This window comes from Hylobates moloch, unplaced genomic scaffold, assembly GCF_009828535.3.
Source record: "Hylobates moloch isolate HMO894 unplaced genomic scaffold, HMol_V3 SCAFFOLD_19, whole genome shotgun sequence".
Taxonomy (NCBI): domain Eukaryota; kingdom Metazoa; phylum Chordata; class Mammalia; order Primates; family Hylobatidae; genus Hylobates; species Hylobates moloch.
In genome coordinates, this window is record NW_026652294.1 from 57,126,342 (window position 1) to 57,198,430 (window position 72,089).

General features: G+C 37.7%; 2 protein-coding genes and 1 pseudogene across 3 annotated transcripts; 1 reads left to right on the forward strand and 2 right to left on the reverse strand.

Moving 5' to 3' along the window:
- The first annotated feature begins 6,119 nt into the window (after window positions 1–6,119).
- On the forward strand, window positions 6,120–40,041 carry IFNE (interferon epsilon). 2 transcript variants are annotated; one of them, XM_032138395.2, is made up of 4 exons: window positions 6,120–7,468; window positions 11,272–11,395; window positions 11,529–11,666; window positions 38,378–40,041. In XM_032138395.2, the coding sequence occupies exon 1, from the start codon at window positions 6,845–6,847 to the stop codon at window positions 7,457–7,459; it is 615 nt and encodes a 204-aa protein (XP_031994286.1). In that variant the 5' UTR covers window positions 6,120–6,844; the 3' UTR covers window positions 7,460–7,468; window positions 11,272–11,395; window positions 11,529–11,666; window positions 38,378–40,041. The 2 variants fall into 2 exon arrangements, with proteins under 2 accessions (XP_031994286.1, XP_031994285.1); XM_032138394.2 differs by lacking the exon at window positions 11,529–11,666.
- On the reverse strand, window positions 38,254–38,838 carry LOC116458610 (interferon omega-1-like; annotated as a pseudogene).
- A 12,876-nt stretch (window positions 40,042–52,917) lies between the features above and the next one.
- Window positions 52,918–53,795, reverse strand: LOC116458611 (interferon alpha-1/13). Its single transcript, XM_032138397.2, has one exon. It carries the CDS (start codon window positions 53,727–53,729, stop codon window positions 53,157–53,159), a length of 573 nt encoding a protein of 190 aa, XP_031994288.1. The 5' UTR covers window positions 53,730–53,795; the 3' UTR covers window positions 52,918–53,156.
- Between the last annotated feature and the right edge of the window lie 18,294 nt (window positions 53,796–72,089).

Here is a 72,089-nt window from a genome sequence, read left to right on the forward strand (position 1 = left end):
GGCACCCTGTGTGTGGCACGCTGGGGAGTCTGGCCAGAGCGCAAGATCCCAGACTGGTCAGAGAAGTCAGAATGTGTTTACAGATGCCCCCACCCCCCGACCCCCAGAAAGGGAGAGGAGGTAGTGGATGGCCAGAAAGCAAGGCATGTCCATTAGAGTGGTCAAGGCAAAAAAGGGAAATATAACAATACTAACCAGCAAGTATCTTAATATGGATTAGACAGACTAGTGATCTAATGTGTTATGGGAACAATACACCCGGTCTGAGTAATGTATTGCTGATCATACATTATTACCTAGACCACTAGATACCATTAATTTATGATATCTTACCAACAGCGAAGTTTATCCCAGGCTCTAAGTAATTGATATTATGCTGCCATCCTTTGGTTGAATTTAAAATGCCTTGTTTACTAACTGGAACTATTTTTGTGTATTTTAAACAGAGGGTATCACAATTTTAATTACGTTTTTTAGATTGACAGTAATGATAAATAATTTATGGAGACAAGTGAATAAAACTTGATACTTATGTAATAAATTTAAAAGTCATTGAAAAGCCCATTCTAGCTAAAGATGAACTACCAGTCATTTGTTTATTTCAGAGACTTTGTCACACTCACTGATACTTAAGATTTAGCCCTTTTTTCATCATCATGACACTTTTCCATTGTTTTTCTCTAAGCAATGTAAGCATGCAGTGAATTTCCTTAATACCATCCTTAGATTCGGACAAGAGTGACCTATGCTGTACTCTAGGTCTTGCCCTTTTGAGAAACCTGAATATCAGACATGATTCAATTTATACAGCATGTGTATGCACACACAGAAGTGCACATACACACACATGCATAGACACATACAACATTTTTAAAAAGCATCTAGTACCCACATCACTTAGGATCTGGTACTCAGTGCTCACATATGGCCTAATAACTCTAACTATACATGCTCATTAGTAATTCCATTTGGTACCCAGGGAAACATTTCTCCACATCTCTTGCTTTCAGTCCCCTACAAAAAAGTGACTGTACCTGATGCCATGAAGGAGACGTTGCCTTGGAATGTAGGGGATTTGAGCTGCAGAGAAAAGAGAAAAGACACATTAATTGCCTAGTAAACCCTTCCTCAAGGACAGCAGGAATGCAATAGATTCTTACAAAATGAAATACCATGTCTCAATAGTACCCAGTGTCCATTCTCTTGCTTGTCTTTATGTAACAATTAGTGATTCAGGAGGGACTCATAAATTATGATGCGCATTGGCAATAGTTGTACATGGAGGCTGGAAAATATTTCTCAATATTAATCAATTTATTTTACTCTTAAATCTGAATTTATGTTGGTCTAGACATATGCTGGAAGTGTGATAACTTTGTTTTACATTGTCATCCATATGAACCTTGAAAGATAGAATTGCATGTAATTTTACTTTTATAAACATTTTTAATGTTTAATACATTTTTAATTAAAAGGTTAAGTATATGCTTTATTTAAATACTGTCTTTATTTAAATATGCTTTGTTTAAATTTGATATTAATTGTACTACACATGTTCTTTTAATTTTGATAGATAACATTGTATAAAATATTTCATGTTTTTTGAAAATATAAAATATGTAATATTTTTAACATTTACTTTAGATTACATTTTTTGTGAAAATATTTTCAAAATTTCTAGACTTTGAATACAATTATATTTTGTTTTTAATCTTTTAGATCAGTGTTCAGCAAACCTTTCTGTAAAAGACCAGATAGTAAATATTTTAGGTTTTGTAGACCATATAGTTCCTATCACAACTATTCAGCCTTGCTATTGTGGCACGAAAGTTCCATATACACTTTATAAACAAATGAGCATCATTGTGTTCTAATAAAACTTTATTTACAAAAGTAGGTGGTAGGCTGGGTGCAGTGGCTCACGCCTGTAATTCCAGCACTTTGGGAGGCCGAGGCAGGCAGATCACGAGGTCAGAAGATTGAGACCATCCTGGCTAAAACAGTGAAACCCCATCTCTACTAAAAATATAAAAAATTAGCTGGGTGAGGTGGCGGGCACCTGTAGTCCCAGCTACTCGGGAGGCTGAGGCAGGAGAATGGCACGAACCCAGGAGGCGGAGCCTGCAGTTAGCCAAGATCGCTTCACTGCACTCCAGCCTGGGCGATAGAGGAAGACTCCATCTCAAAAAAAAAAAAAAAAAAAAAAAGCAGGTGGTAGGCCAGATTTGGTCCATAGGCTATAGTTTGCCAACTCCCACTTTAGATTATTTATGATGAGAGAACCTCCACTTCTAGTCATGAGGGACAACTAGATTTATCATCTCACTTTAAACAACTAGAATACTGAGTAAAATATATGAAAAATAGTTTTCAGACATTGGATAACAGACAGCATAAGATAATGATCCTTGAGAGAAAGGAAAGAAATACAGTAAGCCCTAGAATTGCTCCAGCTTAATGCTGGGTAGAAAATTGGCAGGCCGCAGCACAAAGAGGAGGAAACTCCAACAAACCAGTGTTCTCACTGAGTTTGATATGTCATAGTTTGGAGTTCAGGGAGGCAGCAAAATATTGGAGAAGATATTGCTGCACAGAGGGAAATTGGGGAAGAATGAATGAGAGCTACGAAGATCTGTAAAAATGTCTTCAGGAGTCTTTAGCTAATGTGTGGTTTATGTATGTATGTAAAAGAGTTACCCAAGATTAGGAAAAGAACACCCAGAAAGGAGCAGGCAGCACAGGCTGTCCCCAGTGCTAACACAGGGCTGGGGATATTTCATGTTTCCAGCAGCCAGAGGGCAAAAATCTCCAAATTCAGAGAGCATTAAGTAGAGTCCTCAAAAAACTATATTCTTGGTTGCAAAGGCATTGCCCTAAATTATAAAGTCTGTTTCACTCATGCTAACAAAGCCAATGTCAGAGGAATCCAATTCCAAGTGACTCAACTATACCCTAAAACAAAGTTCAACTATATGTAAAGGACTTAACAAATCCAGCTCCCATTAAAATAAAATTTACAATGCTCAGAATCCACTCAAAAGTTACCAAACATGCAAAAGACATAGGAAAATAGGACCCATAAAGAGTAGAAATATAATTGACAAGACCAGACTCAGAAATGACACAAATGATAGAATTATCAGAAAAGGAGATAAAACACCTACTATAAATGTACCCCATATGCTCAAGAATGTAGAGGAAAAGATGAATGTGATGAGGAAAGAAATGTAGATATGAAAAAGAAACAAATTCGACTTCTACAAATGAAAATATAATATCTGAAGTGATAAATATACTGGATGGGATTAACTGTAGATAAGATACTACCAAAGGAAATACCAATAAGCTTGAAGGCAGACATAGAAACTATTAGAAATAAGACAGAGGAAAAGACTAAAAAGTGAATGAGCAAAGCTTCAGGGAACTGTGTGATAATATTAAACAGTCAAACACATCTAGAGATGTAGTCCCAGAAGAGATTAGGAAGGAGGGAATGGTAATAGAAAAACATTAAAAGAAATAAAGTCTGAAACTTTTTCAAATTTGATGAAAATGATAAAATCATGGATTCACAAAGCTAAAAAAAAAATCCTTGTAAAAGAGACAAGAAGAAAATCACACCAAAGCAAATTATTATCAAATTGCTAGAAAATAGTGATAGCAAATCTTAAAAGCTGCCAGAGAAAAAGAAGAAACATTATGCACAGAGAAATAAAATTAAGAATGACCACAGTCTTCTCTTCAGAAATTATGCAAGCCAGAATAGAGTAGAGCAACATCTTTACAGTACTTAAAGAAAAAATACATCAACTTAGAATTCTATACCCAGCAAAAATATATTTTAAAAAGAAGAAACAATACTTTTTCAGACAGACAAAAGCCAAGAGAGTTTATTTCCAGGAGACGTGTAATATAAGAAATATTAATGAAAGTAGTGTAAAGAATGAGAGAGAGGAAATATAAGTATACCGTTATAATATCCCTACACTGTACTTTAAGTGGATTGTAATATTATTTGAAGGTAAACTGTAATATGTTAAATAAAGATGTATACTTTTAATCCTAGAGAAACTGCTATGAAAACAAAAAGTAAAACAAAGTGATATTACTAACAAGCCAATAATGGAGATAAAATGGGCAATAGAAAACAACAACGAAAAATTCAATCCAAAAGAAGGAAGGAAAAGCTTAAAAGTGAGAAAAAGAACATATGGGCAGTTAGAAAACAAATAATAAAGTGGTAGATATAAACTGAGCCATACTGACAATTACATTAAATTTAATGACCTAAACACTCTAATAAAGCAAAGATTGTCAGACAGAATAAAACACAAGGTCCAACTATACGCTCTGTACAAGAAACTCACTTTAATATAATAACATGAATAAGTTAAAAAATTAAAAGATGCAATAAAAGACATATGCTAACACTAATTGAAAAAAACATTAATGATTATCAGAGAAAGTTGATTTAGGAGTAAGGAATAATGCAAAGGATACAGAGGGACATTTTAAAATAAAGGGGTCAATTCATCAAGAGGACATAATAATCCTAAATATGATGCACCTAATACTAAAGTTCTAAAATATATAAGGCAAAAACTGATAGAACTGAAATGGGAGATAGGCAAATCTAAAATTATACTGGGGATTTCAGCTCTTCTGTCTTGATAGTTGATAGAACAAATAGACCATCAGAAAGGATACAGAAAATTTCAAACACTTTCAATCAGCTTAACCTATTTGACATTTATAAAACAGTCCAACCAACAAAAGAAGAACATTATTATTTTAAGTTCATAAGGAACTGTCACTAAGATAAACCATATTCTGAGCCATAAAATAAGTCTCAATAAATTTAAACTACATTCTTTAACCACAACAGATTCAAATATGAAATCAGTAACAGAAAGGCATCTGGAAAATCCCTGATCATTTGGAAATTAAACAACATTTAGATCATTTTTGTCAATTGAATGAAAATGATGAGAAAGCTTATAGATCAGAGCTCGTCGTTATTAGACGGAGTCACTTCTGATATTCTTAATTTATTTTTATATTGCTTTCCCGAAGCTCAGCATTAAATATTTAAAGATTTTTTGAGACTAGTCAAAATTCTACTGTCCAGATAGATTGAGCATAATGTTAGAAACAAGTGTTATTCCTTTTGTATATTATATATTATCATATGTCTTTTCTCTCTTTCCCTCTCTCTCTCTCTCTCTCTCTCTCTCAGATAGGGAGGGAAAAGACCCTCTGTGGAGCATGCTGACTGAGTTTATTTCAACTTATTAATACTAGACTAAGTGACCAAACATACAGCTGAGCTGGTATATAATGAGACCATACATGTTTACAGAGTGCCTGTTTTTGACATTTAGGGATTCACCCAGCTGCCTGCAGAGAAATGATTAAAGATAAGACTCAACATCTTGTATTACTTTGGGTAGAACGTATTAATTTATTCCAAGTCAACACATATTTATTAAGCAACTACTATAGTTGTATAGACAATAAAGAAATCAGTAATCAGTGTTTATTTCACACTCTGAAGAGATTTTAATCATGTAAATACATAGTCAAATATAAGACAGAACAAGAAAGGTGTCTTAAATAAGGTAGGTACAAAGTGTTGTGGGGATCCAGAAGACTATGGCTCCTTGGGGGAGATCTGGGCCTTAAAGAACAAGTAGTCTTTAGTCCTTGCACAGAAAGGTTCTTGAGGTAAAGGAGGCAACAGTTGATGTTTCAGAGAAAGCATTATCAATAAACACACACACACACACACACAAAAGTGCTAGCTATATTAAGTGATTACTAAATCACTTACTTTATCTGGAGTTCAGATTCCTTCACACTATATTTAGAGCAACAGTGGGATAAGATTGGAAAGGTAGATTGGGGGCTTATTCAAGAGGAACTTAGAATATGGAACTGGGTATTTGTAATTCAAAGGACATTGTTAATGTAGAGATGTTCACATTAGTTTACCAGAGCTATCACTATTCTAGGGAATATACACTAACCAAATGCCCCCAATCTCTCTTCACATATAATTTTATCATCTATAATGGATATATATCATTTAATTATATGGATGTACCAACATATATGTAATCATTCACCTGTTGCTGAACCTATAGGTTGTTTCTAATATTCTGCCATTGCAATAATATTATAACACCCTTCTTTTGCTAATTTTTTTGCATTGCTTCTATAGGCTAGAATCTTAGATATTAAACTGATAGGATAAGATATAAAATAATTTAAGATTGCTGATATATATTTTAAAATTAATTTGCCCAAGCATTTGTGAAAATTTACAGTTCTAGTTGAGGTTTTAAATTTAGTAGTTTGTAGGTATTTTAAGTTTTGCCCCTGATTTCTTCATAGGTGCTGCTAAGCCTTTGATAAGTTTTACTCCATGAAAGACTATTACTGAAAAAAACTTAATCTCAATAAAAGAACTTTAATAAGCTTGACTAAATATTTAGAAAGCACATTGTGTTCAGTGAAACTTTGTATATAATGAATAGAATAATAAAAGATTATATTGGATGACTAGTCTGTAATTGCCTCAAGGAAAGCATACAATGAATAAGTTATTTTGGTACTTCCTCAAAATAGCCAACACAATAGGGAAATGGAGAAAATGTACTCTGAACACCATGAAAAGGGAACCTGAAAATCTAATGTGTAAACTTGGAGAAATGACATTAGAAAACAAAACCAACAAAAGACAACACTCTCCAAAATAATCTAAGATGCATGAAAGGCAAACATTCACTAGAGTTGGAATTTCCCTAAGTCTATGTAGAGATAAGTAGCATATTTGACCTTCACCATGATTATCAAGCACTTCTTTGAAATTGTGTTGGTGCTGCTGGCCTCTACCACTATCTTCTCTCTAGATTTGAAACTGATTATCTTCCAGCAAAGAAAAGTGAATCAAGAAAGTTTAAAACTCTTGAATAAGTTGCAAACCTCGTCAATTCAGCAGTGTCTACCACACAGGAAAAACTTTCTGCTTCCTCAGAAGTCTTTGAGTCCTCAGCAGTACCAAAAAGAACATACTCTGGCCATTCTCCATGAGATGCTTCAGCAGATCTTCAGCCTCTTCAGGGCAAATATTTCTCTGGATGGTTGGGAGGAAAACCACACGGAGAAATTCCTCATTCAACTTCATCAACAGCTAGAATACCTAGAAGCACTCATGGGACTGGAAGCAGAGAAGCTAAGTGGTACTTTGGGTAGTGATAACCTTAGATTACAAGTTAAAATGTACTTCCGAAGGATCCGTGATTACCTGGAAAACCAGGACTATGGCAGCTGTGCCTGGGCCATTGTCCAAGTAGAAATCAACCGATGTCTGTTCTTTGTGTTCAGTCTCACAGAAAAGCTGAGCAAACAAGGACAGACCCTTGAACGACATGAAGCAAGAGCTTACTACAGAGTTTAGAAGCCCAAGGTAGGTGGAGAGACTAGAGGACTTCTCCAGACATGATTATTTCTGTTCTTCATAGAGTGGTAATACAATTTATAGTACAATCACATTGTTTTGATTTTGTGTGTATATATATATGTATATATTTATCTGTGTTTTAAGATTGTGCATGTTGACCACAATTGTTTTTATTTTGTAATGTGGCTTTATATATTCTATCCATTTTAAATTGTTTGTAAGTCAAAATAAATTCATTAATATGGTTGATTCTTCAAATGGGTGTATTTTCATACAGGCTGGCTGGGTAGATACAATAAAATATGCCACAAATGTAAAAGTACTTTCCTTAATATAAAACTCCATTGCAATGATTTGCTTATTTGCCAGAAATTGCTAGAGACAATGAGAAATACTGGGAATAATTTGCATTGTAAGATTTGAAAATATTATTACACAGTGAATATTTACATTGCAGGAGACAGAATAAAAATATGGTGAAAGAATATGAACAGTTTGCAGAGAAAAAAACTACATTAAAAGAGGTTCAATCTCACTCATGATAATAAAAATACAAATTAAATAGCATGCATGCCATTTATAGTACAATCACTATGGAGGCAATTAGGTGATATCTATCAAAATTGCAGATGCATGTAGCCTTTCATCTATAAATTCTAGGCCTGGAAATGTGTCCTATAAAAATACTTGCCCACAGCCGGGCGTGGTGGCTCATGCCTGTAATCCGAGCACTTTGGGAGGCTGAGGAGGGTGGATCACAAGGTCAGGAGTTCGAGACCAGCCTGGCCAATATGGTGAAACCCTGTCTCTACTAAAAATACAAAAGTTAGCCGAGTGTGGTGGTGGGCACCTGTAGTCCCAGCTACTCGGGAGGCTGAGGCAAGAGAATCACTTGAACCTGGGAGGTGGAGATTGCAGTGAGCCGAGAACACGCCACTGCACTCCAGCCTGGCCAACAGAGTGAGACTCTATCTCAAAACAAAACAAAACAAAACAACAACAACAACAACAAAAACTTGCCCACGTGTGAAATAACTTACAAACAATATTATTCTCTGCAGCACTATTAGTAATACCAAAAGACAAGAAACCATCTCGATTTTCCTAATTAGAGACAGTTGAGGCATATTCATATAAAGGAACACTATTCAGTTGGAGAAACAAATGAGAGGGTATTTCTTTTAAAAAAGTTGAAAATAGGCAAGATAAGAGCAGTGTACATAAAATGCTACATTTGGGGTGAAAATGTTAAATAAAATTTATGTTTGTCCTTACTGTGTATAAAGAATAAGAAATAAATTACAATGATTACCCATATTTAGGGGAAGAAGGAAGACTGAAGAAGGAGATTAGGGTGAGAGAGATTTTACAGCTCTTTTTAAAATTTTTATATTAAATCGTGGGAATATTACAAATTAAGATAATAATTTAAAGTGTATCTAACAAGTCACAGTTATCAGAAATATGCATGAGGGAGTCTGGCTGGTGAAGGTCAAAAGGAATAGGAGACTGAGTTAGCCTGCCCCTGGTTGGGATGTCTGCTTGGAGGAGGGCTGGAGAGAAGCACACCCGTGCCAAGGGAGAGGGTTCCTGCTCCTGGGAGATGCCAGTGATGGAGGGATTCCAGCTCTTCTAGCCAGGAACTCCCAGAAGTCACCACGGAACAATGTGGGGGCAGAGAAACTAAAGTTCATTGAGGCTTGGTGGCTATCCCACTTTCGTCCACTGTAAGCAGCAGAGCCACAGCCCAAAACTCTGATGCTAGTTCCACTACCATGTGTCATGTTCTACGTCAGATGCATTGCATAATTGGAGGTAAAAGTCAGTAGTAAATGTAAAAATTTAGGAACAAAGCATACTCCAGTTTAATTAGTGCAAATGAGTAATGGCTGGTACTTTAGACTTGGTTTGAAAGGGAAGAGTAGGAACCGAATAGGATCCTGAAGGTGAGACAGTCACCTGCAATAGTGAAGAGGGGTAAGGAAGCAGAGGCTGGCAATCAGAAGCAAGTCTTTGCTGACTTCACATTGCGGCCAGGGGTTGATCTGTTTGCCTTCAAATTCACACAAAGGTAGTGAAGTGGAGGAAGGAGAAATACCACAATGGACTGCAAATATAAGTTACTTTTCTTCTCATGGTCTATACAATTTTTTGTTGTTCTTTAAACCAGGAAGTTTTTAGAACCAAATCCTTCATTTAACACATTATCCAATTTTCAGATTGACCTTACAAAGTGCCTTCTGTAATTATTTTTTTTTCTCAAGTGAGAACAAGACTGTAAAGGTGAAATAACATGCTCAAAGTAATGTAGCAAGCCACAGAGCTTGCAGATACCAGAGCAAAGATCTTATCCCAAGTCAGCCTGACTCAAAAGCCTGTACTGTGTTCTTGACAACTCAAACCTGAATAACATTGTGAAATATCACTGCAAAATAATAACAGTAATAACAATTTTCTCCTAGCTTTCTTTATTCAAGTTTACAATGGTCTCTGAAGTCTTGAATTAAAGTAAAGATATTTCCTTTTCTCTTGACATTGCTTCCTTAAGAACTGAGAACAGAATGGAGGAACTGTCAAATGGAAACGTTTAGAAAATAATACTCATATTTAGAAATTTAAACTAATACTTTATATACTAATGTTTTCCCAAACATTTAGGTTTATTAAGTTGATATCCTGTTGTATAACCACCTCAATGCCTAGCAGAAAATAAAAAATTGTTACTTTTAAATATGTGGCCCTTTTAAAACTCAAAAACCAGAGTTCTAAACTTGGGAATATTGGGAAGGAGAGACGTATTAAAAGATTGGACTCCTGGCTTAGTAGCACATGGAAAGGCTTGGAGTATGGATAGGTTCATTTGTATTTTCAGGCTGAGTTCTATTTTTGTTACATCTATATATATTGAGCTGAACAAACCATTAAATCCAAAAGCAGGTTGCAAAATAATAATAACAGCATCATCATATTTTCTATAAATAAAATATTCATGAAAACTATATGAAAAGAAATGCATGAAAGTGTTCATAGTACCTCTGTCTTTGGGATAGAATTTACATTCACTTACCCTTTTTGGATTAAATATTTCTCCCATGAATAAGGATTCCTTTTAGAACCAGGAAAAAAAAAAAATTAGTATATTTTTGAAACTTAAAAAAAGAACAGACTGGGTGCAGTGGCTCATGCCTGTAATCCCAGCACTTTGGGAGGCCAAGGCAGGCAGATTGCTTGAGCCCAGGAGTGTGAGACCAGCCTAAGCAACATGGTGAGATCCCATCTCTATTTTAAAAGTTAAAAAGAACTCTTGTAAAGGGCACCTGCTGTAAGTTAAATCCCACCTCTAACATGAATCAGAATCACCTGGAGGATTTGTTAAACCCCTGATTGCATGGTCCCATCCCACTGTTTCTGATTCAATAGGTCTGTGGTATGGCCTGAGTAATTCCATTTCTAACAGTTCTCACATGATGCTGTTGCTGCTGGTCTTGTGACTACACATGGTAAGCCATACCCCTACTTCTTGATAGCCTTAGTATAAGTTTTTAAGAGATAAAGGCATAGATTTTTTAAGGCTGCTGATCTCATATTTCTTATGACATCTGGAGAAAATTGAGCACCCTAGATAGGAGTTAGTTGATGAAGATATATTTTTTTCTATCACTACCTTTTCACAGCAGCAAATCAGACATTTTCCTTATTAAAGAAGCTGTATGTAGCAACTGTCATATCCTAGGTGCACCCCATGACAATAACTGCCTTTTAAGGAAAATGAACTAAAGCAAGTTTTGTTTTGTTTTATTTTCTCTAAGGTTTCTGGTCCCCATACCATGTGGTTGAGTGAAATCAAAACTTCCACGATAGCAATGCTGATTGGACAAAGAATGTGTTGTGGACACAAAACCAAACTCTGGAGGACAGGGGATTCATTCCAAGGTGAAAAATGGCAAACTTATCCAGTGATCTCCACTATAGAGAAGTGTAAATGTTTGGTAAATAGAGTTGGGGGCCATTTGTGGAATTGCCTTTGGCTAAAGTCATTTAGCCCAAGTTTTCTACTCCTCCCTAGGGTCTGCTTGTTTTCAATGACTGGTCTATGTAGGGGTGTGAAGGCCCCTTACTCCACCTGTGAAGAGTCATCCCAGCTTCAGACCACCCTCCCCAGCCTCCTGTTGTTGGCTAAGGCCATTTTGTGACTACACTGCAGGTTAGCTTTCCCCCTTGCCTAATCGTCCTGCCTTTTCTTCTCACAAATGTGACTCCATAGCTCTCTCCAATAAACTTGCATGAGAATCCTCATCTCAGAATTTGTTGTCTGACCTTCAATTTAGGGCCACAGAAAACCTAAGCTCATAAGCTGTTTCTTTGCTAGCTACATATTCTTTCCCTTATATGTGTTAATAATATTCCTGTTATTCATGATTCACTTAAAATTTTTCCCTTCACGGAAAGCCTTTATAGTCTGATTTGTCTGAACCTATTTGCTCTTTGCCCATAGCACAAATCTTACCATGTCACCGACCTCATTGTACTGTAATGGATTACTTCTCTTTCTTCCAACTAGAGTATTACCTACTTTATAGTAAGGACATAGCTTCTTAACTCTTTAGCACATTACTCAACATTTAACAGGGACACTCTAAATATTGAATGAATGCAGACATTTTAAAATGTAGCATTAAAGGAAAGAAGGGAGATACCAGTACCATATTGTCATGGCCAATTAGACATGTGAATGAAGTCTAGAAATGAAGTCTTTCTTGTTTGTGTGGTATGCTAAGGGGTTAAGTTCTTATGTTTGTTTTTGAGACTCTCCATTATTCCTGGATGGACCATTTAGATATGCTACTTCTTAGAGTGAAAAATGAAGTATTTATCTTTCTCTGATGAAATGGTGGGTTTAACACTTATATAGCAAGGGCACAATAAAATAAGAACATAATATGTAGGGCAGAAGTCCAGATGGGAGCCTCTCTTCTAACTAGTTATTCTGATCATCTTAGACAATGCTTTCCTGAATTAATTTTTTTTTTTTTTTGAGACGGAGTTTCACTCTTGTTGCCCAGGCTGGAGTGCAATGGCATGATCATGGCTTACTGCAACCTCTGCCTCCTGGGTTCAAGCGAGTTTCCTGCCTCAGTCTCCCGTGTAGCTGGGATTACAGGTGCCTGTCACCACTCCCAGCTAATTTTTGTATTTTTAGTAGAGACAGGTTTCACCATGTTGGCCAGGATGGTCGTGAACTCCTGACCTCAGGTGATCCACACACCTCAGCCTCCCAAAGTGCTGAGATTACAGGTGTGAGCCACCGTGCCGGGCCGACCCCACTCTTACGATGTGTCTTTCCTCCCAGTCAGCTGGGGTTGATGGTTGATTATGTCTTCAACTGCCAGGTAATACAGAAACCATTAGCATCATCTTGAGCAGTTCTAAAAGGATCTGTTTTTTGCTCAGCTTATTAAAAAAACAGTATTATGAAAATATTAGAACAGTACATGCCAACGGCATAAATGGCTCAATTTTACAATTTTATAAAATATAATACTCTTCCCATTATTCTAGTCAAAAGGCCACTCATTTGTTCTCCAAAATTGGTGGCCACTAGCTATTAATAAAGATTTGTGGCAGTTTTCTTCATTTCTTTGAATTTTATACATGAAGCATTATGAGTAGGCAGAAGATAGCCAGCATGTAGTAAGTGTTTAGAGGTAAGTAGCTACGGTTATGTAGTAAGCATGCAGGAAGGGACCATAACACAATAACAGTCCTATGAATTTTGCCTTCAATGCGAAAAGAATCCAGTTTCTTAGAGGTGTGAAAATCTGTCCAGTCAATTTAGGTAGAGATGTGTATCTCTTGGAAAGGATGAAGTGAGGTTTAAATAGAGCAAAGGACAGGATTCCGTTGACTAATAAATCATGTAACTTTAGTCTACATAAGATAGGTAAGTGTACATTGTTTTAGTGAAATTTATTCCAACTTATGTTTCAATATAAGCCTTACACAAAATAAAATATAGATCCTTGGAGAAAATTTAATTACTCTAAGTAATTAGCTCTAAGATGAACAACGCAGTTACCAATCTGTATGAAAACATTTGGGATCAAAGTGAATTTATTTTGAAAGCACTGAGAATTGACTTCTTAGCTGGTGTATTATTCAGTATATCAGATCTTTTTAAAAAAGTAATAGTTCCTAATCCACTCTCATTACTTTAGATGGAGCAATGAGTACGGGAGAAAGAGGCTAGATGAAATTGGAAAGAAATAAGCATATTTCCAGACTCAATGGTGGGATTAGAGGAGACATACTTTGAAGGACCCATTTGTGCCCAGTAGAGGGGGAAAGGAAAGATAATACACTCTGTGGATGGGATAGAGATCAGGAGCAGAAATAACTAAAATAATAAAAATGTACCTGAAATGCCTCTGGCTAAGTGGGTTCTTATTATGGGTTCAAATTAGAGAGGCAAAGAGAGGATTCTGTACATTTCAGCATTTATGTTGCAGCACTCTGCAGGAATTGTAATTGAAGATACAAGATTAAGGGTCTCATTGAGAAAGGATTTTAGAGACTTCACTAGTAGGTTCATGCTGTAATTTCTAGCACAAAGTTCCCTTGGAGCACTTGGGACTGTCTGAGGGGTTGAACGTAAACAAAACAAAACAAAAGAAAACAAAATCAAACAAACAAAAAACACATATGGTGTGGTGGGGAGGGAGGGAAGGTGGGTTACCAGGCAGTGAGAGCCATAGGGCTTAGGGTTTCAGGGCATATATGTTGGGGAGGGTGGGAGAAGGTGGCTGAAAAAACAAAACACAACATGTGATGTTGAACACACACACACACACACACACACACATAGTAGAGTGCAAAGTTTGAGATAAAAGATTTTTTTTCCCTAAATCATCTCTTTTAGATTCCCATGTACTGTCTTCTGCTACTAATAATGTCTGACATACTAAAAATCAAACAAAAGGAATAAAAAACACTAAATGACCTTCTCGTGCTCAACACTCAGGTAAATAGCTATGAAGTTTGACCCAAGGGGTAACCTTAGTGTTACACCCATGGCTTTGTCAAAGTTGACCTTCTACTGCTAAGCAGAGTTATTGTGACTGGACCAGGTGTGGATATAACTCTTTTCTTCCTTAGAATGGGTTCCTTTTTAGGATAAACAACAAACCCACTCTAAGACCATGATGCAAGTCCAGACAGGTCTAAGTCCAAGGGCAGCACAGTTTACACTCAAGCTAAGGATGTTCAGTACATGGGAAAAAATGTAAAATATAATCCATTATATAAATATGTCTAGACAATTCATATGATGTCATCAGATCCTGGATATACAGCCAATGAGCTGTGAAACCTATATCCAATAAAATCCTGTTTTTGAAGAAATAGATATACCCCTACTGGAGTATTAAATCTGCTCCAGTTCCACTTGCTCCCTTGACTGGGCTCAAGGTTACAATCTGGACAAGAATGAGATCTTCAAGTGCCTGTATGAGAATCTTGCCTCTGTCTTGACTAGAAGACAGGAAAGAATCCAGATTTTCTTAGGGACTGATGGAAGATAGCTACCTGCTGACAAAAGGTCATGCCACTGTGTCCCCGCAAATAGCACCAGCAGATATTCAAGCCTTTGTGACACAGAGATCTCATGCTAGTTGAGATGAAACCTGGATGGAGAAATTTCTTACTGGGCCTCATCAGCAGATGGACACCTAGAGGAATTAGAGACAAGAAACAAAAAGAAGCCTCCCTCCTAAGAAGTGAGCATGTTATTCTGCTTCTCTATGCCTCAGGTCATTCATCTCTTGGGTATAATAAAAATAGCCCAAATCATTGGATGGTTACGAGGATGAATTGAATTATAAACACTTCAGAACAATGCCTGGCATGCTCAATAAATAGAAAACATTATACCTAGTATACCAAAATGTAGGAAACAAAGGCACACCTATTAAATACCAGAAATATGTGTATGTCAAACATTTTTAAATCTTCAGACAGGAAAGCTCTTTCTGAGTAATACAAAAACCAAGGCCACAATAGAAAAAAGAAATACATTTTAACACATTAAATGGAAAAAATAATCTGTCCAGCAAAGGGCCATAAAGAAAATTCAAATCACATGGAAAAAAAACCCTTAAAATATGTGAGTATTAATATTTTAAATAAAAAGTTCAAATATTTTAAGAACCTGAGAGAGATATGAGTAAGAAATATAGAGGCAGTTTACAAGAAGCATAAATAGTTATGAGTGGATAATATGCCAAATAATATGCCTCTCGTTTCAAATAAATGAAAGATCTGATGAACAACAAAAAGATTACTTGGTGATAGTTGGGATAAGAGTAGATACAGCAGAAGTATAAAATTTAAAAACACTTATAGTTAATTTGGTAAAATCTACTAAAATTATTAAACCACCAGACCCAGAAAATGCAGCCCTAGGTATTTATATTACAAAAATACTCTGTCCATATGCCAGTTCAAACATATATACAAATTTATTTATTGAAGACTTATTTATACAAAAGACAGTTGTAGTGAAATTAATATGCTAGTATAGAGGATTGGTTAAGTCAGCAATGGTCCCTTATATTACAGAATACTGTACAGTCATTCAGTCTAATTAGGTAAAGAATATTCATTTACATCCAAACTTGTTCATAGTATGTTGAATGGTGTTGAGTGAAAATGCAAGTTAAGGAATAAGAATGATTACATTGATGAGGAAACAGAGGGTAGAAATGAGATTTTAAAATTCTCTTTTAATTTCTGGAAACTAAATATCTCGTTTTCTCTTTTTTAAATTCTTAACTATCCATTTAAGTTGACTCAGATTGTATCCAGCATTTCTATTTTCATGAAGCAAAGGAGACTTATCATAGCTTAGTTTCTACTGTGGTTGGTACTGGAAGACAACACCTGCCTTTGGTATCACCAGGAGACAATATGGAGGGACCACTTCACTGGCCACTATTAAAAAGTGAAGGTGAAACAGATAGAATATTGGATAAAAATCATATTTTCCAATAAGTAAATATGAGAATTTTAATATGTTTCTCATTTAATGAATAAACACAGTGATAGAGCTTTAGAAATAATTAAAATTCGAATTCCTGGAAATTGATATCCTTTTTACTACATGGTTTTTCATAGTCATTTATGGATGAGTAAAGCACATTCGTATTTTTTTCTCTAGCACCATTCTAGATCTTGGAGCTATGTTTTTGCACCTCGTGATATTGACTTATTTTCTCTTTAAAGCAAAAGTTTGCACTAAGAAAGTCTCCTCTAACCCAATGCCTTGCTCTAAACTTATCTTTAGCTGATCCAGCAATTGCTGAATAAGTTACAACAGCAAGCTCTCCACGAATCTCTATTCAGTAGGAAGTCACACTCTTGGATTAAATTAAAATGAAGGAAAAAACTGCTTGAATGTACCTTACAGAAGAAAGATATTGAGAAAAGGTCCTTTGGTACAGAGTCAGAAAAGATCTCCTACTTGTAGGGATTATGAACCCAAAACAGACCTCTAAGAAGGAGGCATTTTGGATGAATAAGAATGGTCCCATGACAATAATCTCAAAGCCCGTTGTGATGTTCTTAGACTAACGAGGTCAGGAAGCTCAGAAGGTAAGGAACTAATTTACATCTGTAGCTTATTTGCATGTTACTTGAAGTATTCGCTTATTTCATGTCATTTTTAAGAGTAGACACAATTTATTAGCATTTGGTAAAGTCATTTTATTTCACTTATGATCTGAAGAAAACCCATAGTTTTGGCTTAAAGGCATAAATTCTACCAATAGATTTATGCTTTAACTGGAAGTAATATATTTGAAATATATCTTGATATATTTTCTATTCTTCGAAATCTGATTTTTCCTCGGTAGCTCTTCACTCCCTATCCCAACCCACTCTCCCTCCTCTCCCTAAGGAAGGAGAAGTTAAATGTACATAGGAAAGGGGAGGAAGAGGAATAGCCACAATTCCTATCACATAGGAATGTGAGATAAAGGCCTTTCTGGTGCTGGGTAGCATTCATTAGCGGAGAAAGAGAGGAGGGAAGATATAGAATAGTATGGAATAGCAGTGTACTCAATAACCTGTTCCCCTGGTCACACCTTGGCAGGGGCAATGGATATCCAGATTAATTCAAGGGTGGGGTATTGTTCCTGGATTTTCAGAGTATTGACTGCGATATCTCTAGCAGACAAAGCATGTTATGCCAGTTTCCAAATGTAATTCCTATGTCAGATTGATGTGGGCCAGTGGTGAGATGAATAGGCTCTATCAAGTACATTCAAATGCTAGGCCCTTTCCATTTTCTTCAATATGTGGTGTCCAAGGTTGCCATAGAATGGAAAGTGAGAAGAGAGAATCACTCATGAGAAATTTACATGAGCCAAGCCAAAGAGGGCCATGACATCTGTCCATATTGTATTGGTGAAAACTTAGTCATATGTCCTTGGCTAACTACAAGGAAAGCAGGGTGTAGCTCTGTGTCCAAAATGAAAATAAATTGGATTTGGTGCTCACCAGCAGTTACTTTGCTACATATTGACCTTCAGGTCACCAAATATTCATGTTTCTCTTTGCCCCCCATGTATGGCATGCTCATTCTAACTTGAAAAGACCAATCCAAAGTATTTTCTAGTAATTCTATCCAGCTCAAAGCTCAGAGTCTTTGGGTCATATGGAGTTCTCTTCATAATAGCTGGATATGACTCTGTGTAGTCTGAATGTAGAATGATCACAACAAAGACATGCATTCAGAATTGCCATGAACGGGAAACACATCAATTTTTATATTCTACTCATAGGATTCTGAATTCCCTTGGTTCCCTTTTAGTTCTCTGCTTGCATACTGAAAAATACTTTCTTGAACTCATATCTTTCTAAAGTTACTTGCCAAATGCAGTCAACAATTTTTCACACCTACTACTAATGTCATTTTTCAACCTCTACCCTTAGAGGTACAAGCTCAGCAGGCATATAATCTGCTTTCTAAATTAACGCAAGTTACAGTTTTGTAAAAGTTCATCATTGCCTAACATAAATAATTTGTATAAATGAAATTATTCATTATAATGAAATTATTGACCAAAACAATATAATACACATAATTGAATAAAATATGACTAAATCGTAACTTTTGAAAAATTTTTATTCATTCCTTTCATTTATTAACGTATGCAAGTATTGTATGAATATATGTACAATGAAAAGACAAAAGGAACAAAATTTATCAATGAGCAATAGGAACAGAAATTATCAATAAAGCTGTATTCACAGGCTTTCTAATTACAGGAGCTTTTCTCTAAGGAATATATTGAGCTTTCCTGATTGATTCTTGGCCTTTGTGATCATGATGATGTATTGCATTGAAAAGAAAATAACTGGAAAGAATTTAAAGTCAATAGAGTTTTTCACAATGAAAAGGAGGCAGGAAGAATGGGTCCAGGAAAGGACATAGAGGGAGGAAGAATGGGTCCAGGAAAGCAGAGGCATCATCTTGTGCTGATCTATGCCCTAGGTGGAGCAAAAGGTACAGCCCATCTCCTAGCATAGACCTCTTTCCTAAACTTTCCCCCATGCTGATTTTATCCAAATGCATATGTTTAGCCTGGAAGTCATTCCTATGTTAAAAAATTATATATCCAAGTGCTCTCCATTTGACACCTCCATTTTAGACCTAAACTCAGAGTGAGGTTATTCAAAACCAATCTCCTGGGGGAAAAATGATTTCTCTTATTCTTTTCCAATTCTGTTAGTTGCAGTTCACATTGATAGGTTCTCACATAGTCATTCTTGACTCCTCATTTTCTCTCACATCACATCTCCAGTCTGAGTGCAATTAATGTTTTTGCACCACTAAGAGTTTCCAGGTAGGAACTTCATATAGCTCTTTATTTTGAGCATGTGTCTTAATCCAGAGTTATAGTAATAGATTTTTTTAGAATTCTTGAATTTCTAGAAAGACAATACTGAATTAAGATTTAATATTAATCTGTCTCTGGATTATTTTTCTGATATTTTACTTGTGGCTATACATAGATAATTTTCTATCTGTAGTGACTTTTTGTTTTGTTTTGTTCTATTTCAACCCTCTTTTATAATCAGTTTTATACTAATCTCAAAAATAATTTTGGTGATTTTCTAATTTTTCACATCCCCTGTCAAAAATTATTTTTAATTTAAGAATTCCTTTTAATTCTAAAATAAACAGGGGCCTCCGCATAGTGTTTTTAAAACTCTTCAAATAATTCCAAAGTGAAGCCAAAGTGGAAACCACTGCTCTAGGAGATCGTATAAAGGAATTGTGAAGCAACTTATTCCTGTTGTAATTAGAAAACTTCTCTCAGGGATCTGCTCCATATGGAGGTGTTTTGCGGTCACCTAGGAGAGATTATCAACCCTTGACCAATGATTGGATGTTTAGACCAATGGTGCCACTTACCTACCAATGCAGTTTGAAATTTTACTACTCACAGGCACTGGAACTATTTATTTTTATTTTTTTATATTTTTTTTAGATCAGAATCTGGATTTTGCCAGAGACTGGGTTTTGTTGTTGCTGCTATTGCTTTTTTTTTTTTTTTTTTTTTTTTTTTTTATAGGAATGACACAAGCTGGATTAAAGGGAAAGAGTCAGGTAGTATGCATAGCTTGAAACTTTATGCTGTTAGGAGGTGGGACTGTGGTTGGGTTCCCCCAAGTAGACCAGGGTCTGTGGAGTTTGGAATTCTTACAAGTATGAGGGGACAGAATTTGGGTGTGGCCCAGCTCTCTTGTTGGTCTCACAGATGGTAGGGTAGGGGAATAGGTGGGATGGGACCAGAGAGCCTGTCAGAAGTAAAAATCAAATATGAGATCTTTCTCCTTATTACAAGAAGAGACTCTCCTGAGGATTCCACCTGTTTGCTTCTGGCTTTGTTCTTCACTTGTGGACAGAATGTTGTCCATATAGATGAGGCTATAGAAAAACAAGGATAGGTATCAGCCCTCTTCTTTATGTCCTGGCCAACGACCACTATATGACCAACATTCAAAGGGCAAAGAATAAGTTTCTCACAGATTAAAGAAGACAGGATATACAATGTTAATGGATTGGAGGTTTCAATATTGTTAAGATGTTGATTTCTCAAAAAATCTCAATAAAATTGTAACAGATTTTTCTATGGAAATTGACAAGAAAATTCTGAAATTTATACTGGAGTACAAAAGACCTAGGCTAGACAATTTTTAAAGAAAAGAACAAATCCAGAAGAGTAATACTAAGCTAGTCTGTCTGGGACAAAGATAAAAAATAAGTGTATCAGTAGAAGAGAATAGAGCCAAAATACAGGCCATAGTTATGGTCACCTGATTTGTAACTGATACGTCACTGCAATTCAATAAGCCTAGAAGGTTTTTCTTAAATGTTGCGTGTCAATTGAATATCCATGTTACTCCTATCTCACTACGTACAATAAAGATGCATCATAGACCTAAATACAAAAGCTAAACATATAAAAATACTAGAAGAAAACATAAAAGCCTATCTGTATGACATGATATTTATGTACTTGGTTACTGTAAGCAGTGTTTCCTTAAATAGGACAAAAGTGAAGTAACCATCAAATAAAATTTGATAATGTAGTCTTCATTAAGATTAATAACTTTAAGTAAATAAAAAGATCAGCTTCAATCTAAAAGATGTTATTTACAATACATTTACCCAACAAAGTAGTTGTATCTAGGATATATATATAAATAACTAAAATAAAAAGAGAAATCAATATCAATAAGAAAAGGAGAAAGTGCTTACCAAAAACAAAGATTGGAACAGGAATTTCACAAAAGAGACTATCCAAGTGGCTCATAAAACTTGAAAAAACAACACGCTCAACATACACGAACAGTATGGATTTCACAGACATAACATTGAGTGAAAAAGCTAAATATAAAGAAAAGCTAAAATGTGTTTTAATTTATAGAAAGTTCAGAAACTTCAAAAACCAATTTACGGTAATAGAGGATACAAGAGTGGTTAGATTTATGATGTGATGTTCATTAAGAGGGAACAAAAGGAGCCTTATTTTTACCCTAAAGGACCAAATTGTCTTCATATTATAACTTTGATTCCTCTTGCTTGTTTCACAATGTTTTACATTTGTTATTATTTCACCACAATATTAAATATTTCAGGGGAAAGTAGACATTGCTGCCTTTTACCTAATTTTTTAGAAGAATATTTTTGTTTATAATTTCACTTGTTTAAAAAGAAACATGCCTGATCTCATTTGCACATATCTGTTTCTCATTAATTTGAAGTCTTAGAAATTATGATTGAATATAATTTCTTTGCAAATATCTCATCAAAATATTTGAGATGATTGTTTATTTTTCTTATTCAATATTGATGAATAGATTGTTTTAAATTGTTCCCAGTAGTTGGATCAAAAATCTGTGTTACTGATCACCTTATCAATTGGAAAAACTAGTGTAGAAATAATTTTTAAAAATGTCTTCTATGGGTCTTTCAATTTAAGTGGTAAATATATTTATGGGAATCTAGAATAAAAAACACAAAATAAAGTTTTAAAAGGTAAGAATAAAATCAGTGATATTAGCCTAATACTAGTTCTAGATTGTTATTTATTATCTAATCTGACCCCATTAGACCTTCCAATATAATTGTTTTTTAAGGGATATTTGGAAGCTTTTCGACCCTTATTTTTTATAACTCAGCTTTGTTCTCTGGTGTCTCTTTGATGAGCAAGGCATTTAAGCAGTTCAGTGTTGGTTAAAAAAAAGCCTTGGCTGGGTTCATTAATGATGAACATAACATGGCCTTATGTTAGTTAACCAAATGTACTTACTAAGACACATGAATACCTGTTTTGTTTCCTTACTGTTGATACACCTCATGTGCAAACACACTCCAATGATGAATGCTAAATGTTATTCTGCCCTCTACTGGTTCAAATTGGACTCTCCCATTTAGATGCATTCCAGGAAAACAGCTTCAAGGTAGAATCTTTTTTTTTTTTTTTTTAAGACAGGATCTTGCTGTGTTGCCCAGGCTAGAGTGGAGTGGCACAATCACAGCTCACTGCAGCCTCAGCCTCCCCAGGCTCAGATGATCTTCTCATCTTAGCCTCTCAAGTAGCTGGGACTACAGGTGTACACCACCATGCCTTTTCTATTTTTTGTAGAGAAGGAATTTGGCCATGTTGCCCAAGCTTGTCTCAAACTTCTAGGCTCAAGGGATCCTCCTGCCTTGGCCTCCCAAAGTACTGGGATTACAGGCATGAGCCACCACACCCAGCTAAAGGTAGAATCTTAATGAACATTTCCCTTTATAAGCAAAACAAGTAAAACACCAGGAGAACAGAGCCTGTGACCCCACCCACCCTGGCCACTGGCACCTGGGCTGTCAACAGCTGCCAGAGCTTCTGACCCAGTGTTCCTTTCTATGGGAACTTAACCAGTGGGTGCAGCCTCCTGTTTTCCCAGGAAGCATCTAGACAGCAGGGCAGGCATTCCCATCCACCCTTGCCACTGGTAGCCAGACAAGCCATGTCCACTGGAACTTCTAGATTGGCAGTCCTATTTCTGCCTGAATTTGCAAAGGGGCACAGGTTCCTGTTGCCCTGGAAACACCTGCATGACAGGGAGGGCAGCCCCACAAACCCCCACCTCTCATAGCCAGATGTCCCACACCTGCTAGAACTTCCAACCCAGCGGTCCCACTTCCACCTGAACTCTGTGGACAGGTGTAACCCTGTGTTTCCCCAGAAAGCACACAGACAGTAGATTAGGGCTGACCTGACATGGATACAGCATGTCTGCCAATGGTTGCCCTGCCTAAGGGAGTCCTGTGGATCAAAACACCCAACAAAAGAAGCACAAGCATGTAGGCAGTAATCAGAGTGGGCTCCTCCAAGACCCAGGAGCAGACTAAAATTGAAGCCTGTCAACTAAACCCAGCTTATACCATAATCAAACCCCCAAGGGCATCAAAGAAAAAAAGAAAATATCCATCAAAAGGACAGCAACTTCAAAGATTGAAGGAACATCAGCCCACACAAATGAGGAAGAACCAGCACAAGAAAGAACCAGCAAAAAAGCCAGAGTTCCTTTTTTTCTTTCAAACAACTGCGCTAGTTCCAAGCTGAGGAAAGAATCTCAGAGCTCAAAGACTGGTTTTCCTAAATAACTCAGTCAGACAGAAATAAAGAAAAATGAATAAAAAAGAACAAACAAAACCTCCAAGAAATATGGGATTATGGCAAGAGATGAAATCTATGACTCATTGGTATCCCTGAAAGAAACAGGGAAAAAGCAATCAACTTGGAAAACGTGTTTCAGAATATCATCCATGAAAACTTCCTCAACCTCACTTAGAGAGGCCAACATTCAAATTCATGAATTAACAGAGAACCCCCACGAGATATTACACACCATCCTCAAGATATATAATCATCAGATTCTTCAAGGTCAAAATAAAAGAAAAATGTGAAAGGCAGCTAGAGAGAAGGGGCAGGTCATCTACAAAGGGAACCACATAAGGCTAACAGTGGACCTTTGCACAGAAATTCTACAAATGAGAAGAGATGAGGGAACTTTATGTAGCATTTCCAAAGAAACAAAAATTCCAACCAAGAATTTCATATGCAGCCAAACTAGGCTTCGTAGGTGAAAGAGAAATAAAATTATTTTCAGACAAGCAAATGCCAAGGGAATTTGTTACTACCAGACTTGCCTTACAAGAGGTCCTGAAAAGAATGCTAAATATGGAAAGGAAAAAACATTACCAGCCACTACAAAAGCACACTTAAGTACACAGACCAGTGACGCTATAAAGCAACTGCACAAACAAGCCTGCATTCTAATCAATTAACAGCATGATGACAGGGTGAAATCCACATATATTAATATGAACCTTGAAGGCAAATGGGCTAAATGCCCCACTTAAAAGGCACATTATGGCAAGTGGGATAAAGAAGCAAGACCCAATGGTAGGGTCTCTTCAAGAGACCCATCTCGAATGCCATCTGTATGCTCAAAATAAGGGCTGAAGAAAAATCTACCAAACAAACAGAAAAAAGAAAAAAGCAGGGGTTGCTATTTTAATTTCAGACAAAATGGACTTTAAGTCAACAAAGATCAGAAAAGATAAATAAGGTGAAATGGTTTGGCTGTGTCTCCATCCAAATCTCATCTTGAATTGTAGCTCTCACAATTCCCATGTGTTGTGGGAGAGAACTGGTGGGAGGTAATCGAATCATGGGGGCGAGTCTTTCCTGTGCTGTTCTCTTGATAGTGAATAAGTCTCATAGTTTTATAAGGGGGGTTTATAGATTCTGATATAGTTTGGCTGTGTCCCCACTCAAATCTCATCCTGAATTCCCACATGTTGTGGGAGGGACCCAGTACGAGATAATTGAATCATGGGGGCAGGTCACTCCCATGCTGTTCTCGTGATAGTGGATAAGTCTCATGAGATCTGATGGCTTTATACGGTGGAGTTTCCCTGCACAAGCTCTCTCTCTCTGCCTGCTGCCATCCATGTAAGATGTGACTTGCTCCTCCTTGTCTTCTGCCATGATCATGAGGCCTCCCCAGCCACTTGGAAATGTAGGTCCATTAAACCTCTTTCTTTTGTAAATTACCAAGTCTCGGGTATCTTTATCAGCAGTGTAAAAATACACTAATACAGATTCCAGACCAAGTTGAATCTATTAAACAAAAACAAAAAAACATATTTGTCCTAAACTTATAACTGGATAAATATTGAATATTATTATGTAGTGTGAGGACATTTTCACACTACTATAAAGAAATACCTACAATTGGATAATTTATAAAGAAATAAGATTTAATTGGCTCTTGGTTCTACAGGCTGTACGGGAAGCATGATGGCATCTGCTCATCTTCTGGGGAGGCCTTAGGAAACTTACGATTATGGTCAAAAGGGAAGGGGGAGCAGGCACATCACATGGCCACAGCAGGAGAGTGAGTGAGTAGGGAGGTGCTGCACACTTTTAAATGACTAGATCTCATAAGAAGTCACTCATTATTGTGAGGACAGCACTGACAGGATGGTGCTAAACTATTAATGTGAAATCAGCCCCAATGATACAATCACTTCCCACTAGGTCCCACATCCAACACTGGGGATTACCATTCAACATGAGATTTGGATGGGAACACATCCAAACTGTATCACGTGTGAAGTATTAATTTATAGCTCCAATCCTGAAACTTGGTTTTACTTTTTTATTTTTGCATAGGAAGTTAAGTTGCCTCAGTCCTCTAGATTTTTTCTCTTTGTATGGTATTTATGGGACCACCTTTGGCAAATCAGCTCTTTAGTAACTGGACTCTGTCTTATTGACTGCATTACCCTCAGCACCAAGTCTAATGTACTCAATAAAAATTTTTACTAAAACAATTTTTCAGATTTTCTCCTCATACTAAAAGGTGTTCATGAGTGACCACATTATTTTCCTTCATTAAGGCCATATTTGCTAGGATTATAATAGACAATGGCTAATATTTCCACTCTTCTCTTACTTAGTGTCAATAATGCTTATAGAGTTTATTGCCAAATGTACTAGATATCTAGTTCCTTTAAGAAATATATGGCTGGGAATTCAAATGCAAGAGCAACATAATTTTCAGCTATTGCATAGTACTATGTTAAACTATATTATGACTTCATCTCTAGTTTGCCCTCTACTTTTTTATAATAGAAATTAACCAGCCTGGTGTCATGTATAGAGCCACATGTCTAAACTTACTCTCCCTGATTCACACAGCTCACAGTAATTAGACAAGTCACAGTACTTTTTGAAGGTAGTAGTTCTGTGTCTCCAAATCATCAATTTTCCACCTTTCTTGACTTTGTCAGGTGAGGCTGACTTCCCAGAATGTGTGTGTGAGCTGTAAATTCATTTTCTATCACTCAGAAACCTAGGTTTCATGTCATTTGATGACATTTAGATGATACCATGATAAAATCAACATGTCTATATATGGGTAGAGACCAGAAAGGAACCGTTTTTTAAATAAACCAAGTAAATTTTAGTATTCATTATTTTTAATGATTTAACTCTTTATATTGTTAAACAATTAAAATGCTCAAAGTTTTGAAATTGAGACCGGAGTTTCCATAGTAAATGAGCTTTCTTTCTAAAAATGTATTTTGCAAAATTAAGAACTTTTATTAGTTAATACAGTCAACACATTTTTATTGGATTTTAGAGTTCAACCTAATCATCATATCTTTCGAATGCAGGATAATTCTGCCAAAGCTATTTTTCTTAGTCTGTCAAACACTAGGAATGAAACGTTTTTTCCTTATTCACTCAGATTGTTGGACCAAGTGAACTAGGAAACAAGTTGGGGTCATATGTATGTTCCCTTTTCATGTGATATTGTACTGTGCAAATTTGTTTTGCCATCCCTGGACTTTTTTCATTTTCATTTTCAGCTTATGTCAATAAAGGAATGTAAACATGATGGAAACAAATGAAATGTACATTGTTTCTAGATAGCATTGGCAACACCCGGTGTCTTTCTTTGTCATTTCATTTTCCCAGAAAATAAAAGTGGTCTGATTTCATATCCCAATGCATGAAAACAAAAAGAAAACAATGTGTGTCTAAATGAGACTAGAATTTAAGAAGGGACACAATAGAAATTAGAAAATCTTTAATAAATGAAAATTAAAAGAAAATATACCAAAACCCATGCAATACAGTGAAAACAGTGCTAAGTGGGAAATTTACAGCTGTAAAAGCTGACACTAAAAAAAGAAGAAAGAGTTCAACTCAACAATAGAACTGTGCACTTTAAGTAACTAAAAAAAAGTACAAACAAAAGCCAAATCTAGCAGAAGAAAGGAAATAATAAAACTGGAGCAAAGATAAATAAAATAGAGAATAAGAGCAATTTTTAAAAATCACTGAAACTAAGAGTTTTTTTTTTTTTTTTAAATTTCAACAAATTGACAAACCCTTACTAGGATTATTTTAAAAAGAGAGAGAGAAGACTCATAAAACAAAAATAAGAAATACAAGAGGAGACACTACAACTGATGCCACAGAAATAAAAAAAGATCATAAGAGACAACTATGAACACATACACTCCAACAAATTTTATAACCTAGAAAAAATGGATGAATTCCTAGAAACATACCACTTACCAAGACTGAATCATAAAGAAATAAAAAATCACAACAGAACTATAAGGAGATTGAATCAATAATTAAAAACCCCTGAAAAAAGAAAAGCCCAGGACCAAATGGCTTCACTGGAGAACTTTACCAAACATCCAAAAAAGAATTAACATGATCCTTCTCAAATTCTTCTGTAAGATCGAAGAGGAGAGGACACTTCCAAACTAATTTTATGAGTCTATATTGAGGCAAAAATCCTCAGCAAAATACTTGCAAACAAAATTCAACAGCATATTAAAAGGATTATACACCATGGCTACATGGTTTAACATATAGAAATCAATATAATAAACTAAATAAACAGAATGAAGGGGGAAGAACCATGATCACCTCAATTGATGGTGAAAAACCATTTGACAAAATTCAGTGTCCTTTCATGATTTAAAAAAAGGCTCAATAAACTAGGAATAGAAGGAAATTACCTCAACACGATAAGGGCTATTATATGAAAATCCCTCCATTAACATCATACTCAATAGTGAAAACCTAAAAGGTTTTCCTTTAAGCTCAGGAAAAAGGCAAGGATGCCATTCTCATCACTTCTATTTATCCATAGTATTTGAAGTCCTAGCCAGAGTCATTAGGCAACAAAAACAAATAATAAGCATCCAAATTATAAAGGAGGAAATAAAATGATTTCTATTGGCAGAGGACATAGTCTTATATGTAAAAAATTAGAAAGATCACAAACACACACACACACACACACACAATGATAACTTATAAATGAATAGAGCAAAGTTTCAGGACACAAAATCAACAAACAAAAATCAGTCGTATTTCTGTATACTAACAATGAATAATCCCAATAGGAAATTAAGAAAATACTCCCATTTACAATGGCATCAAAACCATAAAATATTCAGGAATAAACTTAACCCAGGAGGTGAAAGACATGTACACTGGAAACTATCAAATACTGCTGAAAAAATTAAAGATGACAAAAATAAATGGAAAGACATTTATTTATATCCATCATGTATTGGGAGACTGAACATTGTTAAGATTTTCATATTCTCCAAAGTCATCTACAGATCTAACGCAATCCCTATCAAAATCGCAGAGGCATTTAAAAATTTATTTATTTTATTATAATTTAAGTTCTAGGGTACATGTGCACAAGGTGCAGGTTTGTTACATATGTATACATGTGCCATGTTGGTTTGCTGCACCCATTAACTCGTCATTTACATTAGGTATTTCTCCTAATGCTATCCCTCCCTCATTTCCCCACTCTACAATAGGCCCTGGTGTGTAATGTACCCCGCCCTGTGTCCAAGTGTTCTCGTTGGTCAATTTCCACCTATGAGTGAGAACATGCGGTGTTTGGTTTTCTGTCCTTGTGATAGTTTGCTCAGAATGATGGTTTCCAGCTTCATCCATGTTGCTACAAAGGACATGAACTCATTCTTTTTTATGGCTGCATAGTATTCCATGGTATATATGTGCCACATTTTCTTAATCCAGTCTATCATTGATGGACATTTGGGTTGGTTCCAAGTCTATGCTATTGTGAATAGTGCCGCAATAAACATACATGTGTATGTGTCTTTATAGTAGCATGATTTATAATCCTTTGGGTATATACTCAGTAATGGGATTGCTGGGTCAAATGGTATTTCTAGTTCTGGATTCTTGAGGAATCGCCACATTGTCTTCCACAATGGTTGAACCAGTTTACAGTCCCACCAACAGTGTAAAAGTGTTCCTATTTCTCCACATCCTCTCCAGCACCTGTTGTTTCCTGACTTTTTAATGATCACCATTCTACCTGATGTGAGACAGTATCTCAATGTGGTTTTTATTTGCATTTCTCTGATGACCAGTGATGATGGGTATTTTTTCATGTGTCTGTTGGCTGCATAAATGCCTTCTTTTGAAAAGTGTCTTTTCATGTCCTTTGCCCACTTTTTGATGGGGTTGTTTGATTTTTTTCTTGTAAATTTGTTTAAGTTCTTTGTAGATTCTGGATATTAGCCCTTTGTCAGATGAGTAGATTGCAAAATTTTTCCCCCATTCTGTAGGTTGCCTGTTCACTCTGATGGTAGTTTCTTTTGCTGTGCAGAAGCTCTTTAGTTTAATTAGATCCCATTTGTCTATTTTGGCTTTTGTTGCCATTGCTTTTGGTGGTTTAGACATGAAGTCTTTGCCCATGCCTATGTCCTGAATGGTATTGCCTAGGTTTTCTTCTAGGGTTTTTATGGTTTTAGGTCTAATATTTAAGTCTTTAATCCATCTTGAATTAATTTTTGTATAAGGTGTAAGGAAGGGATCCAGTTTCAGCTTTCTACCTATGTCTAGCCAGTTTTCCCAGCACCATTTATTAAATAGGGAATCCTTTCCCCATTTCTTGATTTTGTCAGGTTTGTCAAAGACCAGATGGTTGTAGATGTTTAGTGTTATTTCTGAGGCCTCTGTTGTGTTCCATTGGTCTATATCTCTGTTTTGGTACCAGTACCATGCTGTTTTGGTTACTGTATCTTTGTAGTATAGTTTGAAGCCAGGTAGCCTGATGCCTCCAGCTTTGTTCTTTTGGCTTAGGATTGTCTTGGCAAAGTGGGCTCTTTTTTTGGTTCCATATGAACTTTAAAGTAGTTTTTTTCCAATTCTGTGAAGAAAGTCATTGGTAGCTTGATGGGGATGGCATTGGATCTATAACTTACCTTGGGCAGTATGGCCATTTTCATGATATTGATGCTTCCTATCCATGAGCATGGAATGTTCTTCCATTTGTTTGTGTCCTCTTTTATTTCATTGAGCAGTGGTTTGTAGTTCTCCTTGAAGAGGTCCTTCACATCCCTTATAAGTTGGAGGCCTAGGTATTTTATTCTCTTTGTAGCAACTGTGCATGGGAGTTCACTCGTGATTTGGCTCTCTGTTTGTCTGTTATTGGTGTATAAGAATGCTTGTGATTTTTGTACATTGATTTTGTATCCTGAGACTTTGCTGAAGTTGCTCATCAGCTTAAGGAGTTTTTGGGCTGAGATGATGGATTTTTCTAGATATACAATCATGTCATCTGCAAACAAGCACAATTTGACTTCCTCTTTTCCTTATTAAATACCCTTTATTTCTTTCTCTTGCCTGATTGCCCTGGCCAGAACTTCCAATACTGTGTTAAACAGGAGTGGTGAGAGAGGGCATCCCTGTCTTGTGCCAGTTTTCACAGGGAATGCTTCCAGTTTTTGCCCATTCGGTAAGATACTGGCTGTGGGTTTGTCATAAATAGCTCTTATTATTTTGAGATACGTTCCATTGATAGCTAGTTTATTGAGAGTTTTTAGCATGAAAGGCTGTTGAATTTTGTTGAAGACGTTTTCCGCATTTATTGAGATAATCACGTGGTTTTTGTCTTTGCTTCTGTTTATGTGATGGATTACATTTATTGATTTGTGTATGTTGAACCAGCCTTGCATCCCAGGGATGAAGCCAACTTTATCTTGGTGGATAAGCTTTTTGATGTGCTGCTGGATTCGGTTTGCCAGTATTTTATTGAGGATTTTTGCATTGATGTTCATCAGGGATATTGGTCTAAAATTCTCTTTTTTTGTTGTGTCTCTGCCAGGCTTTAGTATCAGGATGACGCTGGCCTCATAAAATAAGTTAGGGGGGATTCTCTCTTTTTCTATTGATTGGAACAATTTCAGAAGGAATGGTACCAGCTCCTCTTTGTACCTCTGGTAGAATTCGGCTGTGAATCCGTCTGGTCCTGGACTTTTTTTGGTTGGTAGGCTATTAATTATTGTGTCAATTTCAGAGCCTGTTATTGGTCTGTTCAGAGAACTTCTTCCTGGTTTAGTCTTCGGAGAGTGTTTGTGTCCAGGAATTTATACATTTCTTCTAGATTTTCTAGTTTATTTGCGTAGAGGTGTTTATAGTATTCTCTGATGGCAGTTTGTATTTCTGTGGGATCAGTGGTGATATCCGCTTTATCATTTTTATTGCATCTATTTGATTCTTCTCTCCTTTCTTCTTTATTAGTCTTGCTAGCAGTCTATGAATTTTCTTGATTTTTTCAAAAAACCAGCTCCTGGATTCACTGATTTTTTGCAGGTTTTTTTGTGTCTCTATCTCCTTCAGTTCTGCTCTGATCTTAGTTATTTCTTGCCTTCTGCTAGCTTTTCAATGTGTTTGCTCTTGCTTCTCTATTTCTTTTAATCGTGATGTTAGGGTGTCGATTTTAGATCTTTCCTGCTTTCTCTTGTGGGCATTTAGTGCTATAAATTTCCCTCTACACACTGTGTTAAAGGTGTCCCAGAGATTCTGGTATGTTGTGTCTTTGTTCTCATTGGTTTCAAAGAACATCTTTATTTCTGTCTTCATTTCGTTATGTACCCAGTAGTCATTCAGGAGCAGGTTGTTCAGTTTCCATGTAGTTGAGCAGTTTTGAGTGAGTCTCTTTATCCTGAGTTCTAGTTTGATTGCACTGTGGTCTGAGAGACAGTTTGTTATAATTGCTGTTCTTTTACATTTGCTGAGGAGTGCTTTACCTCCAACTATGTGGTCAATTTTAGAATAAGTGTGATGTGGTGCTAAGAAGAATGTATATTCTGTTGATTTGGGGTGGAGAGTTCTGTAGATGTCTATTAGGTCTGCTTGGTGGAGAGCTGAGTTCAAGTCCTGGATATCCTTGTTAACTTTCTGTCTCGTTGATCTGTTTAATGTTGACAGTGGGGTGTTAAAGTCTCCCATTATTATTGTGTGGGAGTCTAAGTCTCTTTCTAGGTCTCTAAGGACTTGCTTTATGAATCTGGGTGCTCCTGTATTCGGTGCATATATATTTAGGATAGTTAGCTCTTCTTGTTGAATTGATTCCTTTACCATTATGTAATGGCCTTCTTTATCTCTTTTGATCTTTGTTGGTTCAAAGTCTGTTTTATCAGAGACTAGGATTGCAATGCCTGCCTTTTTTGTTTTCCATTTGCTTGGTAGATCTTCCTCCATCCCTTTGTTTTGAACCTATGTGTGTCTCTGCACGTGAGATGGGTCTCCTGAATACAGCACACTGATGGTTCTTGACTCTATCCAATTTGCCAGTCTGTGTCTTTTAATTGGAGCATTTAGCCCGTTTACATTTACGGTTAATATTGTTTTTTGTGAACTTGATCCTGTCATTATGATGTTAACTGGTTATTTTGCTCATTAATTGATGCAGTTTCTTCCTAGCCTCGATGGTCTTTACAATTTGGCATGTTTTTGCAGTGGCTGGTACCAGTTGTTCCTTTCCATGTTTAGTGCTTCCTTCAGGAGCTCTTTTAGGGCAGGCCTGCTGGTGACACAATCTGTCAGCATTTGCTTGTCTGTAAAGTATTTTATTTCTCCTTCACTTATGAAGCTTAATTTGGCTGGATATGAAATTCTGGGTTCAAAATTCTTTTCTTTAAGAATGTTGAGGCCGGGCGCGGTGGCTCACGCTTGTAATCCCAGCACTTTGGGAGGCCGAGGCGGGCGGATCACGAGGTCAGGAGATCGAGACCACGGTGAAACCCCGTCTCTACCAAAAATACAAAAAATTAGCCGGGCATGGTGGCGGGCGCCTGTAGTCCCAGCTACTCGGAGAGGCTGAGGCAGGAGAATGGCATGAACCAGGGAGGCGGAGGTTGCAGTGAGCCGAGATCGCGCCACTGCACTCCAGCCTGGGCGACTGAGCAAGACTCCGTCTCAAAAAAAAAAAGAATGTTGAATATTGTCCCCCACTCTCTTCTGGCTTGTAGAGTTTCTGCTGAGAAATCTGCTGTTAGTCTGATGGGCTTCCCTTTGTGGGTAACCCAACCTTTCTCTCTGGCTGCCCTTAACATTTTTTCCTTCATTTCAACTTTGGTGAATCTGACAATTATGTGTCTTGGAGTTGCTCTTCTCGAGGAGTATCTTTGTGGCGTTCTCTGTATTTCCTGAATTTGAATGTTGGCCTGCCTTGCTAGATTGGGGAAGTTCTCCTGGATAATATCCTGCAGAGTGTTTTCCAACTTGGTTCCATTCTCCCCATCACTTTCAGGTACACCAATCCGATGTAGATTTGGTCTTTTCACATAGTCCCATGTTTCTTGGAGGCTTTGTTCATTTCTTTTTATTCTTTTTTCTCTAAACTTCTCACTTCATTTCATTCATTTGATCTCAATCACTGATACCCTTTCTTACAGTTGATCGAATCGGTTACTGAAGCTTGTGCATTCATCATGTAGTTCTTGTGCCATGATTTTCAGCTCCGTCAGGTCATTTAAGGACTTCTCTACACTGTTTATTCTAGTTAGCCATCCCTCTAATCTTTTTTCAAGGTTTTTAGCTTCTTTGCGATGGGTTGGAACTCCCTTCTTTAGCTCGCAGAAGTTTGATCTTCTGAAGCCTTCTTCTCTCAACTCGTCAAAGTCATTCTCTGTCCAGCTTTGTTCCGTTGCTGGTGAGGAGCTGGGTTCCTTTGGAGGGGGAGAGGTGCTCTGATTTTTAGAATTTTCAGCTTTTCTGCTCTGTTTTTTTCCCCATCTTTGTGGTTTTAATCTATCTTTGGTCTTTGATGATGGTAACGTACAGATGGGGTTTTGGTGTGGATGTCTTTTCTCTTAGTTAGTTTTCCTTCTAACAGTCAAGACCCTCAGCTGCAGGTCTGTTGGAGTTTGCTGGAGGTCCACTCCAGACTGTGTTTGCCTAGGTATCAGCAGCAGAGACTGCAGAACAGCAAATATTGCTGAACAGCAAATGTTGCTGCCTGATCGTTCCTCTGGAAGCTTCATCTCAGAGGGGTACCCAGCTGTGTGAGGTGTCAGTCTGCTCCTACTGGGGAATGCCTCCCAGTTAGGCTACTCAGGGGTCAGGGACCCACTTGAGGAGGCAGTCTGTCCGTTCTCAGATCTCAAACTCCATGCTGGGAGAACCACTACTCTCTTCAAAGCTGTCAGACAGGGTCATTTAAATCTGCAGAGGTTTCTGCTGCCTTTTGTTCGGCTATGCCCTGCCCCCAGAGGTGGAGTCTACAGAGGCAGGCAGCCCTCCTTGAGCTGTGGTGGGCTTCACCCAGTTCGAGCTTCCCGGATGCTTTGTTTACCTACTCAAGCCTCAGCAATGGTGGGCGCCCCTCCCTAAGCCTCACTGCTGCCTTGCAGTTATATCTCAGACTGCTGGGCTAGCAATGAGCAAGGCTCCGTGGGTGTGAGACCCTCTGAGCCAGGTGCGGGATATAATCTCCTGGTGTGCCATTTGCTAAGACCCTTGGAAAAGTGCAGTATTAGGGTGGGAATGACCCAGTTTTCTAGGTGCTGTCACGGCTTCCCTTGGCTAACAAAGGGAATTCCCTGACCTCTTCCACTTCCTGGGTGAGGCAATGCCTCACCCTGCTTTAGCTCTTGCTCAGTGGGCTGCACCCAATGTCCTGTACCCACTGTCTGACACGCCCCAGTGAGATGAACCCAGTACCTCAGTTGGAAATGCAGAACTCACCCGTCTTCTGCGTCGCTTACACTGAGAGCTATAGACTGGAGCTGTTCCTATTCGGTCATCTTATTTATGCTCTAGATTTTCATATCATAGAATAAATAAATCCTTATGGAATATTCCTGATGCAATATAGAAATTAAAGGTAAAATCAGATTTACAAGAAAATGAAGTGAATATTTGTCAAATCAAAAGAGAAATGTGACTAGGGAGAAGTGTAGTTCTATATCTTAAATGATTCTTGCAGAAAAATACAAGGAACTGTCTAGGTATTGTATACAGGATAATTTTTTTTAAGGTGCCCATAGTATATATCTAAAGGAAATGAGTTCAATATGTCACAGAAATATCTACATTTTTATGTTTATTGCAGCAGTATGCACAATAGCCAAGATATGGAATCAACCTATGTGTCCAGCAACAGATGAATGGATTTTAAAATGCGGTATATATACACAATTAAATACCACTAAGCCATAAAATCTTGTCATTTGTGGCAACGTGGATGAACTAGGAGGACATTATGTTAAGTGATATAAGCCAAGCCCAGAGAGACAAATTACACATGATCTCACTCCTATGTAGCATCTAAAAAAGCTGATCTCATAGAAGTAGAGAGTGGAATAGTGAGTACCAGAGTCAGGGGAGTGTAGAGGACAGAGAGAGAGAAAGAGAGAGAGAGAGAGCTGTTCAATGGGTGCAAAATTACAGTGAGACAGGAGGAATAAATTCTGGTGTTCTATTGCGTAGTAAGATGACTACTTATATTTTAAAATAGCTAGAAGACATGATTTTGAATGTTCTTACCAGAAAGTATTGATAAATATTTGAGGTGATCAATATGCTAATTACTCTGAGTTGATGTTATGTGATGTATACATGTACCAAAACATCATAGTGTACCCCATAAATATATATAATTATTGTCAATTAAAAACAAATCAACTGTCCATAAAGAATTAGCTAATTAGCTGTAATCTATTTAAAATGTCAATGATTAAAAATTATAAAATAATTGGCAGAGCACGTGGCTCATTCCTGTAATCCCAGCACTTCGGGAAGCCAAGGTGGATGGATCGCTTTTGGCCAGGAGTTCCAGACCAGCTTGGACAACATGGTGAAACCCCGTCTCTACAAAAATAAAATAAAATAATTGGCCAGGTGTGGTAGCACACTGCTGTATCCTAGCTACTTGGGAGGCTGAGGCGCAAGAATCACTTGAGCCCCGGATGAGGAGGTAGCAGTGAGCTGAGATCACACCACTGCAGTCCAGCCTGGGCAACAGAGACAAGACCCCGTCTCAAAACAAAACAAAAAAAAAAATAGAAAGAAATTGGCTAACATAGAAACTGTAGTAAATGAAGTTAACAGATAAAACAAAATGAAAGAATAAAAAAAGAACTAAAATTAGCAAGTAAATACATTACTATTGAAATTTACTACAAAATAATATTAATTACAATAAGTTATAATTTTAATAAATTACTGTTTTCAAATAAGAAAAGTTTTAAATCAAGTATTTAAATAAGTAATAGCTTTTATAAATTGAATGTTAAAAATTTTCAGTACAGTATGGTAAATATAATTAATAATAACATATACTTGAAATTTGCTGAGGTAGTAGATCTTAAGTGTCCTCATCACACACACACAACATGATGAATATGTTAGGTGATGAATGTTTTAATTGGCTTGATTGTGGGAATCATTACACAAGGTACACTTACACCAAAACACTATGTTGTACACTTTAAATAATAGAAATTTTTAAATCTGTAAATCATACCTCAATACAAAATGTCAAAATGTTTGTTTCAATTGATCTATTCTTTGAAAATGCTTTCAAAACACATGAAAAAATATACATGGGTGTGTAAACAATATTTTCCTCCAGATACCACCTTATTTCCCAACTCCACTCCCCCGACTAACCTTCCCAGGGTAATTTTTTATGCACAGTGTACCTAATTCCCCTTCTTGTGTTTCTTCTCCAACCTACTCTCATCTCTCATTTCTGTTCCAGTAATTCTACTAAACCATATATTCCACCATCAGTCAAGGTCACCAGTGACTTCTGTTTTCAGATTCACTAGGATAGTTTGGTCTTCCTTCCCTGAAAGTACCACTGTCCTTTCCTCATTAGTCTTTCCCTGATTCTTCCCTATTTCGCCTTCTAACTGCACTGGCTATCGGCCTCAGGGCATTTTGCAGACTCTACTCTTCAGCCCTTCCTTTAACTGCTGAGGGTCTGCAGGATAAAGTTTATGTTCTCGTCACATTGTCCCCTCTATTTATGTGACTACATCCATTCCCGTACCCTGATAATCAGACATAAAATAAAGAATCCCAAATTAACACCTTCCCCCATGGCATTCTAGACACATAATTCCCACCTGCCAATAAGACATGTACTTACATATCTCCCATGCACCTTAGGAAGGATATCTAATATTTTTCCCTTCCAAGCACCATTTATACCTAAAGCTTCTGATGTGAGAACATCACTTTTCTTTACTTCTCTTTGTAGCATTTAACATAATTGAAATAATATAAATATTTGTCCTGTTTTTATGTCTCTTTCCCTCTTAGACTGAGAGAAACTGTGTTTGCTTTATTCACCTGTATTTCTTTAAGAAAATCCCACAGCTTGCCATTTACTCAATTTATACATATAATAGAAATGAAATGAATGAGTTAATACATTTTACCATATTTTCAATTTGGTTTACAAAAAGAGAAAGTAGACATTGTTTTTAGAATAGAAACATTTACAGAGTTTTCTTTGATACGAATTTAATAAAACAAAATGCAAACTTAATATGAAAAAGTGAATGTTTTATAAATTTTAATACAATGTGAAGATGAACATATAAAATATATAAATATCATAAATACAAGGCATGAAAAAAAGAAGGAAGATAAATAAACAGCATCAGGGCAGTTATCTCTGAGTTACGGATGCCCCAGGAGCTGAATGTTTTTGACATACACTTGCTTTGTGCTATTAATAAAGTATTTGCTAAAACTAATTCAATAATTTCTGATAAAACAGAAGTGAGCTTTTTGAATATCCAAAGTCACATGTACAAGTGTGATATGGCAGATTAGTCAATGAGAATCATTTCATGATGAGCCCAGGTCTTCATCCTTACTTCTCAATCTTTCTTGCAAACTTGTGGATGAAAAAGGTCTCATGATTTCCAGTCTGACAACTTCCCAGGTACAATCTTTATTTCTTCTCTTTCAGGTAGAGATGGATTCCCAGAAATACCTCCTCAGGGCCAGTGTAGAGCCCTCAATCACCCGCCACCCCCAGCTTCTCCCTCTCCCATCTCCTGCACCAAGCAGGTCTCCAGGTGTTCCAGCTGCTGATGACATACAGTGTGGAGTTGGTCCAGGAAGATCATGTTCCATGCAGCAGAGGAGCGCTCTGTGTGAGAAACTGAAGACCTGCTGCAGCACATCATAGAGGAAAGACATAGCCTGAGCCTTCTGCAACTGGCTGACTTCCACCATCTCCTGGGGGAATCTGAAGTCACTTCTGTCCTTCAGACACAAGAAGGGAGAGATTTTCCTCATTTGGCCTAGAAGCACCAAGGTGTTCCTGCCTAGCAGGCCATGATTCTGAGGTAGGTTACATCCTAGAAATCCAAAAGAGCCACAGCTGCACACCTCTAGGGCTGCCAGTAGAGGGAAGAGGAGGACCATTGGGAAATCAGGATGCTTTTGGCCTGGCTGAGCTGAGAGGTCTTCATAGAACCTTGGATCCTAGGTTCTATGAAGACATTCTATGTATGCATGGCTTTAATGGAGCACAAATAGTTTTCATTTTTCTGAGCATTTCTCTCAATTTTTAATTCCACTTATTGTTTTCATTTACATGTCTTCTATATCAGCATCCACAACCTTTTGGCCACCAGTTTGGTGGAAGATAATTTTTCCACGAAAAATGGGGTCAGGGAGGGAATGTTTTTAGAGGCATTAGATTCTCATTAGGAGACACAACTTAGATCCTTCACATCTGCACTTCACAATAGGGTTCCTGCTCTTTTGAGAATCTAATGCCACTGCTGATGTGATAGGAGGCGAGCTCAGGCATTAATGCTTGCTGGTTGGCCTGCTTGCCTCCTGCTGTGTGGCCTACCAGGCCAGGACCGGTACCCCGGTCCATGGATGGGGGTTGAAAAACCTTGTTCTATATGACCTAAAAGGAAGTCATCACTCTACACTCTTGATTTTTGCAATAGAAGTTCAATATTCCCAGTAAACTTACAATATATCAATCCAAATGGATATTGATCGATCAGATGAGAAACATCTTTGTGCTATGTTAGAAGTAAATACTTTTAGCCCAGATCCTAGCCTCCAATTTTACCCTCCATTTTGCATAGGAAATCAGGATCCCTGGGCCCTATGGGTTTCTGTATTCAGTTAGGGAATTACCTATCTCTGGAAATTAAAATTTTTAGGACTATCTTTGTTTGATATTTGATTCACAGAAGACGTTGATGGTTATTAGTGAAAGAACTTCTCTGGTGCTTCCCTCCTTCTAGAATATATTCACTCAGGTTCATGCGGTTATGTTTCCCTGGGGGCTCAAGCTTGGATCAATGAACATTGCCTTTTTTGCGTTATTTTCTTACTGGAGAAATGTAGCACTCCTCAGGCTGTGCCAATACACCTAAAAGAAATTCTGTTGGGTTTTTTTTTCTTTTTTAAGGTGCATATGGGTGCGGAAATTTTAATCTTAAAATAATGTTATTTCCTCAGCAATGATGACTCACAAGGTATTTATCACATCAAGTCATTCCCTAACTGCAGGCTCACCACGTCCTGATGACTTTAGAACTCCTTTCCCAAGGAGGTTCTTGCTTCTTTGTTGCCAAAACAATAAATCCTTTGTGACCTTTGCCCTTGCTCCTAGAATATTTGGGTGAAGGAGTATATGCTCTCAGTGGTGACCTGCTCTTCTTCTGACCCATGCCCTAGGTATCAAAGTCTCAACAGCCCTAGAACGCTGAGAGCAAAGGTTTGTTTTGTCTAAGTAGGTAGAGGAATTATCCAATTGTAATCATTTTATCTTCAGTAGTTAAATAATTTTTACTTCACCAAGTACAGCTTTTATTCTTTAACTCTTTTGCTATCTTTAATTCTTTTAAACTATTGAACAGTGTTTATGCTTAAAATTTCTGAGCTATGCACAGGAGACTCAAAGATGCTGCTGCCTCTCTTTAGAGGCTCATATTACAGAAACTGGTGACCCTCAAGTTGTTCACCAGTTCAGTGTGATCTGTTGAAGTTTCTTACATCTGTGTCTACATGAAACTTTGACGGTGCGCAGTGAGCCCCATGCTATTACGTTGAACAGCCATAGCCATCTTTCCTTTACTGATTTGTAATTCTTCATTTTAAATTTAAAGCTTAACAACAAATGAATTTTTAGAATACTTTTTTAACGTAGCGTTTTACTGGGCAAAGTTTGTCTTGCTGCTACCACATTACATTCTAATTCATGATGAAGTAACACAAACAAAGGAAAGTAAAAGAAAGGCAAAAGAGCTACACTGGTTTTCTCTATAATTTCCAAAATTCGTGTTTTTCTTGTTTCTCATTTCAACTTTTGTAGAAAGTACTACTTGACAGTTGTTTGTAGGGAGAAAGAAAACAGAAGCAATTCTGATTGTCATGAAAGTGAAATAAGGGGAGTGACTTTCCCCTTACTAACTGCAAAGTGTAAGTTAGCAAAATTCAGTGCAGCAAAAATTGGGGACTAGAGAGTTTTTGAAGATCAGCTACTTGACTTTCTTTCACTTAATCCACATGTGATCAGCTCTGGAGAGAAGGGAGAAGTCACACCAACCAACTCCCAAAAGATTGACAACCAGGCTGCAGTTGCTAGAACACCAACAAAGCTCTCTGGCAGGATATTAGACATTAAGCTTGTCTGAAGACTCTACCTAGTTAATAAATCCATCCAGGCAATGATAAGATAGCCTTGAGATTAAAAATCATCTATTTTAATCTGGATGATGATGTTAATAATAATACTAATATTAAAAATGATAACACCAACATTTATTGCATGCCTAATAAGAACTATCCACTGTTTTAAGATTTTCTTTTTTGACACAGGGTCTTACTGTGTCACCTAGGCTGGAGTGCAGTGGTAAGATAACGGATCACTGCAACCTGACCTCCTGGGCTCAAGCAGTCCTTTTACCTCAGTTTCTTGAGTAACTGGGACCACAAGTATGCACGATCATGCTTGGCTAATTTTTCAAATTTTTTGTAGAGACAGGGTTTCAACATGTGCCCAGGCTGGTCTGGTGCTCCTGGGCTCAAGCGATCATCCTGCCTTAGTGTTCCAATGTGCTGGGATTACAGGCATCAGCCACCATGCCAGGCTGTTTTAAGATATTTTTAAAAATACTAACTCTGTCTTCTCAATAACACTATTTGGATTACACCCTTTTATACAACTGTTTGGAGAGAAATATAAATCTGGAGGGATGAACTATTCTGACCACACCAACTGTGCAAGGTCAAAACTTTAGGAAGAATCAATATAATGGCTTTTCTGGAAGGGTCCTTTAAAGGAAGTTGGGGATAGATATGAACATAGGAAGTAAAGAAGAGGACATCAGATCAATGGAGCAGGGAGAGTGAGATGACTTAGGATTCTGAGGTGCATTTTGAATGTCAAATGGTTGCTGTCTATTGCTTTACCGAGCAACAGGGGGTGTAGTGTAAATGAATTGAACTGACTGCCTTTAAGTTCAATGGAAAAGCAGATGAAATATATTCCTTTTTTTTTTTTTTTTTTTTGAGACAGAGTCTTGCTTTGTCACCCAGGCTGGAGTGCAGTGGCACAATCTCAGCTAACTGCAACCTCCACCTCCTGGGTTCAAGTGATTCTCGTGCCTCAGCCTCTGGAGTATCTGGGACTATCAGTGCACACCACTATGCCCAGCTAATTTTTGTATTTTTAGTAGAGACAGGGTTTCACCATGTTGGTCAGGCTGGTCTTGAACCCCTGCCCTAAGTGATCCGCCTGTCTCAGCCTCCCAAAGTGCCAGGATTACAGGTGTGAGCCTCTGTACCCGGCCAAGAAAATATCTTTTAAGTAGTAAAATGAAGTAGATTTGTCTGCCAATTAAAAAAAATCATAACATTTAGTTAGTGATTTCTTCAAAAATATACTACAACAACTCTATTAACCCATCAACTGCCAACTCCTGGAAGCCAATTTATTTTTTACTCTTGAGTTTTCTTGTGTATTTAAGAATAAAGAGAAAACAACTAATAATTTCTGGGACAGCCCAGCCATATGGACTCTGACTTTCTCCTCCTTTAGGACTCACAGGTCAGCCTGCTGCTCTTATTGCCAGGGAGAAGGATGTTTCTATCCCCAGCCCATTCAGGACTTAATCTTGTGTACTGATAGTGTCCAGTGAAGAATCTCTTCCCCTCTTTCTCTTTCGGTCCATTGATTGAGTTGTGAGTGCTGAAAAGATCATTTGTATGACCAAGATTGTGATGCTTAGATGTTTATCCCCAGCGAACATGTAAACTATAGAAATCTCAGTTGTCTCCACCGAACATCTAAACTGTATAGCATCTAAGCAGCCTGAGGCTTTCACCAGATGCCCAGTCTTCCAGCCAGCAGCATTGTGAGCCAAATAAACATTTTTTTCTTTATAAATTACTCAGCCTCAGGTATTCCTTGATGGTGTAACTGAACCCAGGTTCAGCTGCTCACCTCTCAAAAACCAAACTCAAGAGAAGAGAGTTGTTGAGGGGGAAAGCAGGTTCATTATGAAAGCCTGCAAACTGAGAAGACGGTAGACTAGTATCTTCAAATACCATCTTAAGACAGTACAAATTTCAGGCTCTTTTTAATCTTAAGGGCAGGCAGAAGAGGAGGGGGTCAGGATGAAGAGGTGACCATCAATAGCAGACAACTGGGCACCAGCAGAGGTCCAAGGAATTTGAAAAATTATTTGTTCTTAGTCAGGTCACAATGCTCCTATGAATCTTTAAGGTAACATAGTTAGTTGTTTACATTCTTCTCCTTTAATCCCAGAGTTAGTTTTAAAAATTACATGATTGCTGTTTTTGCACATTATCTCTGCTCTAAAATTATCCCAACCTATGTGCAGGAATGGGTGTAGGCCCCATAAACAAAATGGAGTTAGTTATGTTAGGTATTTTGCTGTCTCACTGCTACAATTGCAACACAAAATGAACACTTTTAAAGGGCTGCTTGCCAAGGAAGGTCTGGCTTTAACTACAGACTCAGCCACCTTGCTTAGTATGGTTGTCTTTGGCTGTGTATGGTTGTCTATGGTTGACATTACAATAGATGATATTTTCCAGTCATAGTAATAGGTTATATCACAAAATAAATGTTTACAAAGTGAAAATTGTAAGGAACACCTCTTATAACCAAGCAGTTCCAAAACAAACAGAAACAAATACGGTGGGCTCACTGAGCACTTTCATACATTGTTGTGCATCTGTATAAGTATCATATGCTTTATGAATTTTTGTTTTGCAGTCATTTGTACTCATTCATTCATTTATTCATTTTCCGATCCACTTATTCCATTTCAGGGTCGAAGGTGGCAGGAACCTATCCTCACAGATCAGGGTGTAAGGTGGAAACCCCCATTGGACAAGAAGCTAATCACAGGGCACACTCACACACACACACTCACTCACTGAGACTGGAGAAATTTAGACAAACCAATTAACTTAACATGCACATATTTGGGATGCAGGAGGAAACTGAAGTACCTGGAGAAAACTCATGCAGGCGTGGTGAGAACTCCACACAGACAAGGCCCTGGTAGGGAGTCAGTTTCTTCTCTCATCAATGTTACAAGGAAATGACATAGAATGAAATGACGTTATTGGAGGGTCTTCCTGTGACCCTTCTGTTCAAGAATTGTCTTCGTATTGTTGGTCTTTAAAGGAGGCTGCATCGTGAGCAGAATTTAAGAGATCCCTTGGACTGCATTGTCCCCATGAATAATTTTCCCTGCACCGTGATGACTTGCTGGGTTCTAGGGAGAAATCAAAAGTTTGCATCTGGGAATGGACTAACCCTCATCCTTCCCAATACTCTGCAGGCTGCTGTGGTGTCAGGGTTACCCATGCCATGGACACTGATGTTGGCCACAGCTCAACAGAACTCTGTGTTCTCAGAATCCACTTCAATCTTCTCTCCTTCTGATAGGAATGATCTGGGCAATTGACTTAACGCTGCTCGCCGGTATTACTCCATCTCCTGAGTACCTGACACTGATGTCTATGCTTTAAACAAACATCTCTGTCCTTCTTCCACATTCTCAGGCTGCTGTTGGCTCTTCCAGCTTATTCCAATGCATGATGTGCGCTTTCATTGTTTGAACAAATGAGAGTCCTGTGCCTGGTGCAGTCTCTTCCTGAAGGACTCAGAAAGTGGAAGCTGCTAAACAGAGTCACAGATGAGCTCCTGTATTCTTTATCAGCTCATTGGACATAGAGGTATAGGCAGGACTCCCTTCATTTACTGCATTTTGATGCCAGACTGGACATCAGTGGGTCTACACCCCTACAGCTCATGACTCACCTGGAAGGAAGGGTGGAAGTGAGGCCACATGCACACTCTTGCTTCTGAGGCTTGAAAAACAGGACTATCTCCAGACGGTGCTGCATGGTGATACCTCGCTATATCTCTCTGGGCACCGGGCACTGATCCCTGCCTCCCCACACCTTTTCTCAGGTGGACTAGATGTTCCTGGGTGGAGGTGGGCCTGGGAGCAGTAAAACCTGTCTCCTCAGTGGGACGAGGGCAGGGCCAGCAGCCCAGCACTCAGTGCCCCCACCAACCACTCCCCCTGCCTAGGTGCCTCCAAACCTGCTACTGGGTTCCCCAGTACTGTAGATTATATATAACAAGTTGAAAACTGCGAGATATGAAATGAGATATGGCTATAGAGATTTTTCAGGGCAGGGTGACAATATGAAGCCAAATCAGAACTTTTACATATAATATAAATATAGTAAAAAGTATAATATAAATATATGGAAAAAATTACATTAAAATGTGAGCAGTTACCCAAGAATGGAAGGGGTTCTAATATTTGAAAGGCTAATTAGGCAATCACAAAAGACAGAACCAAGTGAATTAAAAAATTTTCATGTTGTCCTGACCCTAAACTGGTTCCCTACAAGTGGTGGAGGAGGAAAGGAAAAATGGTTTAACATGTAAATTAGGGCCCTCTAACCCATGAATAGAAGAGAAACAATCTAATGGTTGGGTTTCTAACCTGAGTCAGAGTTGAGAGATCCCTGCTAAATTGAACGCCTGCCCGGCTGCCTGAGCAACTGACCATGATTACTTCTTTAATTGCAATATTGCCAAGATGCCTCTCAATTCTACCCTGTTGACACCTGTGGCAGTCATTATAGTCTCTGAAGTTACTTTATTTATGTTAGTACTCTCTCTAACTATTGAATCAAGATGGAACTGATGCAAGCTTATTCCGTATTCAAAGGGAGAGTAAGAATTTTCTCAATTATAAAGTCGAGGGGCATGATCTGATAGGAGGAATAAATTAGTAAAACTGACAACTTACGCTAAAGAGTTAATGCACCTTCAATCAGGAGAGTTTTCCTGATTTCTCTTGAAGTGCCACAGTCAGATGGGGTGGCTGTCACCTCCATGTGACCTGCAGTAAGTAGAGTGAGGGACGAGTCAGGAGGTCCTGGGAGGCTGCACAGGCTGGAGGCAAGGGACACATCCTGCCCCTTTCTCTCCCCAGAGCTGCCCATTGTCCAAAGAGGACATGTCCTGCCTGAAGTTTGGAGTATCTCCCCTCTCTAAGACATGAAAGTTAAAGAAATGGGCTCATTCCAGTGTTTGGGTCAGTTCTTTCCAGGAAATTTCCTCCTTTTAGCTCTGAAGAAAAAGCTGGTGGAAGGAGACAGACTTATACAGAGAACAAACTTGCCCACTGTCTCTGGTCTTGGCGGGTAGGTGGCTCTCTCACAGTGTGAAGTTACCCTTGATACCCCAAAAGCCAAAGAGATCAGGGAACTCAAGGCAAAAGAGAGCAGAGCTCCAGATGCAAGAAAGACCCACCCATGACTCTTGGGGTTCCTGAGGAAGACAGAAGACTCCATGTAGTGGGGGTTCTGTGGCACCTTTTTTTTTTTTGCATTCTTCAAGGAATCCCAGGCTTTCTAGAAGTCTTCTCTACATCCCTTTATGTGGTAGCCAGGACTCTGACGTTTCTGCTTAGTAATTTTCCATCCACTGACCACTAAATGCAGAGGCAGGGGCTTGTCGATTATAAGAGAGACCTAGATGGAAGATTGAAGGTGGCAGAAGGAAGGAGGGGCAGAAGTAAATGGAAGAACAAGTCTTAGAGGAGCCAGACTGGGGAGGTCTTAAGCTTCCCAAAAAGGCCAATGAAGTTTTACATTTTTTTTTTACCGTTAAAAGTCATGCCTACAAGAAAGGAAGCAAACAGAGGAATCAAATATGTAATTAAAAAAGGTTTAAGTTTACTGAAAAAAATTCCCATGGGATAAACAAGAGCCCAAGGAGAAAATCAGAAAGACTCTTAAAAAATGGTAGCCTGGATATCAGCTTTAAATTAAGCTATTATTTGACCACAGAGCTCTTTTTAAAAAATGCTTTTAAATCCCTTGTCAGATTTCAGCAAGAAAAGACAACCAATATTTCTAATGTTTGAAACTTTCTTCTTTTTTTCCTCTTCCTTTAAAACAAAGATACCTACCAAGAGACTCAGAACCAAAACCAAGTCTTTTATGACTTAACCAAGGATACATGAGACATCTTCAAAGAAATGCAAAGATGCAGCCCTCTCAAAATTCAGAGCTACCCCCACAAATAGCCAAAAGAAAGAAAGATTTAGATGCCTTGAGAGCTGGCAATAGGCAATATGTAAGCTTTTAATGGGAGCCTCCAACTTTTTGTTTGGCCCCCTTCACACACCAAAGTGTGTCCTGACAGGCAGCAAGCCAAGTCGGGTTCTCAGGACACAAAACAGGAAAATGACAGCTGTCCGTTGAAGGGAAAGGATCAATAACTAATAGGTCCCTTAAATCCAAATTTACATAAGAGAACAGTTCAAACAAATGATCTCCTGCTGACCTGCATTTGGAAAGTTAGATATAAAGATAAATTTTTACCTTTAGTTCTTGACCAGAAACTATAGGCAGAGATTCAGAACTCACCTTGGTAAAAATTCTTACCTTTATTTGCCAGCTCTTTATCAGTTGTCCCAGGACCTCATCAATAGGTGAGTCAGGTGCTTCAGACATCCCATCTTCATCATCACAACTATAGGGGCAGAAATAGTGTGATCTCTTTCCTTCCTATCAAGAGGGTCACAGCTGACAGGCCTATAACAAGGCAGGTTAACAAGAGAGAAGCATAACACGTTTATTTAATCATCGTTTTATATAACTATGGAAGCCTTCAAAATGAAGACCCAAAGTACAGGAAAAAACTATCCGTTTTTATGCTTATGTTCCATGAGGAATGGGCAGCTGTGTAGAAATGTGATGAGACAAAAAAGACATCATCTAATGCTAATATTCTGAGTAGGGGAAACTCAGCAAGGCCTTTCTCGTCAGATACTTCTTAGCTTTTCCATGCACCATTCCTTCCTCTTGGGTATGTGGCAGAGCCCTTTTTGGAATGGGGGTCTTAGTATCTACAATCAAACAAGGCAGGTCAGAGAATTTCTTTATGGCCAGTTCAGTTCTTACACACAAAGGTGAGGGAAAGTTAGAGTCATATGTTTAGATTTTTATGGCTGGCTTTGGGGAAAAAGGGCTCTGGTTTCTATTACCAGCCTTGGGAAAGAGAGTTTCTAGTTTTTATGGCTAGCCTCGGGAGATGAGGGGTGACAAACAGGGGGGCAGGAGAAGGCCAGAGAGAAACTTTGCTTCTGAGGCTGCTTCTTAGATCTTCACTTTGGCATATTATTTTCCGAGCTTCAACAAGAGTGAAGAATGAGATCCAGAAAAGCTGGGGAAGAAGGAGAGAACTGTGCTGGGTATTGGAATCAGCAAATGAATAGTATGTATATTTCACTTAGGTTTAAGAAAATAAACTCTTCCAGATTTTTCTGTAAGATACTGTTTCCTGACTGAATATACAAATAAGACTTATCTTCAGCATGAAGGGTGACTATTTTTCAGTTTTCCCCAGAATACTCCAAGAATTCTGCTTTTTATATGTGTTACGGGGATTTAGGAGAGAGTATTCCCTTTTCTGTTCTTTCTTTCTTTTTTTTTTTTTTGACGGAGTCTCGCTCTGTCACCCAGGCTGGAGTGCAGTGGCACCATCTCAGTTCACTGCAACCTCTGCCTCCAGGGTTCAAGAGATTCTCCTGCCTCAGCCTCCCAAATAGCTGGGATTACAGGCACCCATCACCACGCCTGGCTAATTTTTGTATTTTTAGTAGGGATGGGGTTTACAATGTTGGCCAGGCTGGTGTTGGATTTCTGAACTCAAGTGATCCACCCACCTCGGCTTCCAAAGTGCTGGGATTACAGGCATGAGCCACTGCACCCAGTCACTTTTTTAATGTATATATATATTAATTAAGGAAATAATAACCATATATTTATAAAATAAGAAAATAACTGTATATATACATATGTGTGGATATATGTACATATATATATATATATATCACAATGTGTGGCCTGAGGGATACATGAAGAGATTCCTCTGCAATTTCAGGCTCTTCCTTGCTGCTAACTCAAGAATTCACACAGACTTCCTATTGGAACATCTCAATGAAAATATTTGCTGATTACAAAAATACATCTCAAATCATACCAAAATTGATACCCTTTGAATGAATAAACCTCACTAACTCTCTGGTAACAATACTATTCTTTCACACTCGTTAGCTCTTATGAGACTTCTCTCTTTTGATACCAAGGCAGAGTTTTTACTATTAAGTGGAAGAACTGTGAAGATCATAATTCAAAGTGACAATGAGAATATTATTTTATTTGTTAATATTTGAAGTCTAATAATAGGAATGATCTGTGAATCTAAGATTGTACCATTAATAGTTGTTTAATGCACTATTAAACACGAACTTGTTCTGAATACTATTAAGTTCCAGTCAAGATTTGTCAGTCTGCCTGTCCCCTGGAGTCCCATACATTGTATGTGGAGAGGGTGATCCTTGAGGCTGGTCTGCACAGTGGTCTATAGACAAGGAATACATCTCTCTCTATATCCCTATAACTGTCAATCCCAAAAAATGCATGCCCTGACGGAAGCCAGAAACTGATTCTCTTTGTAATAGACCAAGGGTAAGGAACAGGCTTATGACAGCATTAGCATCTTTTCTTGACAAGAAGTATAATTTTTGCATCATAAAGAGAAATGCCCAGAAGTGATGGGTTTCTGCATAGATCAGAAATCGGCCCTCCAGTCTTGGTGGCTGCCCTTGTCACCTTTGGCTACCAGGGGCTGTGTTCCCCTGAGAGGTTTTCAGGAGACTGCACATAAACTAGATTCTGCTTTCTCTTTCCGTTTCATTAAATTACTATTACATCATACTCAACGGAAATTCAGGAAATCCTCTCTTGCGGATGGTTCTGCAAAACCTAGAAATTTTATTTCACTTCTGCTTAGCACTTGTGGCATTCTGATCTTTAGGGAAACCATCAAGCTGAAACCACAACAGAACAGAAAACAGCTGTGTGTGAATGGACAGGAAGGTGAAGGGAGTAAAGCCAGAGAGAGAATGTGCCAGCTGCCATAATCAGTCAAGAAACATCACATGTCTTCTGCACATCAATCTGCATGATTATTCTCCTGTCTCAGGTATTTATACAAGCCACCATTTCCTGACTGAATATAAATAGGACACTTTGAAGTGAGGAAAGACAATTTTTCAGTCTCTCTACAGTTCATGACAGAATCTGTGGGTTTTTTTTTTTTTTTTTAGGCTGCTTCCTTTGAAGGTCAATTCCTGAAAGGTATGACACCACAGATCCTAAAAATTTTATAGAAAGACAAATACTATTCCCATCTACAGCTGTATGAAGAAAAGGAGGAAAATACTTATCATCGTTTAACTCCTTGAGTAAGGTGTGATCTCAGCTTACTGCAATCTCCACCTCCTGGGTTCAAGCAATTTTCCAGCCTCAGCCTCCTGAGTAGCTGGGATTACAGGCGCCCACCACCATGCCCAGCTAATTTTTGTATTTTTAGTAGAGACGGGGTTTCACCATGTTGGCCAGGCAACATGGTGGAAGATACTGTGGTAGGTGCTTTAAACTGCATGTGTTCTTTTATGAACACAACTATATAAATTTTCTGAATACATTTTATTTATGAGAAAACTCAGGCTCAAAGAGATTGAGTTTCTTAACACCACACATACATGTAAGCAGAATGAAATTTCAATGTCAAATTCTTTGTGATATAATGTAAATTATGGGTGATTTTGTCAGTTTTGTATTCTGAGTTTCAGTTATAATTGTTTTTTTTTTTTTTTTGAGACAGCATTCTTGCTCTGTCGCCCAGGCTGGAGTGCAGTGGTGTGATCTTGGCTCACTGCAACCTCTGACTCCCAGGTTCATGCCATTCTCTTGCCTCAGCCTCCTGAGTAGCTGGGACTACAGGTGCCCACCACCACGCCCGGCTAATTTTTTGTATTTTTTAGTAGAGACGGGGTTTCACTGTGTTAGCCAGGATGGTCTCGATCTCCTGACCTCATGATCCTCCAGCCTCGGCCTCCCAAAGTGCTGGGATTACGGGCGTGAGCCACTGCACCCGGCCCAGTTATAATTGTTAAATCTTTTTTTTCCTTGTGAATTCTACAGAACTCTTTCTTGCTCTCTGAATTTCCATGGTTCATACTGTATTTTCAGCTGGTTATGACCAATTTTTTCTTAAGTATTGAGACAGAGATTCGTTGATCCCATTTTCATTATTAATTTGTGAAGGAAGTTTTCAGTCTTTATGTTGATGGTAATTTAGTTATTTTTGGATTGGCATAAGATTGTAATATTCATAACATCAGGAAAAGTTACCAAGAGGTAATATATGAGCTCTACCAGAAAGTAAAATGTGTTAAAAGCTGAAGTAAAATTATAGTAAACCAGTGTTACAATTATGCAAGTTAAGTAGCTTAATTAATAAAGCCAGTAGGTCCAGGAATCATTATATTATCAGTATTAATTAAATATTATGATGATGGATTGAATTAGTTATCTATTCCCACCTACAGAATTAAGGCAGCTTACTGATATTCAAGGTAGTATTTATTTTAAAAATGAAAAATTATTTAATTTTTAATTATTAATAATTATTATTTAATAATTTAATAATAATTAAATTTAATTTAACATAAATATACTAAACATATCAATATGGTTGCCAGTACATCAGTTACATGAAATCTATCCAGAAAAAATATACTGCAAAAAAGAAAAAAACTGTGTACAAAAACAATAATCTACATTCTTTTCAAATTCCATTCTATTTCTGTCTTCACTTCAGAGTCACTAACTTCTCTTACTTGGATCCTACTCCAGTATGACTTCTACTTATTAATTCCACCAAACCAGCTCTCTCACAAAGATTGCCAATGCCATGTATTTCCCAATTATTGGGCAGTTTTAATCCCTATCTTGGGCAAATCTACTGATTCATCTTCCAAGCACATTTATCTTCTTAAATACACTTTTATCACAGTATCAGTCCATTGTTGCACTGCTACAAAGAAATAGCTGAGACTGGGTAAATTATAAGAAAGGAGGTTTAATTGCCTCACAGCTCTGCAGGCTATACAGGAAACATGGCAGCATCTGCTTCTGGGGAGGCTTCAGGGAGGAAGGTAAAGTGAGAGCAAGAGGAAAGGTAGGGGGAGATGCCACACACTTTTAAACAACTAGATCTCAGGAGAGCTCACTATCACCATGACAGCACCAAGGGGGATGGTGTTAAACCATGAGAAATAGCCATGACCCAATCACCCCACACCAGGCCCTACCTCCAACATTGGGGATTACAATTCCACATGAGATTTGGGCAGGGACACAGATCCAAGCCATATTAATCACCAATCTCTCTTGTTGTTAGTCTAATATAAGGGACACCACCTCTGGTTCCTCTGTGTCTCTTCTGTTCCCTCACTTTAAAGGTGGAAGGTCCTCAAAATCCTGCTTAAGTCCTTTTCTCTGTCTACACTCTCTCCACACATCAGCACTTCCATTTCTGGGATTTTGCTTGCCATGTATGAACCCCCAGCAACTGCATTCCTTGTGAGTTGCAAACTCATATATCCAACTGGCAATAGACATTTTCTACTAGATGTTTACCAGTCAACTTATTGAGGATATCTGTTTATTTTTATTTCCTCACCTGTCTCAGTTTACCCGCTGCTGAGAGAAATCATTGGTTGTTCCTTCTTCTTCTTATAGTATTTAGGATAACTGATATTAAGTATGATTACCATTTTTAGTTTTATTCCATACAAAAACCAAATATGCAAGAGAGTAGGAAGTAGATTTATTGTATTCAGCTTTATATCTTGAGTACAACATACAACCTGGTTTAGAGAAAGGTCATTTTTACTTAAATCTTGCATATAATAATGTTAAGTAAATAAAGTATACTCTTTATTCTCTAATCAGGTTGCACAGTCAGGCTAGGAATTTCATGTTAAAGAATGAACACATACAGGAAGTTCCTATAGTAAAAGTTTAATGAACAACACAAAATAATGGATTGAGTAAATATAAGCAACATGTTTTATTACACTAACCACAGTGTAAAGGTGCACATGACGTTATATGAACAAAAATAATTTAAATCTTATAAATAGTTAAATAAATATTTAAATAGATAAATCAATTTAGCAGCATGGTCATAGTTATAGCAGAAGTGAGAGTCTTTGAAATGGCCGAATTCATGAAAGCGTGAGCTGGTATATGAGTCAATAAGAATTGTTTTCATGTTGGACCAGGTGTTATTCCTTCCTCCTTAATCTTTCTTGCAAGTTTGTTGATAAAGAGAGGGATCTCATGATTTCTGCTCTGACAACCTCCCAGGCACAAGGGCTGTATTTCTTCTCTGTCAGATAGAGAGTGATTCTTCGGAAGTATTTCTTCACAGCCAAGCTGGAGTCCACATTCATCAGGGGAGTTTCTCTCACCCTCTCCTCCTGCATCACACAGGCTTCCAAGTCATTCAGCTGCTGGTAGAGTTCAGTGCAGAATTTGTCTAGGAGGTCCTCATCCCAAGCAGCAGATGAATCTTTTGTGGTAAAGAGGTTGAAGATCTGCTGGATCAGCTCATGGAGGACAGAGATGGCTGGAGCCTTCTGGAACTGGTTGCCATCAAACTCCTCCTGAGGAAATCCAAAGTCATGTCTGTCCATCAGACAGGAGGAAGGAGAGATTCTGCTCATTTGTGCCAGGAGCATCAAGGTCCTCCTGTTATCCAGGCTGTGGGTCTCAGGCAGATCACAGCCCAGAAAGCAGCTTGACTTGCAGCTGAGCACCACCAGGGCCATCAGTAAAGCAAAGGGCGAGGCCATCATAGATATTGCAGATGCTTCTGGGCTTGCTGAGATGGGTGACTCTGAACCTTGGGCTCTAGGTTCTCTGAAGGCTTTGCTTCCTGCAAATGCCTTAAATAGGGAACGTACTGATTTCCACTTTCTTAATGCTTCTGGGCCACTTTCCATTTCTGTTTTTGCTTTCCTTCATGCACTCTTTACATGAGTTTAGAGCCATGTTTCTCAAATGTTTTGTTTTTCATTATTGTCTTCCCCATCTTGTTCCCAGAGACTTTTTAGATATCTTTTTCCTAATTGAACCCACCGTGAAAACTCAATAACGCAGATATAATATGTATCTATTTATATACTATATGTGTATCTCTATACTCAAAAAGTACAAAGTTTAATCTTTGTATTCAATGCAGGTTTAAAAATAACCAAATGAAAAATTTAAGCTAAAAGTTAAATTTAAAATCTATTCAAATTTTTCTTAACTTTATAACTAAATTTGCTTATGGACTTCAATGTCTCTGTTTCAAAAAACAAACAAACAAATAAATTGTAGTGTATTAAATTACATAAGCAAATTAACAAATTATAAACATTTTCTAATGTTTATAGATAAACATTATATAAGTAATGAATACTTAAAAATTATTTGAAAGTGATAAACACTTAAAAATTTAAAATATTTTTATCATTTATTTTTAGTGTACTTAACTTTTTTTAGATCTGATTACTCCTGAATTTCACCAAACATTTAAATAGAACCAAATCTTTGAAAAAATTAAGGAGGAATACTTCCAAACTCATTTTATGAAGCCAGCATTACCTTGATACCAAAGCCAGAGATGGACATTACAAGAAAAAAAAAAATTACAAGCCAATATTCCTGATGAACACAGATGCAAAATCATCCACAAAGTAGTTGCAAATGAAATTCAAAAGCATTATAAAAGGATCATTTATTATGATCAAGCTTGATTTATTCCTGGGATGCAAGAATATTTTAATATGTTGGAATCAATAAATGCCATACTCCTTATTTACACAATAAAAGATTAAAAATCATAACTATTTTTATGCATGCCTAAAATTATTTTGACAAAATTTAAAATCCATTTCTAATACAATTTTTAACAAATTAGGTATAGAAAAAATATACCTCACAATAAAGAGATACATTCCTTATTAGCTATAAGATAAGCCATTAGCTAACACTATAGTCAGTGGTGAAATGTTGGAATCTTTTTTCTGAGATTTATTATAAGATAAAGACGCCCACTCTCACTACTTCTTTCAACATAGTATTGGAAATCCTACTCAGAATATTAGACAAGAAAAAAAGGGGCATTTAAATGAGAAAGAACAAGGTCTTATTTTCATGGAGATTAATGCTCAGATTTTTACAGATTAGATTTAACATCATGAAAGCTGGTACAATCCAGGAATCAGAGGAACTGTCCCTGAGGACATAAGACTTCAGGGACATCAATTTTTAAGAGGCTACATGAAGGCAGAAATGCTCCTGGATGTTTCCATTGTCTACACACAAAGTTTCAACAGATCAGCCCCAGCAAGTATAGGCACATTCCTGACTACTGTGGGTGATGAGCTTTTCACCCAAAGCAGAGATGTGAAACCTGACAGGTTTCAAAGACACCCTACGTGCTCCATACCTTGACAGTCACTCCCACAAAGCTGAAACACCATCTGTTCCTGAGGGTTCAGGTCATCATCTGTGACTTTGAGACACTGGCCAGTCAGGCTTCAGTTGACATGAGGCCAGTGATTTTAAGTGTAAAATGTCCAAACCATCATACTCATTAGGTAGACATTTGGAGGCCTGTGCACTTAAATGGGTTGGTGAAATGTCACACCAGACACATAACTGGGAATGGGGGTCTTCTCCTCTGCTCTTAGCAGCACCTTGATAATCCTATAATTACCCTCCCTCATGCCTCCACATCCACATCTGCGAAAAAGTCACTGGTGAGTGGGACATTTTCATGAAGCCATAGCCCATGGTTACTCCCTGAAAAGCTCTGAACTTGTGCATCCCCAGGCCAGGGGTGGGTGTCTTTCAAAGGTGGCTGAACTTGCGCTCTGCTTGGAGAGAGTGGAAGGAAGCAGCACAGTGGCAGCATCTGGGACCTCAGGCCATTTCCCACAGCCACTTAGGAAAGCAGGTGGCTCCAGGGGCTGGAGGAGGTATGATGCTCTGGAAAGACCCCAGGTGCTTGCAATTGTGACACGCTGACTCCCTTAACTGCAGGCTTCCTGCTTGTCATGTTGGAAGTTTGATTTCTCACAGATCAACAAAGGGCCAGTTGCCTCTCCCGGCCTCTGTGGCAAGGTTGCACTTAACTTTTAATTTTGTTGCATGTGAGAAATTTTTTAACTTCACTAGCTGCTAGTCACCTAAATATTATCAAGTCTTTTTTCTTCAATGCTTGACCTAATTATTGATGTGCTGAACAACTTTTGTAGAATTAATAAAATATAAATTATTCTCGAAGCCCACAACACAGTTAGAAATGCTAAGGATCAAAAATAAGCAACATCTATAAGATGGCCAGTGACAAATCATATGTATGCAGAGGACACATCTCTTGATATAACTTTGAGATCTAGTAAGCCTTGGAAAGTACTGCAATCACAGCCACCCATTTTCCATAGGTTTGTAACACTGAACTTACATACATTTTGTGTATCTTCCATGAACTTAATGTCAATGCTTCTCATGTGATACACAAGAAAACCCAACGGGGAGAAAACAAAAAAACCAAGGAATAAGATTGTGTTAGATAGGGTTGAACTTTGAAGGGCCACAAACCATTTAAATCTGTAAGATTTGTTCCCACTCTCACGAACTACACTTTTACACCCTTGGGAGTAGCATCATACGCAATGAGAATACACAATTGAAAAAAATATCCTCAATTTGATTAAAAACTTTTTTTTGCATGAAAATTCAAATTTCCAAAGAAACTTCAGAGGTTCTTTGTTGATTCTGATCAAGCCAAAGTAAACTATCTTTGTCCTAAATGTTCATAATGAGGTGTAAATGTTATAACATAAATGACTTGTACAGTTGTTTTCCATAGCATGCCAAACATGATATCTTTCTCTTTTCATAAAAAGCAAAAGTTGTCACTTTTTGCATCCTAAGGAATGGGGACAAAAAGAAAACAAAAGTATATCTAAATGTGATTAAAATGTAAATGGAGGTAATATCCCACTAAGAAAAAACAATGACAAAATGTACCTTAGCTGCATTCAGCCCAGCCATGATGGAGGTTAAGGGTTGGGAAAGAACAGAAGCAAAATGATAGAAGAGATATAGGTCAAACGTAGCAAATAAGTATAGGCTGGAAGAAAAGTAATTACTCCTGGTCCGCAGGGTGTTTTCAGATTTACTGAAGCCCATCTTGCAAACACACCACCTGCAAGCATTTATACACATGAAAGGCAAACTTTAGAGAGTACAATATTCTCTCTGGAAAATAGTTAAGTGTTCATTGCACCGAGCTCTCCACTAGTGGATAAGTACACTCCAAAGGTCAATTTTTTTCTTGTTGTATTTCTAACAAGAAACAAGAGACTTGATAATTTCAAAGGACACTTCCTCAACTTAATAGAGTTATATAATAAAGATAATGTTAATAAGAGGGATGAGGTATCTAAACTCTAGAAAGTCTTTTTCAGTCAGACACTGTTTTTAGCACTTGCATAATCAATGCTCACTTAGCCAATAAAGAACACTTTTGTTTTTCATATTTACTGAATATCTACCATGTCCCTAACCCCACTTATTCACTGGAGATATCACTGACCAAGGCACACAGTGATAGATTTTACTATTGTCCCCATTTACAAAAGAAACAATGAAAGCACAGGAAGCTATTAAGTTGTGGAGCTACAGTTTGGGTGCAGAAAATTAAACTCTGAATTCTTAGCTCTTACATGCTCTCTGGGAATATTTCTGGCCATAAGAACCAGAGCTGATTTCTAGACCAGTCAATCCTTTCCCAGTAGAGTCCTGCCTATGTAATGACAGGGTCTTTCTCTTCAGTTTCCATTTGTCTCCTTCACTGTAATGCCCCATTTGCTCATGCCAACATTACAATGAAATTGGGCCCCGCTTTACTTACACTCCTGGTAAAGGAGTGTATATGTTATATTCTAGTTTTGTCTTCTTGAGGATACACTATCATAAATATGAGCGTATTTGTAAAACATGTTGTTCACCCCAGTAAATGTATTCATAAACCCTATATATTTCTATCCATTTAAAATTCTACATAGTACTATTCTTTTAATCAAATATGCACCATACTTTAGATTTCCACCTGTGTAGCACAAATTTAAGAAAGAACAAGTCATTGTCAGGCTACAGACATGAACTAAATCAGAACTAAACCAATGAATTAAGGCTCAGAGCTCAGGGAGAGCACACCTGGAAAGGTTAACTAAAGTAAAGGGGTTATTAAAAGTGTGGAAATGGAAGCACTTCTGGAGAAATGAGGAGAGTCCATGGCATTAGAGGATGAGGACTGAGATGACAAAAGACCCTGAGTCACCTGACTTGCCAGCTGGTTGATGCCTTTTATGTTGTCGGTCGCCACAGTATGCTGCAGTGTTGATTGTACTGCCTTAATTTAAGGATCTGGTAAAGAAAAATTTATGCTGACACTTGGTATAACAGTAAGGAAGGCTTTATTTAAAAGTATTGCAACAGGTGTCAAAACTATCGTGATAGGTGTATTAGTTCTTGCATTACTATACAGAAAAACCTCAGGCTGGGTAATTTAGAAAGAAAAGAGGTTTAATTGGCTCACGATTCTGCAGACTCTACAGGAAGCATGGCTGGGGAGGCCTCGGGACACTCACAATCATGGCAGAAGGCTAAGGGGAAGCAGGCATGTCCTGCATGACCGGAGCAGGGGAGGTGCAGCACAATTTTAAACAATCAGATCTTGCAATAACTCACTCTTACCATGACACCACCAGGGGTATGGTGTTAAACCACAAGAAACCAACCTATGATCCAATCACCTCCCACCAGGCCCCACCTCCAACATTGGGGATTACAATTCCATGTGAGATTTGGATGGGGATGCTGACCCAAACCATGTCAATATGGGAGAGAGGTCAGTTGGTGCTCAGCTCAAAAACCAGCAAAGACAGCCTGGGGTTTATACCCAACAAGCAGAATGAGGGGTCAGATAGAAAATCACTAAAAGGAGACATCAAAGGTAGGGGTATCCTTCCTAACCTGAACATAATTCTTTCTAAAGGCAAGCCAGGGTAATTATATATTAAGTGTGTAGGATGAGGATTTGATCAGATATCAGATTTTTATTAATTAAATTAGAAATATTTTTTTTCCTAGAAAACTGAGGTGTATGTAGAAATGTGAATACTCATACATGAAAATGCTCACATACATTTTTTTCATATATAAATACTATTCTTTTCTATGTCAGGAGCAAAATTTTTGCCCTGATCCTAAGCTACATTTTACTCTCCATGCTTTACATAGGAAATCAGGTGCCCTCTACCCGATAGGTTTCTGTATTTGGTTGGCAATTTACCAGACCATCTGTGACCATAAGCTCTTTAGAACCAATAATTGGGTTTTGTTAACTCCTTGATTCACAGTAGAAGCTGTGATCATGTTTCTCTTTCTTCTAAAATACATTCATGCGGGTCCATATGATTACACCTCACTGGGGCCACCAGCTCAGGATTACTATAGACATAGCCCTTTCTTCCCATAATGTTCTTACTGGAGGTCTACAGTGCTCCTCAGGCTGTGATAATACCCTGCCAAGACCAGCCCAGTCAGGGAGACCCTAACCCAGAGGCGCTAGAGGAATTAAAGACACACACACAGAAATACAGAGGTGTGAAGTGGGAAATCAGGGGTCTCACAGCCTTCAGAGCTGAGAGCCTGGAACAGAGATTTACCCATGTATTTTTACAGCAAGCAAGTCATTAGCATTGTTTCTATAGATATTAAATTAACTAAAAGTATCCCTTATGGGAAATGAAGGGATGGGCCGAATTAAAAGAATAGGTTGGGCTAGTTAACTGCAGGAGGAGCATGTCCTTAAGGCACAGATCACTCATGCTATTGTTTGTGGCTTAAGAATCCCTTTAAGCAGTTTTCTGCCCTGGGTGGGCCAGGTGTTCCTTGCCCTCATTCTGGTAAACCCACAACCTTCCAGCATGGGCATTATGGCCATCATGAACATGTCACAGTGCTGCAGAGATTTTATTTATGGCCAGTTTTGGAGCCAGATTTTGGGGGGCTTGTTCCCAACAACGTCCCTAGCAAGAATCCTAGTCTTTTCCAGGTGCATGCGGATATGGAGATTCAAATTCTAAGATAATTGTATTTTCCTACCATCACTTCACTCACAAAGTTTTTATCACATCCAGTAACACCCTTTCCTCTAGAGTGGCAATGTCCTCAACTCAAGCTCTTCCCAACTCATTCCCTGAGGCAGGCTGACAACTTTTGAACTCTTTTACTAAGGAGGGGCCTATTTCCTTGAGCCAAAATAATTAGTCCTCTAAGACCCTCGCCCTTTCCCCTAGAGTGTTTGTGTGAAGGACTCTGCTTCTCAGTGATTACCTCCTCTTGTCCTGACCCCATATCCCCAGGTATCAAATGTGTCCACAGTGCTCAGATACTGATAGCAAAATTTGTTTTGTCTAAGTAGGTGGAAGAATTATTCAATTGCAATGATTTTTACTCAAGTAAGCAAACAATTTGTATTTTGCCAAGTATAGCTTTTATTGCTCCAGTCTTTTTATTATCCAATACTTAAAACTATTGAATGCTTGTTATATTTGACCTTTCAGAGCTAGGCACAGGGGATTCAATGATGATTTTGTCTCTCGTAGAAACTAATATGACAGAAACTAGTGACTTTCAGTTGTTCATCCACTCAGCATGATTCTCTTAGGGTTCTTTGTTACTCGGTCTCACCCTGGTAATGCAAGGCAGTTAGGCCCAGGCTATTATGTCAGGGAGAAATAGCCTTCTTTCCTTTACTCATTTGTGGTTTTTCATTTTAAATTTTTGCATAATTTCTGTTCACATGATTTACTTACTGGGCAAAGTTTGTCTTACTCTTTCTGTATTACATTCTAATTCAAGATGAAGTAACACAAATAAAAAGAAGTAAAAGGCAAATAAGCCACATAGTTTTTCTCTGTACTTTTCAAGATTGCAGATTTTTAGTTTCTCATTTGAACTTTCCTAAAAAGCAAAACATGACATTATTTGTGAGCAAAAAGGAAACAAATGTAAGTACAAATGTCATGAAAGTGAAAGAGGGAAGTGACTTTCTGGTAACAAAATTACAAAGTATAAGCTAGCAAAATTCAATGCAACAAAATTGAGGAGTAGGTGCTCTGGCAAAGAAGAAGAATGAAGGCCATGCTGAGGTATACAAAGGCAGGGAAATGGCAGCTTCTGCCAGAGGCTCCAAGAAGAGCAACTCCTGGGTCAATGAACTGCCCTCAGCTTTGCCAAACCAGCTACATGATGTTTCTTTCATTAACTCCACATTACTTATTCCTTTGCATTTTATTATAATATGTACTTTTTATTTTTCCAGTACGTAATATTTGTACATATTTATGGGGTATATGTGCTATTTTAATACATGCGTAGGATGTGTAATGATCAAGCCAGAGTATTTAGAATACCTATCACTTTTAGTATTTATATTCTTTCTTCATGTTGGGAACATTTCAACTCCTCTCTTCAAGCTATTTTTTAAATATATGATACATTGTTGTTAACTATAGTCACCCTACCATGGTATCTAACATTAAAACTTATTTTTTTCTGTCTAACTGTATGCCTACATGTGGTCAGCTCTGAGAAGAAAAGGGAGGAGTCACACCAACTACCTCCCAAGAGACAGGCAATCAGACCCCAGTTGTTATAACACCAATCCTCTCTGGCAGGGTAATGGATATTAGCCTTGCCTGAACACTCTACCAAGTTAATAAATCTACTAAGGCAAGGAAAGGCAATGAAAAAATTTCTTCCACAAATCTACAGTTAAAAGAGAGGGAATTAGATTATCCCAGAAGATTCTACTCGTAACCTGGCTAGTAATAATAATTGTGATTTTTTTTTTTAAAAAGGAGATTTTAAAAATTAAAAAAAAACAAGATTGCATGCTTGCAATGAATGATACACTATTCTAAGATCTTTACAAATATTAATTCAGGCCTGGGATATTGACATACAGCTGCTCAGCCATCCTGGGGATGTTTCTGCCAGGGGTGGCCCATGGGGTTGTTTCTCAGGCCAGGGACTCAAGCACAGCACATCCAAACTGGAAAGGAGGAAGTCAAATTGTCTCTGTTTGCAGACAATATGTTCTCATATGTAGAAAAACCTAAAGGCTCTACCAAAAAACTCTTAGAACTGATAAACTAATGCAGAAAAATTGCAAGATACAAAATTAATATACAAAATGCCATCACATTTCTATATACAAGCAACGAACTAGCTAAAAAAGAAATCCAGGAGGCAATCCCATTGACAACAGCCGCAAATACAATAAAATACCTAGGACTACATTTAACCAACAAGATTAAAGAGCTCTACAAGGAAAACTGTAAAACACTAATGAAAGAAATTGAGAAAAATACAAACAAATGGAAAGATATCCCATGCTCATGGATTGAAAGAATTAGTATCATTAAATGTCTATATTACCCAAAGCAATCTACAGATTCAATGCAATCCCTATGAAAATACCAATGATTCTTCATAGAAATTGTAAACAAAATACTAAAATTTGTATGGAACCACAAAAGACTTCAAATAGAAAAAATGATCCTGAGCAAAAAGAACAGCTGGAGGCATCATGCCACCAGATGTTTTGTATGACCAAGCTGGAAAAATATTTTCCATCTCCTGCATAGAGGCAGTGAATGCTTTTAAAGGGCAGCTTACCAATGAGTCTGGCTTTAATGCCAAACTCAGCCCACCTGCCTAATATGGTGGTTTTTATTTAATTTATAACCTCATCTTATTAAAAATCATAAAATAAAATTGTAGTATTGAAATAAACATGTCATTAAAATCAGCACTAATTGATAAAATGATAAAAGCATTATTATTTTACCAAACATGTTGTTTGGAACCTAATCCTCAGGAAGTGGAAAGTAGGCACTTTAAATGTGCCAACCAAGTATAGAAGGCACCCACTGGGAAAAAAAAAGAATTGAGCCACCAATGATCTATTTTCAATTGAGTTAAATAAATTTTAATAAAGGTCTTTGCTGCCATTAGCAGTTGTGATCACCAAATACCCACGTTGCTAGTATCTGTCTTGCTGGGAAAGCTCTGCTCCAATTGTTGCTAAATGTATTCAAATACCTACCTGTATCTCTTCTGCTCAAATATTATTTCATGTGTTTTGTTTTCAAGGGAAGTTGTATCAAGACCTGAATTTAACAGTTTCCTTTGATTGCATTGGCCCCAAGAAAAATTTTTCCTGCAGTGGAATGACTTGTTGGCTCCAAGGAAGAAACCACAAGAGGCAGCAGGTAGTCAAATACCTCATCCTTTCCAGTACACTACAGGCTCCTGTGGCATCAGTGTCATCCATCCTGGGACGCTGATGTTGGCCACATCTCCATAGGAGAACTCAGCATCCACTTCAATCTTCTCTCCCTCTAATTAGAATAATCTGAACAGTTGACTTAGTGCTCTCATTGGAAGTGTTCCATCTCCTGAGGACCTGTTGCTGTTCCAGTCTCTGTTCTCCTTCCATGTTCTCAAGCTGTGGCTGGTTCTTTCAACTTCTGCATATTACATGTGGGCTCTGCTTTTTTGAACAAATGAGAGTCCTGAGCCTTGTGCAGTCTCCTTCTAGGAGAATTAAAACATGAGAGTGCCTAAACAGGGGCAGATTTGCTGCTGGATTCTTTACCAGCTCATTGGGCATAGTCTGTGGGCAGGACCCCCTCTATTCAGTGTTTCTGTGCACAGTGGGACATCCTTGACTTCTGCAGTCCTGAGCTTGGCAGGCAGGGAGAGTTCAGGCATGGCCACATTCACACTCTCACTCCCTGACCTGACAAAGCCCCAGTGTCTCCAGTGCTGCACCATGATCTTTGTTACTCCTCCAAGGGATCCAGGGAAAGAATCAAGGCTCCATGTGTCCCTGTTGAGGGGTGCTTCCCAGGCACCTGTGCAGGGCAGCCTGTGATAGAGCCCTCACTGCCAACTCTGCCCCTCGCTTCAGTTCTCCATTACTTTAGGATACACAAAAAATTAACTCTGGATATGATCAGGATATGATTACAGAGATTTTTCAGGGTAAGATGAAAATGCAGAGCCATATAATATAATTTCTGCTGACTGAACATAACATTAGAAACAACAAAAAGTAAAACCACACTAAAGAAATTAGCCGCATAAAAATCAATAAAAGAATAGAAGAGATAGTAATATCTGAAAAGTGTTAAGCAATCACTAAGACAGGGAGAGAGAGAGAGAGGAACCAGGTAAATTCAAAATTTTTAATGTTTTTCTATGCTCTTAAACTGGGGAGAAAAAAAGAAAGGAAAGTGAAAAATATGTGGCAAAATATAACTGAGTTCTCCAATCCCTCTCCTCTCCCACTTACAAAGAGCAATCTAAAGGTTGAGTGTATAACTGAGCAAAGATTTGTGAAATTCCTTCTAAATTGAGGCCCTTTCCTACTACTTCAGCAATTCACACACACACACACACATACACACACACACACACACACACTTCCTGATTAACTTCTTGAATTACATTATTTTGCAGATTACTTTAAACTTCCCAAATTTTACTCAAATAGATACCTCTGCTGGCTGACATTTGCAAGAATTGTATCCTCTGATCCCTTTGCAAATGTCTCTGCTCTCTCTTACTACTAAAAGTAGAAAGAATGCAAGTTGAATTGTTATTCAAAATAACAGAGAATATTCTCCTAATTATACAGTTAAGTGACATGATCTAAGGAATAAATTTGTAAAATTAGCGACTCACTATTAAGAAAGAACTAATGTACCTTCAAACAGGAGATTTTTTCTTCATTTCCCTTGCAATTCTACACCCAGATTGGCAGGCTGTACTGATTCCTAGTTTAGGACAATACAGAGAGGGAGGGATGATTGAGGAGATCCTGGGAGGCTCTACAGGCTGGAGGCAAGGGACATATTCTCATCCTTTCCCCACATAGCTGTTCTTTGCCCAAAGGACATGTCCTGCCTGAAGCTGGAAGTGTTTTCCCCTTCTACAATACAAAAGCCATGGAAACAGTCTTTTTCCAACAATAGAGTCAGTTCTTTCTGAGAAAGAGCCCCTTTTACCTCTGGAGAAAAATCACCTGCAAGGAGACAATATACTGCATAGAACAGGAAAGCTTGCTCTCCATAGACTTGGAGTATGTCTTTGTCATCTTGTCCAGTAGGTATCTCTCATCCTCTGTAAATATTTTAACAGCCTCCAGAGTAAAATGGATCTTGCATTCTTTGTCCTTTCTGCTACAGCAAAGGTTACATTGTAATGGGGGCATTCTCTCATTTCCAAAAAATATTCACCACGAGAAGAAAAAGAAAGCTCTCTCATATGGAAGTTTCTGCAAAACCAAAAACTTTCACTCAATATTTGCTTTCAGTTGAAAATTAACAGCCAGGAACCACAATGGAACAGAAAGCAGCTGTATTGATGCAAATACAAGTATCAATAGCCAAATTCAAGAAGTGGAAGAAGTAATATTAGAGCTTGAAGCCTGTCTTGCTGAAATAAGGCAGGCAGATAAGATTAGGGAAAAAAGAATGAAAAGAAACGGACAAAATCTCTGAGAACAATGGGACTATGTAAAAAGTCCAAACCTACAACTGATTGGAGTATCTGAAAGAGATGAGGAGAATAAAACCAAGTTAGAAAACACAATTTAGGATATCATCCAGGAGAACTTCCCCAACCTAGCAAGACAGGCCAACATTCAAATTCAGGAAATCCAGAGAACCCCAATAAAATACTCCACAAGAAGAACAACTCCAAGAAATGTAATTATCAATTTATCAAGGTCAAAATGACAGTAAAAGTGTTAAGGGCAGACAGAGAGAAAGGCCAGGTCATCTGCAAAGGGAAGCCCATCAGACTAACAGCAGACTTCTCAGTGGAAACCCTACAAGCCAGAAGAGATTAGGGGGCAGTATTCCACATTCTTAAAGAAAATAATTTTCAACCCAGAATTTCAAATCAAGCAAAACAAGCTTTATAAGCAAAGGATAAATAAATTCCTTTTAGACAAGCAAATGCTGAGGAATTTCATCACCACCAGGCCTGACTTGCACTGACTTCCTGAAGGAAGCACTAAACATGGAAAGGAAAAACCAGCCACTACAAAAACACATTGAAGTACACAGACCAATGACACTATGAAGCAACTACATTAACAAGTCTGCAAAATTAACCAGCCAGCATTATGATGACAGGATCAGATTCAGATGTAACAATATTAACCTTAAATGTAAATAGAATAAATATCCCAATTAAAAGACACAGAATGGCAAGCTGGATAAAAAGACAATACCCATCAGTGTGCTGTATTCAAAAGACACATCTCACATGCAAAGGCACGAATAGCTCAAAATAAAGGCATGGAGGAAAATTTACCAAGCAAATGGAAAGCAGAAAAAAGCAGGGGTTGCAATCCTAGTGTCTGACAAAATAGACCTTAAACCAACAAAGGTCAAAAAAGACAAAGAAGGGCATTATATAATTGTAAAAGTTACAATTCAACTTGAAGAGCTAACTATCCTAAAAATATATGCACCCAATACAGAAGCACCCAGATTCATAAAACAAGTTCTTAAAGACCTACAAAGAGACTTAGATCCCCACACAATGATAGTGGGAGACTTTAATACCCCACTGTCAGTATTAGACAGATCACTGAGACAGAAAATTAATGAATATATTCAAGACTTGAACTCAGCTTTGGATCAAGTGGATCTGATAGATTTCTACAGAGCTCTCCACCCAACAACAACAGAATATACATTTTTATTTATACCACATTGTACTTACTCTAAATTTGATCACATAATTGGAAGTAAAGCACTCCTCAGAAAATGCAAAAGAACGGAAATCATAACAGAGACTATCTCAGACCACAGCACAATCAAATTAGAACTCAAGATTGAGAAACCCACTCAAAACAACACGACTACATGGAAATTAAACAACCTGCTTCTGAATGACATCTGGGTAAATAATGAAATTTAGGCAGAAATCAAGAAGTTCTTTGAAACCAATGAGAACAAAGAGAAAATGTACCAGAATATCTGGGACACAGCTAAGGCAGTGTTAAGAGAGAAATTTATAGCACTAAGTGCCCACATCAAAAAACTAGAAATATCTCAAATCAACAGCCTAATATCACGATGAAAAGAACTAGAGAACCAAGAACAAACAAACCCCAGAGCTAGCAGGAGACAAGAAATAACCAAGCTCTGAGCAGAACTGAAGGGGCTAGAGACACGAAAGGCCCTTCAAAAAAATCAGTGAATCTAGGAGCTGGATTTAAAAATCAAAAAACAGAAAACAAAAAAATACAATAAAATAGACCACTGTCTACACTAATAAAGAAGAAAAGGGAGGAGATTCAAATAAACACAATCAGAAATGATAAGGGGGATACCACCACTGGCCCCACAAAAATATAAACAACCATCAGAGAATACTACATACACCTCTGTGCAAATAAACTTGAAAATCTGTAAGAAATGGATAAATTCCTGGGCACATACACCCTCCTAAGACTGAACCAGGAAGAAGTTGAATCCCTGAATAGACCAATAAAAAGTTTCAAAATTGAGGCAGTAATATATAGCCTACCAACCAAAAAAAGCCCAGGTCCAGATGGATTTACAGATCAATTCTACCAGAGGTACAAAGAGGAGCTGGTACCATTTCTTCTGAAACTCTTCCAAACAGTTGAAAAGCAGAAGCTCCTCCTTAACTCATTTTATGAGGCCAGCATCATCCTGATACCAAAACCTGGCAGAGATACAACAAAAAAGAAAACTTTGGGCCAATGTCCCTGATGAACATCAATGCAAAAATATTGAGGAATAAAATACTGGCAAACTGAATCCAGAAGCACATCAAAAAGCTTATCCTCCATGATCAAGTCGGCTTCATCCCTGGGATGCAAGGCTGGTTCAACATACTCAAATCAATAAATGTAATTCATCACATAAACAGAACTAAAGACAAAAACCACACGATTTTATCAATAGATGCAGAAAAGGACTTCGATAAAATTCAACATTGCTTCATGTTAAAAACTCTCAATAAACTAGGAATTGAAGGAACATATTTCAAAATAATAAGAGCCAGATATGATAAACCCACAGCCACTATCATACTGAACTGGCAAAAGCTGATAGCATTCCCCTTGAAAACCAACACAAGACAAGGATGCCCTCTCTCACTGCTCTTATTCAACATAGTATTGGATGTTATAGCCAGGGCAAGCAGGCAATTAAAAAAAATGAAGTGTATTAAAATAGGAAGAGAGGAACTCATATTGCCTTCGTTTGCAGACGACATGATCCTATACCTAGAAAACCTCATCATCTCAGCCCAAAAGCTTCTTAAGCTGATAAGCAACTTCAGCAAAGTCTCAGGAAACAAAATCAATGTGCAGAAATCACAAGCATTTCTTTACACCAATAACAGACAAGAAGAGAGTGCAATCATGAATGAACTGCCATTCACAATTGTTACAAAGAGAATAAAATACCTAGGAATACAGCTAACAAGGGAAGTGAAGGACCTCTTCAAGGAGAACTATAAACCACTGCTCAAGGAAATCAGAGAGGACACAAGCAGATGGAAAAACATTCCATGCTCATGGATAGGAAGAATCAATATCATGAAAATGGCCATACTGCCCAAAGCAATTTATAGATTCAATGCTATTCCCATTAAACTACCATTGAGACTCTTCCAGAATTAGAAAAAACTATTTTAAAATTCATAGGGAATCAAAAAAGAGCTCATATAGCCAGGTCAATCCTAAGCAAAAAGAACAAAGCCAGAGGCATCACGCTACCTGACTTCTAACTATACTACAAGGCTATAGTAACCAAAAGAGCATAGTATTGATACACAAACAGGTACATATACCAATGGAATAAAATGGAGAACTCAGAAATAAAACCACACACCTAAAAGCATCTGATCTTTGATAAACCTGACAAAAATAAGCCATGTGAAAAGGAATCCCTATTTAACAAATGGTGCAGGGAGAACTAGCTGGCCATGTGCAGAAAATTGAAACTGAACCTCTTCCTTACACCTTATACAAAATTTAACTCAAGATGGATTAAAGACTTAAATGTAAAACCCAAAACTATAAAAACCCTAGAAGAAAATCAGGACACAGGCATGGCCAAAGGTTTTATGATGAAATTGGCCAAAAGCAATCGCAAGGAAAGCAAAAATTGACAGATGGTATCTAATTAAATTAAAGAGCTTCTGCACAAAAGAAACTATCATCAGAGCGAACAGACAACCTACATAATGGGAGAAAATCTTTGCAATCAATCCATCTGACAAAGGTCTAATATCTAGAATCTTCAAGGAACTTAAGCAAATTTACAAGAAAAATAAAAAAAGAAACACATTGAAAGGTGGGCAAAAGACACGAACAGACACTTCTCAAAATAAGACATACATACAGCCAACAAACATGAAAAAAGCTCAGCATCACTGATCTTTAGTGAAATGCAAATCAAAACCAAAATGAGATACCATCTCATGCCAGTCAGAATGACAATTATTAAAAAGTCAAGAAACAAGAGGTGCTGGTGAGGTTGCAGAGAAATAGGAATGCTTTTACACTGTTGGTGGGAATGTAAATTAGTTCAACCATTGTGGAAGATGGTGTGGCGATTCCTCAAAGATTTAGAACCAGAAAGATCATTTGACCAGCAATCCCATTGCTAGATATATACCCCCCAAAATATAAATCACTCTATTATAAAGCTACATGTGGCTGGGCACGGTGGCTCACACCCGTAATCCCAGCACTTTGGGAGGCCAAGGCGGGTGGATCTCCTGAGGTCAGGAGTTTGAGACCAGCCTGGCCAACATAGTGAAACCCCATCTCTACTAAAAATATAAAAATTAGCTGGGCATGGTGGTGCATGTCTGTAATACCAGCTGCTCAGGAGGCTGAGGCAGGAGAATCGCTTGAATCTGGGAGGTGGAGTTTGCAGTAAGCCAAGATTGTGTCACTGCACTCCAGCCCGGGCAACAGAAAAAAAAAAAAAAGAACTTACCAACCACAAAAAGCCCCAGACCAGATGGCTTCACAGCCAAATTCAAAGAAGAGGTGGTACCAATTCTAGTGAAACTATTTCCAAAAATAAATAAATAAATAAATAAATAAGAGGGACTCCTCCATAATTCATTCTGTGAAGCCAACATCACCCTAATATCAAAACCTGGCAAAGACAATGAAAAACACAAACAACAGGCCAATATCCCTGAAGAACATAGGGGCAAAAATCCTCTAGAAAATACTAGCAAACCGAATTCAACAGTATATCAACAAGTTAATTCAGCATGATCAAGTAGGCTTTGCTCCTGGGATGTAAATTTGGCTCAACATACAGAAATTAATAAATGTTATTCATCACATAAATAGAATTAAAAGCAAAACCATATAATAGCCTCAATAGACATGGAAAAAATTTTCAATAGAATCCACCACCCTTTCATGCTAAAAACTCTCAAGAAACTAGGCATCAAAGGAACATTCCTCAAAACAATAAGAGCCATCTATGAGAAACCCACAGCTAACATCAAACTGAATGGGCGAAAACTGGAAGCATTCCCCTTGAGAACTAGAGCAAGACAAGGATGTCCACTCTCACCACTCCTATTCAAAACAGTGCTAGAACTTCTAGCTAGAGCAATCAGGTAAGAGAAAGAAAGAAATGGCATAGGAAAAGAATAAGTCAAACTACCTCTCTGAGTGGAAGATAAAATCCTATACCTAGAAAACCCTAAAGACTTTGCGAAAAGGCTCCTCAAGCTGATAAACGACTTCACTAATGTGTCAGGATACAAATCAATGTACAAAAATCAGTAGAATTTCTAGACATCAATAATGTTCAAGCTGAGAGTCAAATCAAGAATGTAATCCATGTAGCCACACAAAAATAAAACACCTAGAAATATATTTAATAAATGAGGTGAAATATATTTGCAAGGAGAACTACAAAACACTGCTGAAAGAAATCATAGATGAGACAAACAAATGGAAAAACATTCCATGTTCATGGATTAGAAGAATCAATATTGTTAAAATGGCCATACTGCCCAAGGCAATCTACAGATTTGATGCTATTCCTATCAAACGACCAATGTCATTTTCACAAAACTAGAAAAATACTATTCTAAAATTCATAGGTAACCAAAAAAGAGTCCAAATAACTAAAGCAATTCTAAACAAAAAGAACAAAGCCAGAGGCATCACATTACTGGACTTCAAACTATACTATAAGATGACAGCAACCAAAAACAGACACATAGACCAATGAAACAAAACAGAGAAGTCATAAATAGAGCCACACGCCTACAGCCATCTGATCTTCTACAAAGTCAACAAAATTAAGCAATGGGGAAAAGACTCCCTATTCAATAAATGGTGCTGGGATAGCTGAGTAGCCATATGCAGAAGAATAAAACTGGACCCCTACCTGTCACCACATACAAAAATTAACTCAAGATGGATTAAAGATTTAAATGCGAGTAAATCTTTAGTGTTCTCAGCACGCATACAAAAACAAAACTGTTAACTATGTCAGGTGATGAATGTATTAATTAGCTGTGGATTATGTAATGTGTAGAAATAATTACACAAGGTATATTTATACCTAATCACTATGTTTTACACTTTAAATAATGTATTTTTAATCATATCTCAATAAAGAAATATTTAAAGGTTTTACTCAAATTCAGCTATTCATTGAAAATGATGCTTAGAAAACATTTGAAAAATATGCGTGGCAATGTTAACCCACACTCTCCTCCAGGTATCACCCTATTTCCTAACACCACAAACAAGCTTCCCAAGATGATCTTCTATACATAGTGCACCTAATACCACTTCTTGTGCTTCTTCTTCAAACTACTCCCATCTGGTCTCTGTCCCATTCATTCTGCAAAACCAGATCATCCTAAGATCAATGGTGGAGTGTGTTTCAGGTCCACTAGGACAGGTCAGTCCCCATCTTCCCTGAAAGCATTACTGTTCCCTTCATTAGTCTCTCCCTCATTCTTCCTTATTTCTT

What these genes read in the sequence shown, in the direction of transcription:
- IFNE (XM_032138395.2), top strand. Translation starts at nt 6,845, where the DNA reads ATGATTATCAAGCACTTCTTTGAAATTGTGTTGGTGCTGCTGGCCTCT.
- LOC116458611 (XM_032138397.2), bottom strand. Translation starts at nt 53,729, where the DNA reads ATGATGGCCTCGCCCTTTGCTTTACTGATGGCCCTGGTGGTGCTCAGC.